Below are 72089 nucleotides of genomic sequence, written 5' to 3'. Positions count from 1 at the left end.
CGGCAGGCAGACTCTCAACCACTTGCGCCACCAGGGAGGCCCATGGGTAGAGTAATCTTGGTTGTAGTTTTTTCCCTTTCATCACCTTAAGTATGTCCTGCCACTCCCTTCTGGCTTGCAGAGTTTGTGCTGAAAGATCAGCTCTTAACCTTATGGGGATTCCTTTTTATGTTATTTGTTGCTTTTCCTTTGCTGCTTCCAATATTTTTTATTTGTATTTAATTTTTGATTGTTTGATTAATATGTGTCTTGGCGTGTTTCTCCTTGGATTTATCCTGTTTGGGACTCTCTTTATTTCCTGGATTTGATTGGCTATTTCCTTTCACATATTAGGGAAGTTTTCAACTATAATCTCTTCAAATAATTTCTCAGTCCCTTTATTTTTCTCTTCTTCTTCTGGGACCCCTGTGATTCAAATGTTGTTGCATTTAGTGTTGTCCCAGAGGTCTCTGAGACTGTCCTTAATTCTTTTCATTCTTTTTTCTTTATTCTGCTCTGTGGTAGTTATTTCCACTATTTTATCTTCCAGGGCAGTTTTTCATTCTTCTGCCTCAGTTATTCTGCTATTGATTCCTTCTAGAGAGTTTTTAATTTCATTTATTGTGTTGTTCATCGTTGTTTGTTTCCTGTTTAGTTCTTCTAGTTTCTTCTTAAATGTTTCTTGTATTTTTTCCGTTCTATTTCCAAGATTTTGGATAATCTTTACTATCATTACTCTGAATTCTTTTTCAGGTAGACTGCCTATTCCCTCTTCATTTGTTTGATCTGGTAGGTTTTGACCTTGTGTATTCATCTGCTGTGTATTTCTCTGCCTTCTCATTTTGCTTAACTTACTGTGTTTGGGTTCTCCATTTTGCAGGCTGCAGGTTCATAGTTCCCGTTGTTTTTGTTGTCTGACCCCCTGTGGGTAAGGTTGGTTCATGGGGTTGTTTAGGCTTCCTGGTGGAGGGGACTGGTGCCTGTTTTCTGGTGGATAAGTTTGCATCTTTTCTTTCTGTTGGGCAGGACCACATACGGTGGTGTGTTTTGGGGTGTCTGTGACCTTATTATGATTTTAGGTAGCCTCTCTGCTAATGGGTGGGGTTGTTTTCCTGTCTTGCTAGTTGTTTGGCATGGGGTGTTCAGCACTGGAGCTTGCTGGCCATTGAGTGGAGCTGGGTCTTAGCATTGAGATGGAGATCTCTGGGAGAACTTTCACCAATTGATGTTATGTGGGGCCGGGAGTTCTCTGGTGGTCCAATGTCCTGAACTAGGCTCTCCCACCTCAGAGGCTCAGGCCTGACACCCAGCTGGAGCACTAAGATCCTGTTAGCCACACGGCTCAGAAGAAAAGGGAGAATAAAAGTGAAAGAAAGTAAAGAAATAAAATAAGTAAATTTATTAAAATAAAAATTTTATAAAATATATTATTAAAATAAAAATTAAAAATAGTAATAAAAAAAGAAGAGAGCAACCAAACTAATATATAAATCCACAAATGATAATGGGCACTAAAAACTAAACTACAGTAAACATACAAATCAGAAACTGGTCAGTTGCATACAGCAAACCCCAAGTCTACAGTTTCTCCCAAAGTTTATCACCTCAATTTTGGGACGATTCATTGTCTGTTCAGGTATTCCAGAGATGCATGGTACCTCAAGTTGATTGTGGATATTTAATCCACTGCTCCTGAGGCTGCACGGAGAAATTTCCCTCTCTCTTTGTTTGCACAACTCCTGGGGTTCATCTTTGGATTTGGCCCCGCCTCTGCATGTATGTCACCCTCTGGGATCTGTTCTTCATCCAGACAGGAGGAGGTTAAAGGAGTGGCTGATTTGGGGGCTCTGGCTTACTCCGGCTAAGGGGAGGGAGGCCTGAGTTGGGCTATCCTGTGGCGGCAGAGGCTACCATGGCATTGCAACAGCCTGAGGCACTCCGTGTGTTCCCCTGGGGAAGTTGTCCCTGGATCACAGGACCCTGGCAGTGGAGAGCTGCACAGGCTTCAGGGAGGAGAGGTGTGGATAGTGACCTGTGCTTGCACACAGGCTTCCTGGTGGCTGCAGCAGCATCATTAACGTTTCCTGCCTGTCTCTGGTGTCCGTGCTGATGGCCTTGGCTCGTGCCCTTCTCTGGAGCTCGTTTAGGCAGTGCTCTGCATGTCCTCTCCTCATGCACTCTGAAACAGTGGTCTCTTAACTCTTAGGCAGTTCCAGACTTTTTCCCAGATTCCCTCCCAGCTAGCTGTGGTGCATTAGCCCCCTTCAGGCTGTGTTCATGCAGCCAACCCCAGTCCTCTCCCTGGGATCTGACCTCCAAAGCCGAAGCCTCAGCTCTGAGCACTGAACCGCCCCGGCGTGTGAGCAGACAAGCCTCTCAGGCTGGTGAGTGCTGGTCAGCAGCGATCCTCTCTGTGGGAGTCTTTCTGCTTTGCCCTCTGCACCCCTGTTGCTGCGCTCTCCTCCGTGGCTCTGAAGCTTCCCCCCCGCCCACCCCCCCGTCTCTGCCAGTGAAGCAGCTTCCTAGTGTGTGGAAACCTTTCCTCCTTCATGGCTCCCTCCCAGAGGTGCAGGTCCCATCCCTATTCTTTTGTCTCTGTTTTTTCTTTTTTCTTTTACCCTTCCCCGGTACATGCGGAGTTTCTTGCCTTTTGGGAAGTCTGAGGTCTTCTGCCAGCGTTCAATAGGTGTTCTGTAGGAGTTGTTCCACATGTAGATATATTTTTGATGTATTGTGGGGAGGAAGGTGAACTCCACATCTTACTTCTCTGCCATCTTCACAACTATCTCCTCAATTTTCATATATTTTTAAAGGTTTATTTGAGTGGGGATCCACATAAGGTCATACATTGTGATTAATCATATTTCTTTTTTAAAAAATATTTATTCATTTATTCATTTATTTAGGCTGCACCAGGTCTTAGTTGCGGTACTCAGGATTTTCCTTTTGGTATGTGGGCTTCTTAGTTGCTTCATGCGGAGTCTTTGTTGCGGCATGCATGTGGGATCTAGCTCCAACCAGGGATCGAACCTGGGCCCCCTGCATTGGGAATGTGGAGTCTTACCCACTGGACCTCCAGGGGAGTCCCTTTAATCATATTTCTTACGTCTTTTAGTCAATAAGTTTCCCTCCACTTTTCTTCTTTTTTTGAATCCACATGGGGCTATTTAACACATTCTTTCTCCTTTGTATTTCCAGTACATTGATGGATCTAGAGAACTGATCAAGTCCAGGTTTGAGGGTTGGGTTTTTTGTTTCTTTTGTTTTTGGTTTTGTTTTGGTAAGATTACTTCTTACATGGTGTTATGTACTTCTCAGGAGGTACATAATGTCTTGGCATTTCTTTCTGTGAGTTATCAATCATTGATCATTTTCTGGGTCTGTTACTTCATTTTGAGTTGCAAAATGTTAATTCTATCATTTCCTGTTTTCATTGTTAGCTGCAGAATTTCTATAAAGAACTTTTCCTCATGGAATATCATTCCCCTAAGGTAGAGGCTGTATAAAACTTTGATTCTTTCCATTTAAATACCAGTTTTCATAATAAAGGTGGTTCCCTAAAGTCTTGCAAAAATGACCTTTTTTTTTTGGAGGAGGGATGGTCCATGGAAGCGCTATTTTGAACACATGAGTTAAAGTACATTTATCCATTTCAAAATATCGTCTGAAGTTTATATAGTTGGAGCTCATGCAGGTTGTTCCCAAGACTTTTGACATGACCCTCCCCCACCCAGTAGTCTTTTTTTTTGAATTTTTGAATTTTTTTTCATACAGCAGGTTCTTATTAGTTATCTATTTTATACATATTAGTGTATACATGTCAATCCCAATCTCCCAATTCATCCCACCACCACTCCCCACCCCCGCCAACTTCCCCCCTTGGTGTCCATACATTTGTTTTCTACATCTGTGTCTCTATTTCTGCCCTGCAAACCGTTTCATCTATACCATTTTTCTGGGTTCCACATATATGCGTTAATATACGGTATTTGTTTTTCTCCTTCTGACTTACTTCACTCTGTATGACAGTGTCTAGGTCCATCCACATCTCTACAAGTGACCCAGTTTCGTTCTGTTTTATGGCTGAGTAATATTCCATTGTATATATGTGCCACATCTTCTTTATCCATTAGTCTGTTGATGGGCATTTAGGTTGCTTCGATGTCCTGGCTATTGTAAATAGGGCTGCAGTGAACATTGGGGTGCATGTGTCTTTTTGAATTATGGTTTTCTCAGGGTATATGCCCTGTATTGGGATTGCTGGATCATATGGTAATCCTGTTTTTAGTTTTTTAAGGAACCTCCATAGTGTTCTCCATAGTGGCTATATCAATTTACATTCCCACCAACAGTGCAAGAGGGTTCCCTTTTCTCCATACCCTCTCCAGCATTTGTTGTTTGTAGTTTCTGATGATGCCCATTCTAACTGGTGTGAGGTGATACCTCATTTACCTCCCCAACCCAGTACTCTTTGATAGCTTCTTTGCTTCTGGAATGACAAGATGTTCCAAGCTCATCTTGTGCATTTCCTGTCCCTGACCTGGATTCAGTCATTTTTTTCAAAAAGCCCTGATTCCTTTTAGTGGGATTTGATGTTAAGACGTCATAGGGACAAATATATATAATATAAGTAAATATATTTATTTTTAAAAGATAAAGTAGACCATGAATTCTTACTGTTGCTTAAAACCAGGACTAAAGAGTTTTTAATTATCTGTTTTACATCTTTATCTCCTTTCAACCTTGTTGAAAATCTTGATTCTTAACAACACCAAACTAAGTACGTACGTGCATTATTTCACAGTATATATTCAACCATCTCAGAATAATGATGCCAACCTACAGTATGACTACTGAAAATGACTTAAGATATATCATTACTATATTTTAAGTTACTCTAAATTATTGTAGTTTAGAATCACTTGTAATAGATACTCTCTGTATGGTTATGCCATTAAATGTATACATATTGGGCTTCCCTGATGGCGCAGTGGTTGGGAGTCCACCTGCCGATGCAGGGGACATGGGTTCATGCCCCAGTCCAGGAAGATCCCACATGGCGTGGAGCGGCTGGGCCCGTGAGCCATGGCCACTGAGCCTGCGTGTCCGGAGCCTGTGCTCCGCAACGGGAGAGGCCACAACAGTGAGAGGCCCGTGTACCACACACACACAAAAAAAAATTATACACATTTATGTTCATTTTGTTTGCAGTTTTTAGGAATTGCTTTGTAAAATTAAATTTATTGTATAATTATATAAAATAATTACATGTTTCTAAAGGCATATCTACAGAATAAGCTATTTGCAAAGAAGCGTGGCTTCTGTCCCTTGTTCCTCTACCTTTTTCATTCCTATTCCCTATAGGTAACCATTTAAAATTTTCATGTTTTGTCTTTCTATTTTTCAAAAGATATAAACATATACATGGGTTAAGGTTTCAGTACTACAACACTACTCCCTCAGCTACCTCCCTGCACCCCCACTTCAGACACCAGTCACAAGTCCAGGTTGTCACCTCTGCTTCTGAAGGACTATAGATTAGAGGTTCCCATTGAAACTGTGCACCTCAGATTGGGACTTGAACCCCTGTGCCAGGACTTGAACCCAGCCTAAATCCAGTTTGGGACTTGAACCCATGCGGCTGGGGCTCGAACCCGGCCAAAACCCACAGTCTTCCAACTGAGATCACACACCTGGTTTCAGGACTTATTGAAGCTCAGGTTCTTGATGTCTCATCACAGGAAGAATTCAGTGAGAGACAAAGTGATAGGTATGAAGTGGGTTTATTTAGAGAGAAACACACTCCACAGACAGAGTGTGGGCCATTTCAGAAGGTGAGAGAGGCCTCAGGGTATGGGGTTGTCAGTTTTTATAGGGGCGGGTAATTTCATAGGCTAATGAGTGGGAGGAGTATTCCAGCGATTTCAGGAAGGGGCAGGGAATTCCAGGAATTGGGCCAATGCCAGTTTGATCCTTGTGGTCAGTCTTGGAACTGTCATGGCGCCTGTGGGTGTATCATTTAGCTTGCTGATGTGTTACAGTGAGTGTGTACTGAGGCTCAAGGTCTAATGGAAGTCAGCTTGTCTGCCATCTTGGATCCATTTGGTTCTAATCAATTTATGTCACGTCCTTAGGCTGTGTCATTCTTTCAAAGGTTGTGCCCTGACCCCTTCCCTCCTGTTTCACCATGTCCCTCTCCTTGAGTTTTATTAATTGCTAGAGCAGCTCACAAAACTCAGAGGAACATTTTACTTAACTAGGTTACCTGTTTATTATAAAAGGATATAGTTCAGAAACAGCCAGATAAAGGAGATGCATAGGGCAAGATATGTTGGGAAAAGGCTCGTAGCTTACATACCATCTTTAATTGCACCACTCTCCCCAGATCTCCACATGTTCACCAACCCACAAGCTGTCTGAAACACATCCTTTTGGGTTTTTATGGAGGCTTTATTACATAGGCATGATTGATTAAATCATTGGTCATTGGTGACTTCCCTTCCTGGAAGTCAGAGGAGTGGGACTGAAATTTCCAACCCTCTAATCACAAGGTTGGTTCTTCAGGCAGCCAGCCACCATCCTTAGGTGGGGTTCAAAAATCACTTCATTAACATAACAAAAGACACCTTTGCTGCTCTTATAACTTTGTAAGTTCCAAGGGTTTTAGGAACTCTATGCCAGGAACAGTGGACAAAGACCAAATATATTTCTTTTTATACGTGACAATATAATATCTTATGGTTCTGGATTTGAGGTTTTTAATCCAAACTAGGGAACCCAGGAGAGCAAATAAGTTTGAGGGTCAAGAAATGATGGGTGGGAAACAGTAAGTTGGTTTTGAGCATGTTGAATTTGAAATACTATGGAACATCTGAGTGGGAATATCTAGTTGGAAACCATATTATAGATTCCAGGAGATAGGTGTGAACTAGATGTGTGGTTCTAGATGTAATAGCTGAAGCTATGCATGCTCATGAGACCTGTCAATTTTGTATATGGTAAGAAGCAGGCCATGGTTGGAAATAAGGCTGCCAGTCTACCTGCTAATTGTCCCGCAAAATGTGACCCCTGTCAGGATCACAGGCCCTGAGAACACAAAGACAAATGCCATCATCCTCTCTGCATCTTTTGAGAGAGGGTGATCTGTTCATTGTCCGAGGCAGAGGAGCTTACTTTGAAAGCGCTAATTAAATTATGAAATGTAAATAAGATTTAATTGGAGGAACCTCAGAGGAAGCCCTTTGCTAAATAGATCTTGATTTCTTGATGAATTGGTTTGGTAGGATAGAAAGGGAAGAGTAAATAGGATTTAGGTTCAGATTCCTCTGAGTTGTTCTGCTGGGATATAATGCTTATTCAAATGCCTAAGTTGAGGGAGTGTATCACGAAGAGGGAATGGGATTTGGGGACTGAGAACTTTTGGGAAGGGTGAGCGGTGGTGGCAAATGAACTTTAATGCATCTTTTATTATTTGGGATTAAATTCCAAAAGAGATCCTTGGCCATTCAGTGACTGGTTATCTGGTCTGAACTGCTTCCTCTGATGCCACGAAGCTCAAGGGATGGCAACGCAGTGTGGCAGTCTTGTGACTGCAGTATAGCTCTCGGGCCTTGGAGTGAGGGAGGATTGGAAGGCGTATTTTGAATATAAATGTTGGTCATTGTGGTTAGTGTCCTCAAATTTTCTCTTCCCTCAGCATTTTTTATCCTGTTGCTCTTTTCTTCATTTATCTGGTAGCCACAAGAAACTAATTTTCTCAAACTTTGGTCTTTTTGAATCTTTGGTCCATTATTTAACAAACACATTTGTGTGGTTACTATTCCATTCTCTGTCTAATTTCATCTTCAGATAGACCCTGTGATTTGGAATTATTCATTCCATTTAATATCTGAGGAAGCCAAATCATAAAAGGTTTTAATGAGTTGAGTTAGCTACTGTGGCTAGTAAGTTATAGAGCTGGAATCTGTATTCAGATCTTCTGATTTGAAGATAGTACTCTTTTCTTGACTGCATCTACCTTTATACATAATGGTAGTAAAGGTGAAGAAGAATGAGCTAGTGGAAGAGAGACAGTATTTGAAAGGAGTTTCTAAGAATTAGAGGATGCTTCTTGAACTTCAGGAAACTATCATTTTTTTGAAAGGAACAGAAATTCTCATGTGATTTCTAGGACCTTGTTATTTAGGCAGATCACATCACAATGTTCTTTTACAACATAAAAATCCTTAATAGCTGAGCATAAAGGGATGCCCTTCAGGGTAGGATCAATGAATTCCTTTTAACTTTTTATGTCCCCTTAAAGGGGCTATAGCTAAAAGTGTGGAGGTGAGAGAACCATAAATCATGGACGTTGAAATACTAAATGCTGTGAACATAAATGTTTCAATAAATACTAAGTGGTATCAAATTCTGCTGTGAAATTCCAAAGTGTAATATAATCCTTTAGTGTGAGGAAAGAAGTCTCCAAGTGAACAACAGTTAAAGGTGGTCAGCTTGGCTTCTATATTTTGAAAAGGGAGCAAAGCTTAACACTGCTGCATGTCAGTCAGTCCAGAAAGAGCAAGGGAATGGCTGTTTCATGCTGATGAGTTGTTTGTTCTTTTTTCTACTTTACACCTTTCTTCTTGTTTAATATATACAGGTATACATTATATAGCTATTATGTATACAGAGGCCTTTTTGACATCAAAGATTCTGGTTTTGCAGTTTGGATAATCTATAAGATTATACCGACCATAACATAGCAGGCACATGCCAGACACTTGACCCCTAAAAGGGAGTCACAGGCCATGACATATTTAAACACAGTGAGAAGTGAAGTTAACAGCCAGCATGCTCTTGAACAAATGTGCATTGTTGTTAAAATTGAAACCACATGTTGATTAATAAAACATAGGTGCAACCTAACTGAAAATGTGTGGACAGTTGGAACCCTGAGTATATTATTATTTTTTAAATTTATATTTTGTCTGTGGGTCTTGAGGCCCCATGCTCTGTTTTCATAGTGGAAGTCAGCAACACAAGCTCAGCTGCATGGAAGGTGCTGGGCGCCGAAGGACCAGGTCTTCTCTAGCTGCTGGGACCGTGGAAAGATTTCAGCTGCTGCAACAAGAGCCTAACCAGATCTTTCTAAACCATGTCAAACCTGAACTTACCTGAGGGGCTAAATCACAGCCTGCTGAGCCAGACATCTCTGAATAAAGCAGTGATTCAATGGCTGTTTATTACTTTATGGAAAATTCAGCCATAGACAGTTGTATGAAGAGATATTCAACAAACTGTTTCAAGCTTCATTTAGTTTGAAATAACACAGGTTTCTTCTTCAGAGCTCCAAGTTTTTAGCTCTCGTGCATCTATTTTTTGTTTATTGGCAACTTAAGACAGGTGAGAGCTGTTGAATTTTCTCTGCAGGCAGATGAGAATGATGAAATAATGATTTATTTGTGTATCCTTTGTGCAGTAACAGCTAGAGTTGTCCAGAAATCCCATTAGTAATTTCTTTTTGCTTCTGTTCCATATATTTACTTGGAGCCAGCAATAGAAAGGTTGAGGGGAAAGAGGAGAGAGAACATAGGGGATATCTTCTGTTCATTGGTGGAATTTTTCTGTTTTTGGAAGGAGCACGAGGTCTGTGGGAAGAGCCTAAACTCTTGCACGGGAAAGGAAGCCCTCATTCCCATTCAGTATGCTTTCTTCTTACATATTTCTAGGGTTACTACTTTGCCTAGGTGAAAGCAAAGGCTGAAGCTACATAACCAGTCTCCCAGGTAATAAAGTAGCCTGTCTTGATTTCATACCAGCAGCTTGTTTCACCACAGATAATACTTACAGCTCATTTTTTATTTTAATATTCTACTAAGACCTTCTCCTCCTAGGTGTTCATTTATTTATTTATTCAGCACATATTTAAGGACATACTTTGTACATAATTAAGTGCTATATTTTTAGGGAAGAGAAAAGGAATTATAACATACAGTAATTCGTGTCTCTTTTAACCTAGAGGTGAAAAAAACCCATACACACTCATAAGAACAAATTACACACTAAAAAAATGAGTTCACAAAGTAGCATTAGATGAAGGGAATAGAAAATAAGTTATGTCAGTTCAGAAACAAAGGAGAGTTAGCATTTAACCATGAACGGGACTGATTCTTGGAATCAGAGAGGCCTTGTGCTGTGTCTTAGTGGCTTGGTAGGGGTTGTATGGGAAAGGAAGGCAGCCTCTTTCCAAGAATGTGGAGGGTTAGGACCCAAACTGCAGAGGCAAAATGAGCATGGCACATTTAGGGAAGTGTGAGTTGACTAGTGTGCTAGAGTGGAAGTTTCACTGAGGGAAATAACTACTTATTCTTTAATTTCAACAAGTATTATACTGAGTTCCTACTAGTCTGTGCTGCGTGCTTTGTATACAAAGATGAAAAAGGCAGACATGGTTTCAGCCATCAAGGAGGTTACCATCTGGTAGATGGCAGGACAATAAACATGGGAATAATAATTTATGAAAATTATTAGGTAAAACTTATTAGGAAACATACAAGGATCTATGAGTGAAAACAGGGGAAAACAACGGGAAAATAAGATAACTGTGTGTGTATTGTGGCCCAGAGGAAGCAATGTGATGTTGTATAGTTAAATAGTGTGTTCAGATCCCAGCTCTGCTGTGGGACTTGGTGAGTTATCAAACCTATCTGAGCAAAGGTCTCCACCTTTGGAAAATGGAATACCATCTGCTTTACAGAATTACCATCAGAATTGAATGAAATAACATATATGAAGTTACATCCACAGTCTTTAACACATAAAAGATTCTGAGTAAGTATTAAAACCCATCGTTCAGTCATGCCAAAACACCAGAGAAATAAAGAAATGCTGTTGTTGTTGTTTTTTTTCCATTAGAAAAAGGCTCTGCAATGTTTATGATGAATATAAGTTAATATGGTTGGTTAGAGAGTCACAGATAAGGTCTCCTCATCGCTACCTATACCTGTTGGGATAGTGATGGCTTAGTCAGTAGCCTTAGAATATGAACACTCCTCTCACAGAGGCTGCACACGCTATGGATTTGTCTTTTCTGCTATTATTTTGGTTGTGAAAAGTATATGCCATTTTTCATGGATGAATATAAGACATTTTGGTTTAATGACTGCAGGGTGGCAATAAATTCAGCAAGTGCAATTTTCCCTTTGATCAAAATAGTTAATACCATGCAAAACCCCTGTCCTTCCCACAGAAGTCCTTTTTCTGCTTTAGGAGTTGCTGGATCAAGTCCAAGTTATATTAGGACTCTGAAGTGTTCTTTCCTTTCTCATTAAAGTGGGGACTCTGAAAATTGGGTGGAAAAATATTGTTTCCTTGTCCAACCTGACCTGTTGTGTTCCACTAGTATATCGATGGATGCCTCGTGATGCCAGCAGGATACTCAGTGCAGTGGATAGTAAGCGGTAGGAACAGGACGTGGTTTCTGATGCTCTTGGAGCAGTAAATTTATCTGTGAAGGCAAAATTCATATTTTCCTATGTGAATATTTATGGTGCCATTATTTTCCTTTGGTGGTATCTGACTGGAAGTTACTGCATTTTGGCAGATATGGTTCTGCTGTTGTTGGAGATACTAAGAAATTGGAGAGGCAGTTTCATAAAATAGTGAGGAATTAAAGTAAAGAGCCATTGACCTTCAAGAATCCCTGAACTCATGGATCTGGGAGAAGGAATTACAGTTTCCAACTGGTATGAACTAAAGTTTTCAAACTGGATGTCAAAAGTCAAAACACTAAATCAATAAAATATCAAGTCAATGGGCCTCCCTGGTGGCGCAAGTGGTTGAGAGTCCGCCTGCCGATGCAGGGGATACGGGTTCGTGCCCCGGTCTGGGAGGATCCCATATGCCGCGGAGCGGCTGGGCCCGTGAGCCATGGCCGCTGGGCCTGCGCGTCCGGAGCCTGTGCTCCGCAACGGGAGAGGCCACAACAGTGAGAGGCCCACATACCGCAAAAAGAAAAAAAAAAAAAAAAAAAAAAAAAATCAAGTCAGAGCCATTTTATTGTCAAAAGAAACCTTCATTTGTCCTTCACACAGTAAGATTTTAGTCTTTGCTGATGACTGCTGTTCTGTTTTGATTTAGTTCATATGTGGGCATTCCAGAAAAGATTTAAGATAGATGGTGGACATAGATTTTTAAGGCTGTTACCCAGGAAAGACAACTGAAAACTTCCAAAATATTTTGTGACACTGGATATCAAACATTAATCATATTCTTTTATTCCTCATGCTTTATTTCTATGGGTTTCTTCAGTGGTTTCCAGCTGTTTCTTGTCCCTTTGGCTGCTTTTCTTGCCCTTTCCATTCCATGTGGTCACTAACCATGATCCCTGGGCTTAGGAAGGGCTTTGTTCTGAGGAAATGAGAAGTTCTCTGAAGGGGACATTGACACTAGACCGAAATGGAAATGAGCAGGACGCTGTTCTTGCTTGAAAGAAGAGAAGTAAAACCAGCAAAATAAATGGTAGAAAATAAATGTGGGTGAAATATTCCATTTCTAAAAGTTCATACTTAATCTGACCAATAATACCCATAATGATTATCCTACTGAAATCCTAATCTGAGAACAAAATACACATGAAAGTATTTTAAAGTAACTATTACCTGCCAAGAAATAGGCACAATTTTCCATTAGTAAATGAATGTGCTTCAACAGGGTTTGGTCCTAAATGAGGCACATGTTAATTTTCACTAAGTGTTATGATGTGCATCAGGTCAAGATGGCAGATGAAGTCCATCCTTTTGAACACACCTCCCTCCCATGTAACTGTTAAAATGAGAATTGGATAGTGATAATGAAATAAACACGTAATGAGAAGAATAGGAAGGGCTTTATTGAACAAACAAAATGTTTTAACAGGTGTCTGGAAGGCAGAGAACAGGTGGAAAAATGATGATTAGGAAAAAAGAATGGAGGAAACTGCAGCCTAGAAGACAAGCAGAAGGGCTGAAGATTTTCTCTGTATTTTTAAGTAGTACATACATGGCATCTGAAAGTCTTCCTGATTCCCTCATTATCTCCCCAGAGCCAACAAATAATCCATGCTTACTGATTTTAGATCCTAAATATCAACCAGTGTCTGTTCTCAAACATTTCCTGAAGTTCTCCTCTCCTTTATCACTTTATTGCCCTGCCATAGTTCAAACCTTCATTGTCTCCAGTTTTGACCATTGCAGCAGCTTCTGTCTGGTCCTCCTATCTCCAGGCTTGGCTTGTTCTAACCTTTCAAAATGCAAATATTACTAACGAAGCCACCCTTCCAATTAAAATCTTGTAATAGTTTCCTGTGACTTTTAGAATAAGCAGGTTAGCAGAGGATGAAAGGTCATAATCCTCATCTTTACTCCAGTGTCATTAACTCTAATCTGTTTCCCCTCTCCCCATAATTATAATGAACTTGCCCTTTTTAAAAAAAAGCCTTATAGTTTTCTATGTATAAATCTTTCACCTCCTTGGTTAAATTCCCTAAGATACTATGCAGCTTCACATCTCAGTGCTTTTGTTGATGCCACTTATTTTGATTGGAATGTCCTCTCTTGTGCCACTCCCCTGTCCCTATGACTTCTTTTCATGACATATTTCAGTTTATCTTTGAAAATGCTACCTAGTGGTCACCTTCTCTGTGAAATCTTGCCTCCTTGAACATGCTTCTATTATTGCAGATATCAGATTTTATTGTGCTTATTTGTTTTAAATGTGTGTTTCTTTTATAAGACTGAGCTCTTAAAGCAGGACTGTGTATTTGCAGCTCTACAGCCCAAGGGTTTTTTTTTCCTTCAAATTTAGAAAATTTTCAACCACTGTTACTTTAAATATTTCTTCTGTCCCCTTCCTTTACAGAAACTCTAGTTACACCTATGTTAGGCCACTTGAAGTTATCCCACAGCTCACTGATGTTGTGGGTTTTTTTTTAATTTACTTGATTCTTTTTTTTCTTACTGTGTTTCATTTTGCATAGTTTCTATTGCTATGTCTCGAAGTTCACTATTTTTTTTCTTTCACAAAATCTAATGTTGACTTAACCCCATTCAGTGTATTTTTCATCTTGGACATTGTGGTTGGCATCTCTAGAAGTTCAGTTTACATCTTTAAAAAATACCTTCCATGTCTTCATTGACTTTTTGTATACATGGAATGAAGTTATAAGCTGTTTCAGTGTTATTGTCTGCTAATTCCAATATCTCTGTCAGTAGTGGTTTGGTTTCAATTGATTGTTTTTTTTTTTTTTCTCTTCATTATGTGTTGTATTGTCCTGATTTTTTTCCATGCTTGTTACTTTTTTACTGGATATTTACCATTGTCAGTTTTTACTTTACTGAGTGCTGGGTATATTTCTTCTTTTTTTCTTTTTTTAAATACAGCTTTTATTGAGGCATAATTGATATACAGAAATACTGCAAATATTTAATGTCAAATGCATACACCCATGAGGCCATTGCCAAAATCAAGGAAATAAGCATATTGATTGCTTCCAAAAGTTTCCTTATATCCCTTTGCTTTTTTGGTGGTAGGAATACTGAACATGAGATCTACTCTCTTAACAAATTTGTGAGTACACAGCATCATTTTGTTAAATACAGGCACTGTTTTGTACAGCAGATCTCTAGAACTTATTCATCTTGTATAACTGTAACTTTGTACCTATTGAATAACAACTCCCCATCTCCCCCTCTCCTCATCCTTTGGCAAACACCATTTATTTTCTGCTTCTATAAGTTTGACTATTTTATTTTATTTTATTTTATTTTAAATGTTGGGGGTAGGAGTTTATTAATTAATTTATTTTTGCTGTGTTGGATCTTCATTTCTGTGCGAGGGCTTTCTCTAGTTGTGGCAAGGGGGGGCCACTCTTCATCGCGGTGTGCGGGCCTCTCACTATCGCGGCCTCTCGTTGCAGAGCACAGGCTCCAGACGCGCAGGCTCAGTAGTTGTGGCTCACGGGCCCAGTTGCTCCGCGGCATGTGGGATCTTCCCAGACCAGGGCTCGAACCCGTGTCCCCTGCATTAGCAGGCAGATTCTCAACCACTGCGCCACCAGGGAAGCCCAAGTTTGACTATTTTAGATACCTCAAATAAGTGGAATCATGCAGTATTTGTCCTTCTATGACTGACTGATTTCACTTAACATAATATCTTCTAGGTCCATCCGTGTTGTTGCAAATGGTAGAATTTCTTTCTTTTTTTAAGACTGAAAATATTCCATTGTTATATCAATATATACCATTTGGTTTGAACAAGTAGTTTGTTTCCATATCTTGGGCATTATGAATAATGCTATGATGAACGTAGGAGTGCAGATATCTCTTCAAGGTCATGATTTCAATTTTCTTTAGATAAATACTGATCAGTGGGATTGCTGGGTGATTTGGTACTTCTACTTTTAATCTTTTGAAGAACCTCCATACTGTTTTTCATAGTGGCTGCAGATGGCTACACTTCTCACCAGCAGTGTACAGGGGTTCCAGTTTCTCCACATTCTTGTCCACACTTCTGTTTTTTTGATAATAGCCATACTAACAGGTGTGAGGTGCTATTTCATTGTGGTCTAGATCTGCATTACCCTGATCATTAGTGATGTTGACCACATTTTCATATACCTGTTGACCATTTGTGTCTCTTCTCTAAAGAAATGTCTATTCAGGTCCTTGCCCATTTTTTAATCAGGTTACTTGAGGGTTTTTTAAACTGAGTTTTAGTCATTCCCTATATATTTTGGATATTAACCCCTTATCAGATATATGGTTTGCCAGTGTTTTCTTTCATTCCACAGGTTGCCTTTTCACTCTGTTGATTGTTTCCTTTGCTGTTCAGAAGTTTTTTAGTTTAATGTAGTTCCACTTGTCTAGTTTTGCTTTTGGTGCCTGTGCTTTTAATGTCATGAAATTGTTGTCAAGAACAATGTCATGAAGCTTATCCCCCATGTTTTTTTCTAGGGATTTACAGTTTCAGATCTCATACTTGAAACTTTAATCCATTTGAGTTGATTTTTCTGTATAATGTAAGATAAGAATTCGATTTTATCCTTTTGCATATAGATATCCCATTTTCTCAGCAGTATTTGTTGAGAGATTGTGCTTTTCCCTTTGTGTAGTCTTGGCACCTTGTTTCAGATTAGTTGACTGTATACACATGGATTTATTTCAGGGCTCTCTGTTCCATTCCATGTGTCTATATGTTTGTCTTTATGACAGTATTATATTGTTTTTATTACTATAGCTTTGTAATATATTTTGAAGTCAGGCAGTATGATGCCTCAAGCTTTGTTCTTTTTTTCTCAAGATTGCTTTGGCTCTTTGGATATTTTTTTTCCATAGAATTTTAGGATTGTTTTTTATATTCCTGTAAAAAACTATCATTGGGATTTTGATGAGAATAGCATTGAATCTGTAGATTGTTTGGGATAGTATGACATTTAACAATGTTAAGTCTCCCAATCCATGAACACAGGATGTCTTTTTGTCTATTTGTGTCTCTAATTTCTTTCATCACATATTGTAGTTTTCAGTGTACCACTCTTTCACCTCCTTAGTTAAGTTTATTCCCAAGTATTTTATCTTTTATATACTATTATAAATAGGATTGTTTTCTTAATTTCCTTTTTGGGTAGTTGGTTACTGTATGGAAATGCAATTGATATTTGTATGTTGATTTTGTATCCTGAAACTTTACTGAATTTGTTTATTAGTTCTAACAGTTTTGGTGGGAATCTTTTTTTTTAAATTTTTATTGGAGTATAGTTGATTTACAATGTTGTGTTAGTTTAAGGTGTACAGCAAAGTGAATCTGTTATACATATACATATATCCATTCTTTTTAAGGTTCTTTTCCCATATAGGCCATTACGGAGTATTGAGTAGAGTTCCCTGTGATATACAGTAGGTCCTTATTAGTTATCTATTTTATATACAGTAGTGTGTATATGTCAGTCCAAATCTTCCAATTTATCCCACCCACACCCCCTGGTAACCATAAGTTTATTTTCCACATCTGTAACTCTATTTATGTTTTGTAGGTAAGTTCATTTGTATCTCCCTTTTTTTTTTAGTTTCCACATATAAGCAATGTCATATATTTGTCTTTTTCTGTCTGACTTACTTCACTCAGTATGATAATCTCTAGGTTCATCCATATTGATGCAAATGGCATTATTTTGTTCTTTTTTATGGCTAAATAATACTCCATTTTATATATGTACCACATCTTTTTTTTTTTTGCAGTACGCGGGCCTCTCACTGTTTTGGCCTCTCCCGTTGCAGAGCACAGGCTCCGGATGTGCAGGCTCAGCGGCCATGGCTCACGGGCCCAGCCGCTCTGTGGCATGTGGGATCCTCCTGGACCGGGGAACCAACCTGTGTCCCCTGCATCGGCAGGCGGACTCTCAACTACTGCACCACCAGGGAAGCCCCATGTACCACATCTTCTTTATCTGTTCCTCTGTTGATGGACGTTTAGGTTGCTTCCATGTCCTGGCTATTGCAAATAGTGCTGCAATGAACATTGGGGTGCATGTATCTTTTCGAATTATGGTTTCCTCCAGATATATGCCTAGGAGTGGGATTTCTGGGTCATATGGTAGCTCTATTTTTAGTTTTTAAGGAACCTCCATACTGTTCTCCATAGTAGCTGTACCAGTTTACATTCTTGGTGGGAATCTGTAGGGTTGCTATATATAAGATCATGCCATCTGCAAACAGATATAACTTTTACTTCTTCCTTTTTGATTTGGATGCCTCATATTTCTTTATTTCTTTTCTTCTTTTTTCTAATTGCTCTGGCTAGGACTTCCAGTACTGTGTTGAATAGAAATGGTGAGAGTGGGCATCCTTGCCTTGTTCCTAAGCTTAGAGGAAAAGCTTTCAGTTTTTCCTCTTTTAAGCTCTGAGCTTTTCAGACATGGCATTTGTTATTGCAAATAAATTCCTTTTATACCTCATTTGTTGAGAGATTTTATCATGTATGGGTGTTGAATTTTGTCAAATGCTTTTTCCCTATGTATTGAAATAATCATATGATTTTTATCTTTCCTTCTGTTAATGTGGTGCATCACATTAATTGATTTGCATATGCTGAACCATCCTTGCACCCCAGGGATGAATCCCACTTGATCATGATGTGTGATCCTTTTTATATATTGTTGAAATCAGTTTGTTAATATTTTATTGTGGATTTTTGCGTCTATGTTCATGGCCTGTAGTTCTTGTAGCTTCTTTTATTTTGTTGTTAATTAATTTATTTTTTTAACATCTTTATTGGAGTATAATTGCTTTACAATGGTATGTTAGTTTCTGCTTTATAACAAAATGAATCAGTTATACATATACACATATCCCCATATCTCTTCCCTCTTGAGTCTCCCTCCCTCCCACCCTCCCTATCCCACCCCTTTAGGTGGTCACAAAGCACCGAGCTGATCTCCCTCTGCTATGTGGCTGCTTCCCACTAGCAATCTGTTTTACATTTGGTAGTGTATATATGTCCATGCCATGCTCTTGCTTTGTCTCGGCTTACCCTTCCCCCTCCCCGTATCCTCAAGTCCATTCTCTACTAGGTCTGCATCTTTATTCCCGTCTTGCCCCTAGGTTCTTCATTACCATTTTTTTTGATTCCATATATATATGTTAGTGTACGGTATTTGTTTTCCTCTTTCTGACTTCACTCTGTATGACAGACTCTAGGTCCATCCACCTCACTACAAATAATTCAATTTCACTTCTTTTTATGGCTGAGTAACATTCCAGTGTATATATGTGCCACACCATCTTTATCCATTCATCTGCTGATGGACACTTAGGTTGCTTCCATGTCGTGGCTATTGTAAATAGAGCTGCAATGAACATTTTGGTACATGACTCTTTTTTTGTGTGTGTGTGGTATGCGGGCCTCTCACTGTTGTGGCCTCTCCTGCTGCGGAGCACAGGCTCCAGACACGCAGGCTCAGCGGCCATGGCTCACGAGCCTAGCCGCTCCGCAGCATGTGGGATCTTCCTGGACCGGGGCACAAACCCGTGTCCCCTGCATCGGCAGGCGGACTCTCAACTACTGCGCCACCAGGGAAGCCCCATGACTCTTTTTGAATTATGGTCTTCTCAGGGTATATGCCCAGTAGTGGGATTGCTGAATCGTATGGTAGTTCTATTTTTAGATTTTTAAGGAACCTCCCTACTGTTCTCCATAGTGGCTGTATCAATTTACATTCCCACCAACAGTGCAAGAGGGTTCCGTTACTCCACACCCTCTATAGGATTTATTGTATGTAGATTTTTTGATGATGGCCATTCTGACTGGTGTGAAATGATATCTCATTGTAATTTTGATTTGCATTTCTCTAATGATTAATGTTGTTGAGCAATCTTTCATGTGTTTGTTGCCAATCTGTATATCTTCTTTGGAGAAATGTCTATTTAGGTCTTCTGCCCATTTTTGGATTGGGTTGTTTGTTTCTTTGATATTAAGCTACATGAGCTGCTTGTAAATTTAGGACATTAATCCTTTGTCAGTTGTTTCATTTGCAAATATTTTCTCCCATTCTGAGGGTTGTCTTTTGGTCTTGTTTATGGTTTCCTTTGCTCTGCAAAAGATTTTACATTTCATTAGGTCCCTTTTGTTTATTTTTTTGTTTTCATTTCCATATCTCTAGGAGGTGGGTCAAAAAGGATCTTGCTGTGATTTATGTCATAGAGTGTTCTGCCTATGTTTTCCTCTAAGAGTTTGATAGTGTCTGGCCTTACATTTAGGTCTTTAATCCATTTTGAGTTTATTTTTGTGTATAGTGTTAGGGAGTGTTTTAATTTCATTCTTTTATATGTAGCTGTCTAGTTTTCCCAGCACCACTTATTTAAGAGGCTGTCTTTTCTCCACTGTATATTCTTACCTCCTTTATCAAAGATAAAGTGACCATATGTGCATGGGTTTATCTCTGGGCTTTCTATCCTGTTCCATTGATCTGTATTTCTGTTTTTGTGCCAGTAACATACTGTCTTGATTACTGCAGCTTTGTAGTATAGTGTGAAGTCAGGAAGCATGAACCTCCAGCTCCGTTTTTCTTTCTCTAGATTGCTTTGGCTATTCAGCATCTTTTGTGTTTCCATATGAATTGTGAAATTTTTTGTTCTAGTTCTGTGAAAAATGCCAGTCGTAGTTTGATAGGGATTGCAATGAATCTGTAGATTGCTTTGGGTAGTGGAGTCATTTTCACAATGTTGATTCTTCCAATCCAAGAACATGGTATATCTCTCCATCTGTTTGTATCATCTTTAATTTCTTTCATCAGTGTCTTATAATTTGCTGCATACAGGTCTTTTGTCTCCTTAGGTAGGTTTTTTCCTAGGTATTTTATTCTTTTTGTTGCAATGGTAAATGGGAGTGTTTTCTTAATTTCACTTTCAGATTTGTCATTATTAGTGTACAGGAATGCAAGAGATTTCTGTGCATTAATTTTATCTTTCTATTTTACCAAATTCATTGATTAGCTCTAGTAGTCTTCTGGTAGCATGTTTAGGATTCTCTATGTATAGTACCATATCATCTGCAAACAGTGACAGCTTTACTTCTTCTTTTCCGATTTGGATTCCTTTTTATTTCTTTTTCTTCTCTGATTGCTGTAGCTAAAACTTCCAAAACTATGTTGAATAATAGTGGTGAGGGTGGGCAACCTTGTCTTGTTCCTCATCTTAGTGGAAATGGTTTCATTTTTTCACCATTGAGAACGATGTTGGCTGTGGGTTTGTCATATATGGCCTTTATTATGTTGCGGTAAGTTCACTCTATGCCTACTTTCTGCAGGGTTTTTATTATAAATGGGTGTTGAATTTTGTTGAAAGCTTTCTCTGCATCTATTGAGATGATGGTTTTTCTCCTTCAGTTTGTTAATATGGTGTGTCACATTGATTGATTTGTGTATATTGAAGAATCCTTGCATTCCTGGGATAAACCCCACTTGATCATGGTGTATGATCCTTTTAAAGTGCTGTTGGATTCTGTTTGATATTATTTTGTTGAAGATTTTTGCATATATATTCATCAGTGATATTGGCCTGTAGTTTTCTTTCTTTGTGACATCTGTGTCTCATTTTGGTGTCAGGGTGATGGTGGCCTTGTAGAATGAGTTTGGGAGTGTTCCTCTCTCTCCTATAATTTGGAAGAGTTTGAGAAGGATAGGTGTTAGCTCTTCCCTAAATGTTTGATAGAATTCTCCTGTGAAGCCATCTGGTCCTGGGCTTTTGTTTATTGGAAGTTTTTTAATCACAGTTTCAATTTCAGTGCTTGTGATTGGTCTGTTCATATTTTCTGTTTCTTCCTGTTTCAGTCTGAGAGGTTGTGCTTTTCTAAGAATTCGTCCATTTCTTCTAGGTTGTCCATTTTATTGGCATATAGTTGTTTTTAGTAATCTCTCATGATCCTTTGTATTTCTGTAGTGTCAGTTGTTACTTCTCCTTTTTCATTTCTAATTCTGTTGATTTGAGTCCTCTTCCTTTTTTGTCTTGATGAGTCTGGCTAATGGTTTATCAGTTTTGTTTATCTTCTTAAAGAACCAGCTTTTAGTTTTATTGATCTTTGCTATCGTTTCCTTCATTTCTTTTTCATTTATTTCTGATCTAATCTTTATGATTTCCTTCCTTCTGCTAACTTTGGGCTTTTTTTGGTTCTTCTTTCACTAATTGCTTTAGGGGTAAGATTAGGTTGTTTATTTGAGATGTTTCTTGTTTCTTCATGTAGGATTGTGTTGCTATAAACTTGCCTCTTAGAACTGTTTTTGCTGCATCCCATAGGTATTGGGTTGTTGTGTTTTCGTTGTCATGTGTTTTTAGGTATTTTTTGATTTCCTATTTGATTTCTTCAGTGAGCTCTTGGTTATTAAGTAGTGTGTTGTTTAGCCTCCATGTGTTTGTATTTGTTACACATTTTTTCCTGTAATTGATGTCTAGTCCCATAGCTTTGTGGTCGGAAAAGGTACTTGATATGATTTCAATTTTCTTAAATTTACCAAGGCTTGATTTGTGACCCAAGATATGATCTATCCTGGAGAATGTTCCATGAACACTTGAGAAGAAAGTGTATTCTGTTGTTTTTGGATGGAATGTCCTATAAATATCAATTAAGTCCATCTTGTTTAATGTATCCTTTAAAGCTTGTTTTTCCTTATTTATTTTCATTTTGGGTGATCTGTCCATTGGTGAAAGTGCAGTGTTAAAGTCCCCTACTGTGATTGTGTTACTGTTGATTTCCCCTTTTATAGCTGTTAGTATTTGCCTTATGTATTGAGGTGCACCTATGTTGGATACATAAATATTTACAATTGTGATATCTTCTTCTTGGATTGATCCTTTGATCATTATGTAGTGTCCTTCTTTGTCTCTTGTAATAGTCTTTGTTTTAAAGTTTATTTTGTCTGATATAAGAATTGCTACTCCAGCTTTCTTTTGATTTCCATTTGCTTGGAATATCTTTTTCCATCCCCTCAGTTTCAGTCTGTATGTGTCCCTAGGTCTGAAGTGGGTCTCTTGTAGACAGCATATATACGGGTCTTATTTTTCTATCCATTCACACAGTCTCTGTCTTTTGGTTGGAGCATTTGATCCATTTACATTTAAGGTAATTATCTATATGTATGTTCCTATTACCATTGTCTTAATTGTTTTGGGTTTGTTAATGTAGGTCTTTTCCTCCTCTTGTGTTTCCTGCCTAATGAAGTTCCTTTAGCATTTGTTGTAAAGCTGGTTTGGTGGTGCTGAATTCTCTTAGCTTTTGCTTGTCTGTAAAGGTTTTAATTTCTCCATCAAATGTTAATGAGATACTTGCTGCATACCGTAATCTTGGTTGTGTTTTTTTTCCCCTTGATCACTTTAAATATGTCCTGCCTCTCCCTTCTGGCTTGCAGAGTTACTGGTGAAAGTTCAGCTGTTAGGCTTATGGGGATTCCCTTGTGTGTTATTAGTTGTTTTTCCCTTGCTGCTTTAATATTTTGTGTTTGTGTTTAATCTTTGACAGTTTGATTAATATGTGTCTTGGGGTGTTTCTCCTTGGATTTATCCTGTATGGAACTCTCTGTGCTTCCTGGACTTGATTAACTATTTCTTTTCCCATATAGGGAAGTTTTCAACTATAGTCTCTTCAAATATTTTCTCAGTCCCTTTCTTTTTCTCTTCTTCTTCTGGAACCCCTATAATTCGAATGTTGGTGCATTTAATGTTGTTCCAGAGGACTCTGAGAGTGTCCTCAATTCTTTTCATTCTTTTTTCTTTATTCTGCTTTGCAGTAGTTATTTCTACTATTTTGTCTTCCAGGTCACTTATCCGTTCTTCTGCCGCAGTTATTCTGCTATTGATCCTTTCCAGAGAATTTTAAATTTCATTTATTGTATTGTTCATCACTGTTTGTTTCCTCTTTAGGTCTTCTAGGTGCTTGTTAAACATTTCTAGTATTTTCTCCATTCTATTTCCAAGATTTTGGATCATCTTTACTATCATTACTCTGAATTCTTTTTCAGGTAGACTGCCTATTTCCTTTTCATTTGTTTGGTCGGGTGTGTTTTTACCTTGCTCCTTCATCTGCTGCATATTTCTCTGTCCTCTCATTTTGCTTAACTTACTGTGTTTGGGGTCTCCTTTTCTCAGGCTGCAGGTTTGTAGTTCCCGTTGTTTTTGGTGTCTGCCCCCAGTAGCTAAGGTTGGTTCAGTGGGTTGTTTAATCTTCCTCGTGGAGGGGAGTAATGCCTGTGTTCTGGTGTGTGAGGCTGGATCTTTCCTTTCTGGTGGGCATGTCCACGTCTGGTAGTGTGTTTTGGGGTGTCTGTGGGCTTATTATAATTTTAAGCAGCATCTCTGCTAATGGGTTCAGTTGTGTTCCTGTCTTGCTAGTTGTTGGGCAAAGGGTGTCCAGCACTGTAGCCTGCTCGTTGAGTGGAGCTGGGTCTTGGTGTTGAGATGGAGATCTCTGGGAGATTTTCGCCATTTGATATTATGTGGAGCTGGGAGGTGTCTTGTGGACCAGTGTCCTGAACTTGGCTCTCCCATGTCAGAGGCACAGCCCTGACCCTGGCTGGAGCACCTGGAGCCTGTCACCCACATGGCTAAGAGGAAAAGGGAGAAAAAGTATGAAAGAAAGAAAGAAGATAAAATAAAATAGTTTTTAAAACAAAATTAATTATTAAAGTAAAAAAAAAAAGAAAGAAAGAAGAGAACAGCCAAACCAAAAAACAAATCCACTAATGATAACAAGCACTAAAAACTATACTAATAAGAAAAAGAAAAACAAAAACAAAAAAAACGGACAGACAGAACCCTAGGACGAATGGTAAAAGGAAAGCTATACAGACAAAATCACACACAGAAGCATACACATACATACTCACAAAAAGAGAAAAAGGGGAAAAAATGTATATGTCATTGCTCCCAAAGTCCACCTCCTCAATTTGGGATGATTCGTTATCCAGGTATTCCACAGATGCAGGGTACATCAAGTTGATTGTGGAGATTTAATCCGCTGCTCCTGAGGCTGCTGGGATAGATTTCCCTTTCTCTTCTTTGTTCGCACAGCTCCTGGGGTTCAGCTTTGGATTTGGACCCATCTCTGCGTGTAGGTTGCCTGAGGGCGTCTGTTCCTGCCCAGACAGGATGGGGTTAAAGGAGCAGCTGATTCGGGGACTCTGACTTACTCAGGCCATGGGGAAGGAGGGGTACAGAGTGTGGGGCGAGCCTGCGTCCCCAGAGGCCAGTGTGACGTTGCACCAGCCTGATGCACACTGTGCGTTCTCCTGGGGAAGTTGTCCCTGGATCATGGGACCCTGGCAGTGGTGGGCTGCACAGGCTCCCGGGAGGGGAGGTGTGGATAGCGACCTGTGATTGCACACAGGCTTTCTGGTGGCTGCAGCAGCAGCCTTAGCGTCTCATGCCCATCTCTGGTGTCTGCTATGTTAGCCGTGGCTCACGCCCGTTTCTGGAGCTCCTTTCAGAGGCGCTTTTAATCCCCTCTCCTTGTGCACCACAAAACAAAGAGGCAAGAAAAAGCCTCTTGCCTCTTCGGCAGCTCCAGAGTTCTTCCCGGACTCCCTCCCGGCTAGCTGTGGTGCACTAGCCCCCTTCAGTCTGTGTTCACACAGCCAACCCCAGTCCTCTCCCTGGGATCCGACTGAAGTCTGAGCCTCAGCTCCCAGCCCCTGCCCGCCCCGGTGGGTGAGCAGACAAGCCTCTTGGGCTGTTGAGTGCCCGTCAACACCGATCCTCTGTGCGGGAATCTCTCCGCTTTGCCCTCCGCACCCCTGTTGCTGCGCTCTCATCCGTGGCTCCGAAGCTTTTCCCCTCCGCCACCCACAGTCTCCGCCCGCGAAGGGCCTTCCTAGTGTGTGGAAACCTTTCCTCCTTCACAGCTCCCTCCCACAGGTGCAGGCCCCGTCCCTATTTTTTTTGTCTCTGTTTTTTCTTTTTCTTTTGCCCTACCCAGGTATGTGGGGAGTTTCTTGCCTTTTGGGAGGTCTGAAGTCTTCTGCCTGCATTCAGTAGGTGTTCTGTAGGAGGTGTTCTACATGTAGATGTATTTCTGATGTATTTGTGGGGAGGAAGGTGATCTCCACATCTTATTTTTCCACTATCTTGAAGCTCCTGCCCATTCTTGTAGCTTGTTTGTCTGGCTTTTGTATGAGAATAGTGCTGGCCTCATAAAATGAGTGTGGAAGTATTCCTTCTTCAAGTCTTTTCAAAGAGTTTAGAATTGGTGTTAAGTGTTCAAATATTTGGTAGAATTCACAGTGAACCTGTTTGGTCCTAAGCTTTTCTTTTTGGACAGGTTTTTAGTTACTGATTTTATCTCCTTACTGGTCTGTCAAGTTTTCTCTTCCTTCATGATTCAGTCTTGGTAGGTTGTATGTTTCTTGGAATCCATTCATTGCTTCTGTAATTATTCATATAATTTGTTGGCATAGAGCTATTCATAATGTCTCTGATGATCCTTTTCATTTCATTGGCTTCTGTTGTAATGTCTTTTTTTCATCTGTTTTTATTTATTTGAGTCTTCTCTTTGTTTCTTAGTTTAGTTTAAAGCTTTGTCATCTTGTTTATTTTTTTAAAAAAACAACTATTAATTTAATCATTTCTTTCCCATTGTTTTTTTGTTCTTCATTTCATTTATTTCTGCTCTAAGCTTTACTGTTTCCTCCTTTCAGTGAACTTTGAGCTTAGTTTGTTCTCTTTCTAGTTCCTTGAGGTGTGAAGTTGTTTTTTGTTTTTTTCTTCTTTTTTAATATAGGTGTTTATTGCTATAAATGTCTTTCTTAGTAGCTTTTGTTGTGCCCCTTAAATTTTGGTATGTTGTGTTTGAGTTTTCATTTATCTCAGTATATTTTCTGATTTCCTTTTTGATCTCTTTTTTGATGCATTGCAGAAATTGGTCAATTTCTCATTATTTGTGAATTTACTAATTTTCCCTTTTTTTAATTTTCATTTTCATATCATTGTGGTTGGAAAGATACTTGATATAATTTCAGTTTTAAATTTGTTGACTTTTTATGTGACCTAAACTGTGGCCTTTCCTGGTAAACGTTCCATATATGCTTCAGAATAGTGTGTATTCTGCTGCTGTTGGGTGGAATTTTCTGTGTATGTGAGGTCCATTTGGTCTGTAGTGTTAAATCTGCTATTTTTCCATATTTTTTTTATCCTGATGTTTTATCAGTTGTTGAAAGTGGCATATTTAAATCTACTTTTATTGTGTTGCTGGCTATTTCTCCCTTCATTTCTATTAATACTTTTTTATTTCAGTGCTCTGCAGTTGGGTGCATATATATTTATGATTGTTATATCATCCTAATGAATCATTGTATTATACCCTTCTTTGTTTCTTGTAACCATTTTTGATTTATTCTATTTTATCTGATGTAAATATAGCCATCCCTGCTCTCGTTTGTTTACTATTTGCAAGGAATATCTTTTTCCACCCCTTTACTTTCAGTCTATGTATGTCCTTAAATCTGAAATGTGTCTTCTAGACTGCGTATACTCATGTCTTGTTTCTTTTAATCCATTCAGCCCCTTTTCATCTTTTGATTGGAGAGTTTAATTTATTTACATTTTAAGTAATTATTGATGAGGAGGGACTTGCTATTGCCATCTGTTATTTTCTGTCTTATAGTTCTTCTTTCCCTATGTTGCTATCTTCCTTTGTATTTAATTGATGTTTTTGAAATGACATTCTTTGATTTATTTCTTTTTTTCTGTTGTATCTTCTGTAAGTATTTGTGTGTTTGTGTGTGTGTGTGTGTGTGTGTGTAGTTACCATGAGACTACATAATAGTTTAATAGTCTTTTTAAATTGTTAACACATTAGCTTGTGACACATCTATGTTTTTACTTCTCTTACCCACACTTCATGCTATTGATGTCACAATATCTTTTATATAATGTACCCATTTTTGTCTATAGCTGTCTATTGTCTTTTAACATTTTCACTAAAATTAAGAGTGATTTATACATCGCTATTTTAATCCAGTAATGCATTATTCTGTATTTGGCCCTTGTTGAGTGCTGGGTACTTTTTCATCTAATCCTCTTGTTTAGGTCTTTTCTTGGCCTTGAATAGTTTGCTCACATGCACATGCTGATCAGTATTCATATGATTATTCAAGGAAAACTCTCTGTAGAAATCTGGAATTCTCTCTATGTGCAGCTTTCTCTTCTCTAGTATTCTGTTTTGTGAATTCTAGCTATGTTGGTCTCCTCAGCCTTTCAATTTCATCATTTCAACTTGGAGAATCTTCTTGGCTTTGCCTGTTAGTCTGTTCAGGCAGCTGTAACAAAATACACAGACTGGGTAACTTATAGACAACTGAAATTTGTTTCTCACAATTCTGGAGGCTGGAAGTCTGAAGTCAGGGTGCCAGCTTTGTCAGGTGATGGCCCACTTCTGGGTTGTAGACATCTCATTGCATCCTCACATGGTGGAAGGGGTGAGCTACCTCTCTGGAGCCTTCTTTATTTGAGCACTAATTCCATTCATGAGGGCTCTGTTCTCATTATCTAATCACCTCCTAAAGGCCCTATCTTCTAGTACCATCACCTTGGGCATTAGGTTTTGGGCATATGAATTTTGGGGTTAACACAAACATTCAGACCATAGCACCTGGGTTCCCCCTTCTTTTGCTGCTAACTGGAAACTCTGAAGGCATTACATTCCATCAATTGAAGAACTCACCTTATTTTGTTTTCTGTCTTCTAGGGATCACTCTCCTTTTTTGCCCGATTTCTAGTGTCTTCAAAACCATTGTTTCACATATTTTGTCTAGTTTTTTGGTTGTTTCAGGTTATAGAGTAAATCTAGTACCTGTTATTGCATCTTGGCTAGAAGTAGAATCCTCCAGAGTTTCACTTAATAGTTACAGAAGATAGATGCTCAGAAGAATTGTTCAGAAGCATTCAGAATATAGAAACAGAGGAAATACTTCCTAACTCATTCTATGCAGCCAGCATTACCATAATACCAAAACCAGACAAAGATATTACAAGACAACTACAGACCAACATCTTTCATGAACATATATGCAAAAAAATATGATAAAAAATGGGCAAGAGGGCCTCCCTGGTGGCGCAAGTGGTTGAGAGTCCGCCTGCCGATGCAGGGGATACAGGTTCGTGCCCCGGTCTGGGAGGATCCCATATGCCGCGGAGCGGCTGGGCCCGTGAGCCATGGCCGCTGAGCCTGCGCGTCCGGAGCCTGCGCGTCCGGAGCCTGTGCTCCGCAACGGGGGAGGCCACAACAGTGAGAGGCCCGCATACCGCAAAAAAAAAAAAAAAATTAAAAAAAAAAAAAAAATGGGCAAGAGTTCTGAATAGAAACCTCAGCAAAGAAGATATAAAGACCTCAAGGTAACTCAGATTAAAGCAATGAAACATACTTTTACTATCCAATCCAGCAATTGTACACCTTGGTGTAATTCAAATGAGTTGAAAACTTGTATGCACACAAAAACCTACACACACGTTTGCAGCAGCTTTAATCGCTATTTCCTCAAATTTGGAAGCAACCAAGATGTCCTTCAGCAGTTTAATGGATAAATAAACTGTGGTATATCCATAGAATTGAATCTTAATTAGTGCTAAAAGGAAATTAACTATCAAGCCAAAAAAGACATGGAAGAACCCAAGCAGTTCAAACCCATAGAGTTCAAACCTGTGTTGTTCAAGGGTCAACTGTATATGATTCCAACTCTGTAACAATCAGGAAAAGACAAAACTATGGAGACAGTAAAAGGATCAGTGGTTGCTAAAAGCTGAGGAATAGAGAGGAATGAGCAGCCAGAGCACAGAGGATTTTTAGGGTAGTTAAACTGTTCTATATTTTACTGTAATGGTAGATATATGTCATTATTCACAATGGTGGATATATGTCATTATACATTATACATTAGTGAAAACCTATAGATTGCACAAAATGTATATTAACCCTAATATAAACTATGGACTTTGGGTGATAATGACTGGTCAATGTAGGTTCATTGATTATGACAAATGTACCATTCGGGAGTGGGATGTTGGTAGTGGGACTGTATGTTATTTATGTGGGGGTGTGGGTTATATGGGAACTCTTTCACCCAGTTTTGCTGTGAACATGAAGATGCTCTACAAAATAAAGACCATTAAAAATAATTCAAGATTATCACCCAAAGAAACTTTGTACCACTTTGGTAAACCATTATTCCTATTTGATTTTATGATAAAAAAAATTAGTTATCCATTCCATCTCTTTCATAACCATCCACCTACTTCTCTCTCCTAAACCTACTAATACAAGAAATGTTTTCTTCCTATTTTCTATGTTGACCCACAAAAAGTGCACAATATTGTGCTTCATTCATGCTGAACTCTGATGAAAGGGATCAGTCATTCATCTGATCCTTTGGTATAGGTTTCACTGAGGGTATATTAGTTTTTATAAATAATTTTTAATAGATACTCTATAGGTGAAAGGGTTTTTAACATTCTGTAAAGCACATTGATGTATAGACTGTGAATGCTAATTGTGAAGTGCCGAGGTAGCTTAGTTGCAAACCAACTACTTTTGCATGTTGAATATTGTGCAGTGGGGTTGCTTCAGCTTCAACTCAATAGCTTAGTCTAGTCCTTATGCATAAATATGAGAGCTTGATTTCTATCTAGATATAACACCAGCGTTCTGCCTTGCCTCCATTTTGTCTTTTATTAACTAAAAAGACAGAGAAGTAGCTGTGAGTGAAAGAAGAAATAAAGAGAAATAAATGTTTTAGCCAATAAGTCAAATTAGAAATGTCATTGTACCAACAGGCAGTGCCCACATGTTCTAAGAAGATATCCATTTTCCTTATTCAGAATTAACTATCTTCGGGGCTTCCCTGGTGGCACAGTGGTTGAGAGTCCACCTGCCGATGCAGGGGGACATGGGTTCGTGCCCCAGTCCGGTAAGATCCCACATGCCGCAGAGCAGCTGGGCCCGTGAGCCATGGCCGCTGAGCCTGCGCGTCCGGAGCCTGTGCTCCACAACGGGAGAGGCCACAATGGTGAGAGGCCCGCGTACTGCAAAAAAAAAAAAAAAAAAAATTAACTATCTTCCTCCAAATCTGTAATTCTTGTGACCCATGAGAGAAGTTAGGCTATATTAAAAATAACTATTTAGTTTTATTTTGATTTTGTGATTTTTTTTAAAGGAATACCTGGGATTAGGTTGGGGTCTTTACTGATCTGGCTAGGTTGTTGGAGAATTATCTCTGTGTGTGCAAGTTTAGGTTAATTTCTGAGTTTGCAAGATTCTGAAGTAAGTTTGAGACCACTATTAAAATGACTACAGTTTGTGGCAATAGATGATATTACTTACTCTGTGGCTGAATTCCCTTATCAAAAAGTTCCTAAAATTTATGAAAAGTAATAGTTATCAGAATCTATAACCAGAATAACACAACAGATAATTTATGCATTACATCTTAGAATTGTTAAAATTTTGTGTTGCTGATCACCAGCTACTCCAGCTACTCCAAATTGGATGATGGGGACATAAACTAAATTGTTTATTGATTAACACAATTGGAGTGCTAAATGATGTTTAGTTTGTTTTATGTTTGAAATTGTTACTAAAAATCATTTCATGATCTATAACTTTCTAATGCCAGTGAATCATACATCTATAAAATAATAAGATTTTTAGATGAAAAAAAATCTCTTACTATATTGGGTCAGCCAGAAAGTTCATTTGAGTTTTTTTGGCCAACCCAGTATATATACATTCTGAGCTTAAGAATACTTCTAGCAATTCGAACTAACGGACTATACTGTCTAGAGGATAGTAATTCAGTGCTTTAGAAATGTGTGAGAGAATTAATTTGAGAATGATGGAAGTCACATTGGGGAATAAATGATACAAATTAAAATTAATTTCAGCAGAGTTGTTTTGGCCTTACTTTCTAATTCATCCTCATCGGGAATTAATAAAAATCTTAGCAGGATGTGTTCAGGTTCTATTGATCCTATTCTCTTTCAATCATATTCTCTACTAAGATAGTCCATTCCTTGTGTGAGCTGTTGATTATTAATATTTTCTTAGGAAAACCTAAGATACTTTAAAAGTAATGCCTTGATCTTATTCTACTTCTTTGATACATTGCATTTTGAAGGGGAGTTTTGCAATTGCTCAAGGTTGATATGAAACAATGAACGTTTGTCAAAGAGTACTTTATTTCCCTCATATTGTATCCTCCACAGTGCAACTGCCATTAAATGTTTAATTGCTACACCTTAACATTTTGGCCTTATGTATATAGAAAGTTAATGTTGATTTCAGAAGTCATTGGTTATATTTCTGGGACATTATGAAATTAAAATAATTATTATCTCTAAGCAGTTATAAAATTCAGAGGCTATAATGGAATAGTCTAATTTTATAGCATTTATTTTCCATTTTACAGTTATTTTATTGTTAACATATGTTTTCTTCAACTGATATTCAAAAGCCTGGAGTCAGCAAATCTCCCCATTCAGATACTAGTTCAGGAAGTAATCAGGCTTAAGGCTTAGTACCTAAACATCTGTGTACACATAGTTTAGTGTAAAGTAGATTCCACTACATGTGCACATCAGTGAGTCAGAGAAAGCAAATTGGATTATATATTTTGGAAAATGAAATGTAGTTAACATTGTCTGGGACCAGTGATTTAGATAAACTGAATGAAAAAGAAGAATTTATTTTGAATCATCTGGCACTTGAAAAGGAAAAACAGGAAAGTCATATTGATTTTTAATGTAGGAAGGTGGAAGATAACTTGCTTTTGGGTTTGGTAAGGAGTTTGGTGATGTCTTTTAGAGCAGTGGTTCTCAAACTTTATTGTGCCTAAGAATCAGCCCTGAGCTTTAAAAAATGCTAACTTCCAGGCCCTAACTCAGAGATTCTTTTTCATTATGTCTCAGGTAGCACTTAGGATTATTTGTTTTTTATGAACACCGTGAATGATTCTCATGCAGGTGGTTTGTGGACTTTATTTTCTGAAACACCCTCTTATACTATTTCTGTTAGCTTTATGTTCTTCCTGCCTGTCTAGATGTGTAGCAAAAAAATATTTTGTCATTTGGTCAGAATCTCTGTGTTACTTTTCATTAATAATTCATATAGCAAAGATGAAATTTAAAAATATACATATTGGGTGTGTCAGACTGGAGAGTATAGGCACAGGTGGAATCAGAGGCTAACAATTTGACATTATATATTTTATCGAAGATTTCATACAATTTAATATCAATGATTTAAAATTCATATTTATCAAACTTTTTACTCTCCCTCATTTCCCGTGAATCAGTGCTCAATAAAATCTGTCAACCAACAGCCAAGTGTAACAGAATTTTCATACTAAGACAGTATTTTGTAATGTATTCCCTTTATTTTACTAATTTCATAAATTATTAGAACTTTCTGATGCTGTTTTCATTTTGTATTCTTTTACAAGTCTGACCTATTTTCATTATACAAAAGGTATTTTGGAACACTAGGGTACATTGGTGGCAATATGTGTGTGTGTGTATGAGTGTGTGTGTGTGATTAGAGCTCCCTCTTAGGAGAAGTTGAGATATGTGACTGACTAGAGGGGAAAGTGAAAGGACATGAGATGAGGAAGATAGTAAGATATTAAAAAGAAAAAAAGTAGAGAGATGGAAAAGAAAGGAATTTCTTGCATGGCCTATACCAAGGTTTAGAACAATTGGCTTTTGTTAAGTTAATTTGATGGTTCAGTTGTGTAGGAGGGTAAGCTATATGCAAAGTTTTTCTCTGGAGTGACACAGCCATATAATCTGAAGAGTGGTCCTATTAAGGTCCATTTTCCATTTGCTGTAGAAACATCCCAATGACTTGAGAGGTAAAATGTCAGTTATTCCTATCCAAGGGTAGCATTTGTGGTTGTGGTAGTGGTGGTATTGGTAGTGTGGTGGTGGTTGTGGATGGGTTGATCCCTGAAATAAAGCAGATTGACTGCATACCAGGATGTGCCAGAATAGAAATAGAGAAAACTGGATCTCTCTGTGAAATTTATGTAAAATGCATAAACAACTTTGTGTCTCATGGGTATGGTTTAGGATAAAGAATGACTTAAGTCAAGAAAACAGACAATGGTGGTGTAAAGGGTTCGTTTTAAGATAAGCATAAAGGGACTTCTCTGGTGGTCCAGTGGTAAGGAATCCGCCTTCCAATGCAGGGGATGTGGGTTTGATCCCTGGTCAGGGAACTAAGATCCCACATGCCGCGGGGCAACTAAGCCTGCGTGCCAAAAACTACAGAGCCCATGTGCTCTGGAGCCTGCGCCACAACTAGAGAAGAGGAAACCTGCACGCCACAACTAGAGAGAAGGCTGCGCACCTCAGTGAAGAGCCCGTGCACTGCAACGAGCACTGCAACAAAAGATCCTGCATGCCACAACGAAGATCCTGCATGCCACAATGAAAGATCCCGCATGCCGCAGCGAAAAATCCCGCATGCCACAACGAAGACTCGACGCAGCCAAATAAATAAATAAATATTAAAAAAATAATAAGGTGAGAATAAAAACTCAAATGTGGAAATCAAAGCCTTAAGAAAAGCATTAAGTAAAACTTGTATCACTGGATTTTAAATCCTAAATCGATGAAAAAGATCATTAAATTAGTTTTAAATTGGATGTTTTGTACATGATGTTGTAATTACCACATTATTGAAGTTAAATAAGTTTATGTCTTTCAAAATAGCAATGACGATTGGCATAAACCTTGGGTTTAAAATTTAAATTGGGCATTGTCTCCTAGAATGTCAGACTGAGAGCCACATTTTGGGGAAATGATTATTAAGGGTTTAGGAAAGTAGTAGCTGCCACAAAGCCAAAAACCTGTCCCTTTAAATTTTTTTTTCCCGAAGTCCTGAGTAGTGCTAGATATGTTTTATTCACCCCTTTTAGGCTGAATCTCATAAGAAAGGTTATTTTAGGAAAAATATTAAAATTTTTTTTTATGAAATATAGGTGATTGTAGCTCAACTAATTGACCAAGGCTTGGAAAAAGCCATATATGTGTATATAGACATCTGTTCAACTTACTAAAATTTAATTTTTATTTTTTTGCTACTTGCTAAAACAAAGCTTCATCTTTATAAGAACAAAAGTAACCGTTACTCATCAGGATTATCTAAAATCATATAAAATAACAAAATATCTTCAATTTGGAAATGGAGGAACAAAGATGAGATGGACCAAGAAAAGGGGTAAAAAAATTTAGAATCACTCAGGATTGAGGAGAAAGTAGACAAAAAGGTATCTTTAAATCATTCGGCAGTGACCAAGAACCACACAGTAGGAAGAAAGACCAGTACTCACTGTATAATTGGGGGAAAATGTAAGGAAGAGTGGAGCTATTAGTACCAAGCAAATAGGGGAGTAGCGTATGGGATGACTGAGGCTGATTCTCAAGCTGATACCTATTGACTTGATTATTTGATAGCAGAGGTGGAGAAGTCCATGTAGAAAACACATTGATTGTGGTGAGGAGTACTAATTTATATTAAATAAAAAATGCCACATGAAGCTCATAAAAAACCTGAACATATAAGCCAGTAATAATAAGAAAAAGCCTAAATCTGTGAATTAACATAAAAGTTAAAATGACAATAAAATGCTAAGACAGAAAGGGTCTATTTAAATGCAGATATGGACCCCATATGACTCTAGTACTTTCATAGAAAAAATAGAGCACTTTTATGGGTATTTTTGACTCTACAATATATGACAGGAAGAGACGAGACTTAAGATTTTGATTTTAGACCAGAGCTCAGTGGAGTAGTTAACAGAACTTTCAAAACTGAAAAAGCTCTAAGTTTCTTCAAGCAGTCATTGTTTCTGGTTCATTGACTAGAGAGAAATTTTTTTCAGACAACTGAAAATTTCTTTTATTTATTTAGACACATCTGTGAAATCACTTTTCTGTTGAAAGATAGAAAGACTTTCCAGGTTAGTGTGTAGAAGAGAGTTCTTTTAAATGGAGTACAGAATTTCCTATTCTACATGTGCTTTCATGTCAGTTTTTTAAAATAAGAAATGAAGAGAATGTATGCTTGCTGTTTATTGTGTTAGAAAGGAGCTTTTATCTCTTGCTGATTTTCAAAGATGAATAACAGAGCTGTAGATGAAGTGGTAGACTCTAGGGTTTGGGTCTGGTTAACTTTAACAAGGTAAAGAGGAAGTACTCTTAGCTTTGTTAACTTAAGAATTCCACCTGGAAGGGAGGTTACAGAGCTGCCAGAGTTTGCCTGGTATTATAATTTTATAATGCCTTCATAACTTCAACATTTTTGGGGGGGCTGTGGGTTGAACATGAAATTTAATTCATTCTAGATACTGCAGATGTAAAGTACATTCAATTTTGGTTGAAGGCTTGGACATTTTTGAATGAGAAGACACAAATCAAGTAGGTTAGATTTCTGTGGCTTCCTGGGAGCATTTGGGGAGCAGTATAAAAGCAGGTGCCTATAGTCCTTATTTTCAGAATGGCAGAAAGCACACAAAAGCTATTTAAATCCCTTCTGTTATATGAAGTCCAAATACCTTAAATCCAGTAGATTAAAAAAAAAAACTCCCTACTTTGAAACCAATAATTTTGACAAATTCCAGGGAAATGATACATTTATCTATGATATAAAAGAAAATCTCATTTTTCAGTGTGTGGTTCAAATATGTTTAGAGTATCCATTATGTATTTATTCTTGGGAATACTTATTACTGTGCTAATGGGCATGCCTTATATCAAAAATGGGTGTTTCAGCAGCAGATGTTTAAATTATACTTTCACTCTGTAGCAAGTAAAATCATTTTTGAGTATCAAAATAAATAAATACAGCAGTTTGATATGTCCCAACTAGAATCTTTAACATAAGACAAAGAACTTTAACGTAAGACAAAAAGAAACTTAACATTTTTTTGGGCAAGTATTACAGGAAGGAATTGCCTACACATAAGGATGGCCTTACTCATCCAGTTTAAATAGATTGGTATGTGTGATCCGAAGGGCATCTGCTGACTGATAGTTGGGGGGAAATATGTTGAACAGGATTAAGTGTAGGATACTGAAGATAGATTTTTTAAAAATGTTGGAATCATTTTTATGGAATGGTCACTGTTCTTGTTGTACCCAACATGTATGATTCCCTTATATACAGGGATTATTAACCTGGAGCAATGAGTCATCTCAACATTATTATCAGTACAGTTAGCTCTCTATAGTTCATCTGTGGATTATCCACTTAGGTATTATTTGTGACCGTTTTTCACTTTTGGATGTAATTGGACCCAATGCTTAGTATGTCCCATAGCCACACTCACCTGATCAGAATATGTTGTAAATTATATTGGATCAACTATTTTCTACTGGTACTCTATCTTTGTGCTCCCTTTCAGACCATGTAAAATGAAGACTATACAATATGAAGGATTTTTACTGGGCTCAGCAGTACCTATATTTAGAATTGTCAAAAAATTGACTTCTTCAGCAAATTCTTTCAGTTTAATTCATTTATGGTCCCCATGATTCAGTTAGGTTTGGATTGAGTTATTAAAAGGAAAAGCTGTAGAAACTTAACTGAGCTATACTTCCATCCTGGCATTCCCAGGAGGGAATTAGAGCATTACAGGGGTGGGGGAGGGAGGGAGGGAAGGAGGGAGAGAAAGAGATGGGTGGGGTGGGGAACGTGAGTGCAAGCACACTGCGCGCCTGTGTAGGTGGTAAGATTGAGGGCTTAATTCTATCCCCTAGAAAAAAAGTCCCATTTCTCTTTGATCACCAGTCATTGCTAATGCTTTGATAAGAAGACCACATGATGAACACAAATTTACAGTAGAAAAAAATGACTACTTTCTAAAGCCAATGTAGAAGAATGTGGATATTCTTTTCTCTTTTGACTCAGAGTAGACATCAGAAGCATGGAAATGAAGGAAGTGTTGTAAAAGAATTTTTAATGATAACCCCTCACGGTAATAGTTGAAGTACAATTCAGGATGTGTGCTGATGTCTTAATTTCAGTGGCGATGATGAATTGTAATTATGTAAATATATGTGTGTATGTGAATGTGTGTATGTATTTCTTAATTCATTTAATGTAATGGAAATCAAGAGAATGCATCTAGAAGATGTTGGAGAGGGGATCATGTTTTTTAAATTGTTGGATATCTAAACTCAGGGCATCTGATAATCTTGAATAAGTTAAGTCCTGAAAATTCTGGGTAAATGATCTACTATATAGTATTTGAATCTAGAGTTTCAAGTAGACAGCATCCACTTGGTGTTAGGTAATCTGGGTTATATCTTGAGATCCAAATCCCTCTATGAGTAGCATTAAATTTCCTTTGGTGGCAGTATGTGAACAGTTCCTTGATATTTCTCAGTTTCTGAATGTTGTGTCTTTTAGGGTATTTGCCCTGTGTACATGGCTCTCAGTCACCCATCCTAAGTCTCTGCTTCTTACTTTGAATAATGGAGTTAATCACATTTCTTAATATTTCCTCTTGTGATTCACTGTGAAATTATCCCAACAAGAAGAACTTTGTCCTTTAGAAATTTTGAAAAAATGTTCTGAGGTTAGGTAAATGTAGAGGCAGTAAAATATATTCTGTTCTTTACTTATAATCATCTGTAATTTTATCCTGGGAAGTTTTTGCTTTGTGAATGTAATTCATTCAGTATCAATGATTGGTAGCTATGTGTTGCTGGCTCACTGCTGCTTAATAGGGTGTATGGTTGAACTTTATTCCATGGGAGCCCATTACACCCCTACATTCAACTAATGATTATTTAGTGTTCATATGTTCATAATGCGAGACCTTGAGAAAAATTGCAGAGACCTCAAGTCAAACTTTAATTACACTGTAAAACAACAGTGTAATGCAGTAGAAAGAAGACTGAATAAATACAATATGGAGACTTGTGTTTGATTTCCAGTTTTGTCTCTAACTACCTTTGGCCATGGCAGGTAAGTCATTTAACCTCTATAATTTTTTTTCTCATGTGTGCAATGTAGGGGTTGAATTTAGGTAACCTCTAAATTCTTTCTAGTTCTAATATTCTATTATTTGATATTATTAAATACCAAATTGTTTAATTGGCCTTCTGCCATTTTGTAAATTAATTAAAAACCAAAATTCTTATGCAAGTAAATTAATAGGCCAGTGTATTAGCTAAATGGTTACTCAAGAAGTAAGATATGGAATTTTTCAGGATTCTGTTTTGGAACTTGTTAGGATTCTCAAGAGAAAAAGGAGATTATCTCTATCTCCAGCTCCATATCTATCCCTATCTCTCTCTCCCTCTCTCTCTATTTCTTTGTCTATCTAAATATCTATCTAGTTAGCCAATTCTCATATATGTGTGTGTATATACACACACATACATGAATGCACACACGTGTGTGCATGTATGTATAATAAATATATAAATTTACTTATAAATTAAAAAAATAGGGTGTTGGCTCACATGATTATGGAGGCTGAGTAGTCCAGACCCAAGAGTTCCAGTCAAGTCTGGAGACCTGAGAACCGGGAGGGCTGATGGTGAAAATTCTAGTCAGTCTGAATTGGAAGGCAGGAGAAGACCAAGGTTCCAGATCAAAGACAATCAGGCAGAGATAACTTTTTCTTACTCAGACTTTTATTGTATTCAAGGCCTTCAGTGGATTCACTGAGGCCCACGCACATTGGGAAGGGCAGCCTGTTTTTCTCAGTCTACTAATTTAAATATTAATCTCATCCAGAAACACCCTCATAGACATACGCAGAAATAATGTTTAATTAAATAATATGGGCATGATGCAGTCCAGTCAAGTTGACACATGAAATTAACCATCACAGGACTGGAAGTTTCAACTGTAAGGAAAAGTGAGAAAAAGTTTCTTTAAAATTATCTGTTTCATGAGATAACTACAACTAATTTTTTTCCTTTTGAGTTATTAGAAATCATAGTACTGTAAGATATACTGAAATAAACATTGGATATTCCCAGATGACAGAAACAGCATGGCTCTGTAGGAAAGCAGCAGATGATAACATGAATATTTTTGGAAGTAAGATGATTAAATAAAAATTAGAGATTGATGTGGATGAAATATGAGTTTGGTAAAAATAAATGTCAAGTAAAAATATTATGTGAAGATTAAAATAACTCTTAAGCAAAGCCTTTTGGAAAACTATGAACCTGAGAGATGGAGCTAGAAAGACCTGAGGAGTGAGACTCTGGTCTCTTCAGTCATACTTGTTCAGACAGCCATCATCTTTTACTATTATCTTCTTGGACTCAGGGAGAGAAATGCATATTCACCTGTTGTTGCAGCTTGATATTGTGGAAAGAGTCCTGGGAGAGAAGTCAAAACATCCTGAGCCAAGGCCTGGTGTTTCCACTAAAAAGTTTCCTTTAATTCCACTCAAAAATTCCTTTAACTTCTTTGTACCCCAAGTCCTCATCTATAAAATGTCAATAAATTAATAACTTCCCACCTGACAAGCTCTACAAACGTAAGGTGTTAGTGTTCTTTATTTTCTTTATTATAGACGTTTTTCTCGTTGGTTTACTTTAAACTTTTTATAGCGAAGCAAGAATTAGTGGAGTGATGTTTATTTGCTCCTTACTGTGTTTATACTACGTTGGCATGATAATTTACTTAGAAACATAGTGGAATTTACAATAAATAAATTTAATTTTGCTTCATTTAAAGCTGAATAAGAGGAAGGGAAATATGACTATTTTCATATATTTTCCTCTGGAAATGTCTAATCATGAAAAAGTGGCTATTTTTGACCTACATTCAGTATTAACTACCATCTGAAGAACCTTTTTATAACTTTCAGAAACCTAAACCTCAATGTTGAAAGGTCTTCCAGGTTTTTTTAGGAAGGGATGATATGTTAATAAGAAGTCCACGAACAGGACATGCCTAAATTAGCCCTGAGTTCACTGTGGAGTAGAATAGATTTTCCTTGGAAATACAGGTTTAGTCTGCAGATTTTCAATGGAGCTCTGATACAGGAGCATAAGTGATTGTTCTTTTAAAGCCACTAGTTTTAAGGTGCTTCTTATTTCAGTAAGAGCTCATTGATGTGAGGGTGTAATTTCCTTTAGAAAAAGAAGTATGTGTTACTCATATTTAAGTATGTAGGTAGTCAGGTACCTGGGTGCTCAAGTAGCATATTTTGTGAAAATTTTAATAAATACAGAAAATTCCAAGAATAATATAATACCATCTAGAATTAACAAACATTGTTTTAATTTTTTTCTTAAAATTTTATTACTAAAATAATGCTCTTTTGATTTTTCACCAGAGCCAACTACTATCATGGATTTAGAATGTATCCTTATGATTCATGAATCATGAATAGCATAACTGTGCTTTGTGCATATTAGAAACATTTGAGTGGATGTGAATATGCTTCAGATATTTCTCTATGATTTGCTTTCTTATTCAGTATTGTTTTTGTGATCTATATATGTGGATATATTTAGATTTAATTTATTCATTGTATTGGTTATATAGTATTCATTGGTACAACTGATTTATTTGTCCATTCCCCTATTGATGAGTATTTAGGATGTTTCTAGAATTTTTTAAAAACAAATAAGGCTACAGTGAACATTCTTTACTTGTCTGGAAAAGACTGTTGTCTGAGACATATATGTAAGAGTTTCACTAGGTTATGTATTTGATTAGAATTGCTGAGCCATTGTAAACTCTGTGAGAAATTGCAACACTGCTCCCCAGTGTGACTTTTACTCATATCTGAATAAATAGGACACTTAATGGCCCTACATCCTTGCCAAGTATTGATAGGTTTTTACATTTTTGCTATTATAATGGGTATGAAATAATGTGATATGTTCTGTTTTATTTCACATTATTTCTGATTATTAGTAAGGTCAGGCAACTTTGCAGATATATATTTGCCAGATATATTTGGCTCTTCTGTTAATTTGCTTATTTTTCGTTTTGGTTGCTTGCCTTTCTCTTTTTGCTTTCTTGGAATTCTTTATGTGTTCTGGATAATGTTTCTTTGTTTGCTATATGTACTGCAAATCTTTTCTCCTTGTTGATGTCTTCTCTTTTAAATTTTTTAATGGTGTCTTTGGTAGGCAGCCTCTGAGTTGACTCCCAATGATTCCTACCTCCTGGTATTCATGACCTTTTGTAATCTCTTCCCCTTGAGTGTGAGCTGCCCTTATTGGTTCACTTTCAACAAATAGACCATGGAAAAACTGGTGGGATGTCATTCTGAGTAGGTTGTAAAACAACTGTGGCTTCCATATTGGGTTCTCTCTGTTTTGTGCATATATGTTTTGCTTGTTCTGAAATCATGTCATGAGTAGTCCTGTGCAGGGACTCATATGGTGAGGAACTGAGCCTTTTGCCAAACATCCACGTGAATGAACTTGGAAGCAGATCCTCCACTTCCAGTTGAGTCTTCAGAAACTACAGCCTGGATAACACTTCGATTACAAATTTTTGAGAAATCCCAAACCAGTATCATGGAGCCAAGCCATTCCAGATTCCTAATCCTGAGAAATTATGTGAAATAATAAATATTTGTGGTTTAACCAGCAAAGTTTTGGGGGTAATTTGTTAAGCAGCCGTAGTTAACTACTAGGACAGTATCTTGTCATAGGAATTTAAAATTTGGTTTGATGAAAAAAATCAATATTTATAAAATTTTTTTGTCATATAAATTCTAGCCTTAAATTTATAAAGATATTTTTTTGAAAGTTTTTTCTCATGGATTTCTTTGTTATGTTCCACTTTCAGCTTGATTACGGTATGTTGAGGTTTTATATTTTTGTCGCATAATCTTGTTGAATTGTCAACAATAATGTGGATATTATTTACTTATTTTAATACCTTCTTGATAGGTTCCCTTGGGGTTTCTATGTAAACAAACATGTAATCAGCACATAATTACTACTTCAAATCTTCCATTCTGATATATTTTAAAAATCAGCTTTATTGAGATATGATTTCAATTATAAATTAGTCGATTTTAAAGTTTTAATGAGTTTTGACGTATGTATACAGTATGTAATCACCGTTATAATCATGGTATAGGACATTTACATAACCCCCAAAAGTCTTTCATCCCCCTTTGCAGTTAATTGCTTCCTACCACCCATAGCTCCTGGCAACCACTGATCTACTTTTTAATAGTGTAGTTTTAAATTCTCTAAAATTTCATTTAAATGAACATACAATATGCGATCTTTTGTGTCTGACTTTATTTCAGCTAGCATAGTGTGTTGAGATTCTCGTATTACCGAGTGTATCAGTAGATGGTTTCTTTTTATTGCTGATTAATATTTCATTATATGTGCATACTACAGTCTGTTTATCCACAAAAGATTGACATTTGAATTGTTCCAGTTGGTGATTGTTACGAATAAATCACCTATGGTGATTCAAATTCAAGTATTTACGTGGACATATATTTTCCTGTCTCTTGGGTAAGTACTTAGGAGTAGAATTGCTGGGTCAAATGCTAAGTGTGTGTTTAACTCTATAAGATACTGCCAAACGGTTTTCTAAAATGATTTTACACTTTGCATCTCCACCATCAGTTTTGAGTTCCAGGTGGTTCCATATCCTTGCCAAAATTCGGTTTTGTCAGTTGTTTCAACTTATCCACTCTAATGCGTGTGTAGTGGTATATCTCATTGTGGTTTTATTTGCATTTCCCTAATGACTAATGATGTTGAGTGTCTTTTCATGGTTTATTTGCCGTGTGTATACCTTCTTTGGTACATAACCTATTTGAATCTATTGCCCATTAAAAATTGTGTTGTTTATATTCATATTATTGAGTTGTAAGAGGTTTTTATATTTTATATTTTGAATCTTTTGTCAAGTGTATGCTTTGAATATATTTTCTCCCAACCTGTGGCTTGCTTTTTCCTTTCCTTAACAGTGTCTTAATAGTGTCTATAAAAGAGGAAGGCATTTAATTTTGGTATAGTCCAACTTATCAATCTTGTATAGTTTGTGCTTTTTATGTCCTATGTAAGAAATCTAACTTAAAGACACTAAGATTTTCCTCTGTGCCTTCTTCTGGAAGTTTTATAATTTTATTTACACTTAGGCTATATTCTGTTTCAAGTTACTTTTTGTAAATGGTATGTGCTGTGGATTGAATTGCATTTTTTTGCATATAGATACTTGTGCTGGTACCATTTGTTGAAAAGACTCACTTCTCCTTTGAACTGCCTTGGCACTTATCAAAAATAAATTGACCATAGAAGTGTGGGTCTATTTTGGGACTCCCTATTCTGTTTCATTGATATGAGATAAGTATATGTTTTTAAACGGTCAAATTATAAGGAGAAAATTAGAGACCTTTAAGTCTACTTTCATAGTTAAAAAAAAAGTTTCTCTTTAATCTTTCTGGAAATGATAATTGTCTATAATGTGATGTGACTGTAAAGTTTATTTCTTCTAAATGTATCTGCAATTGCCACTTGCCACTTACTGACTTCTTTTACCTCTGATTTCAAATATCACTCTAACCAAACATTTATATCTATATCTTTATCTGTCACATATATGTACATTCATTAAGTATGAGTATTTCTGTTCCTAAGAAAGGCTGTTATTTTGTTCTGTTACTCTAGTTTTCCATTTCTCCAGCAGTATCATGTTGTTTTCATGTACAATATTATAGTTATGTTTTATGGTAGAGAAAATCTTCTTTAAATATTTCTCTTGTTCAAAACTTTATTGACTATCACATCACATTCACTCTTCCAGCTGTTCTTTCTACATCTTGAAAAAATACATTGTTCCATGATTTTGTTCCTCAGTAGAGAACTGCTAACACTTTCCTTTTTTAGAAAAGGTATGATTGATATTTTTCAGCTTATGCACACTGAGAGAAGGCAACTCCACAGGCTATAAAGGAATCAGGCAGAACAAGTTTGGTCATGCCTTCACAGTGTAAACAAATCTGTCTACAGATGTGTTTCTGAAATAATGCATTTAATAATAATACACTGTAATTAATGTGGTGTCCTATGGCCCCTGGGCATCCAACTATAACTCAAAGTATGATTTCTAAAGCACAGGACAGTAGGGTTAATAAAAACCAGAACCGTAGAACAGCTTGATTTCCTACATCTCCTACTACATGATTCAGAAATATTGTGTAAAGTGTGTGAACCTAGAATATGTTTCATATCTAATCAGAGTTTCCTGATCATCTTTTGAATGTAGGAGCTTCAGGGTCAATAGCTGCTGATTGGTTTTCATTTGTCCTTTTTCATAATTCTCCAGTGACAGGTCTTAAAACCAATAGGAATTCTTATTGGTACACTGAGTCTAAAATTTTCTGGCTTGTAATCAAACCTTCAGTATCATCTACGGTAATCTTTTCTGGACATGTTTTCCTTTAAATACTGTGCTATCTCTTAATGCTGTGTTACCTCTCCTGGCTTGAGATTCCAGGGTGTTAAATATGGAGGTACATCTTTCATCAGTATGGATATCCATCATACACTGTTGATCACCATAATGCATCTGCTGATGTCATCCAGTTTTAACTCTGTTAGGCTGTAATGCTATTGGGGCCTATTGCGGTAAGAGTGGGACTTTGTGTAGGAATGACAATGGGTGGGGCTCACAAGGTCATGGATTCAGAGGTAGTAACAGCATAATTCACAAACTCTAGATGTGCTTGAAGGAAATATTTTTTCTGCTTAATATATCATTAACACATTTTTTTCTCTTTACAACATTATCTGTACAAACATAGTTTAAATATCAGAATAACATTCTCTTTTGTATACATACCATAATATATTTAATAAATGCAAACCATTTTCCTATTTAACTGTTTCTAAAATTCTGCTCTTTTCAAAAACCTGATGAGTGTGTTAAATATCACTAAATTGCTTATCACAAATGTTTTACAGTTTTCAATTTCCCTAGCAAACAATATATGAGACTGTCATCAGTATCAGATTTTAATTAATTACTTATTTATTTTTCAGTTATGTTTTTAAATTAAATTTTATTGGACCATAGTTGATTTACAATATTGTGTTAGTTTTAGGGGTACAGTAAAGTCAATCAGTTATACATATACATATATCCACTCTTTTTTAGGTTCTTTTCCCATATAAGTCATTACAGAGTATTGAGTAGAGTTCCCTGTGCTTTACAGTAGGTTCTTATTAGTTATCTATTTTATATATAGTAGTGTGTATATGTCACTCCCAGTCTCCCAATTTATCACCCGCCCCTCCCCAACTTCCACCTTGGTAACCGTAAGTTTGCTTTCTACATCTGTGACTTTATTTCTGTTTTGTAAATAAGTTCATTTGTACCATTTTTTTAGGTTCCACGTATAAGCAATATCACATGATATTTGTCTTTCTCTGTCTGACTTACTCCACTCAATATGACAATCTCTGGGTCCATCTGTGTTGCTGCAGATGGCATTATTTTGTTCTTTTTTATGACTGAGTAATATTCCATTGTATATATATACACCACATCTTCTTTATCCATTCATCCATCAGTGGACATGTAGGTTGATTCCATGTCCTTGCTATTGTAAATAGTGCTGCAGTGGAGTGCATCTATCTTGTCAAATTATGGATTACTCCAGATATATGCCCGGGAGTGCGATTACTGGATCATATGGTAGCTCTATTTTTATTTTTTTAAGGAACCTCCATACCGTTCTCCATAGTGGCTGTACAGTTAACATTCACACCAACAGTGTAGAAGGGTTCATTTTCTCCACACCCTCTCCCCTCTCCAGCATTTATTGTTTGTAGATTTTTTGGATGATGGCTATTCTGACCATGTGAGATGATACCTCATGTAGTTTTGATTTACATTTCTCTAATTATTCGTGTTTGTTGGCAATTTGTGTATCTTCTTTGGAGAAATGTCTGTTTAGCTCTTCTGCCAGTTTTCAGATTTGGTTGTTTATTTTTTTGATATTGAGCTGCATGAGCTGCTTGTAAAGTTTGGAGATTAATCCAGTTGTTTCATATGCAAATATTTTCTCCCATTCTGAGGGTTGGCTTTTCATCTTGATTATGTTTACCTTTGCTGGGCAAAATCTTTTAATTTTCATTAGGTCCCATTTGTTTATTTGTGTTTTACTTCCATTTCTCTAGGAGGTGGGTCAAAAAGGATCTTGCTGTGATTTATGTCATAGAGTGTTCTGCCTATGTTTTCCTCTAAGAGTTTGATAGTGTCTGGCCTTTTATTGAGGTCTTTAATCTATTTTGAGTTTATTTTTGTGTATGGTATTACGGCATGTTCTAGTTTCATTCTTTTACTTGTACCTGTCCAGTTTTCCCAGCACCACTTATTGAAGAGGCTGTCTTCTCCATTGTGTATTCTTGCCTCCTTTATCAAAAATAAGGTGACCATATGTGCATGGGTTTATCTCTGGGCTTTCTATCCTGTTCCATTGATCTATATTTCTGTTTTTGTGCCAGTACCGTACTGTCTTTATTACTGTAGCTTTGTAGTATAGTCTGAAGCCTGGGAGCCTGATACTTCCAGCTCCATTTTTCTTTCTCAAGATTGCTCTGGCTATATGGTGTCTTTTGTGTTTCCAAACAAATTGTGCAATTTTTTGTTCTACTTCTGTGAAAATTGCCATTGGTAGCTTAATGGGATTGCATTGAATCTGTAGATTGCTTTGGGTAGTAGAGTCATTTTCACAATGTTGATTCTTCCAATCCAAGAACATGGTATATCTCTCCATATGTTTGTATCATCTTTAATTTCTTTCATCAGTGTCTTATAGTTTTCTGCATACAGGTCTTTTGTCACCTTAGGTAGGTTTATTCCTAGGTATTTTATTCTTTTTGTTACAGTGGTAAATGGGAGTGTTCCCTTAATTTCTCTTTCAGATTTTTCATCATTAGTGTATAGGAATGAAAGAGATTTCTGTGCATTCATCTTGTATCCTGCTACTTTACCAAATTCATTGATTAGCTCTAGTAGTTTTCTGGTAGCATCTTTAGGACTCTCTATATATAGTATCATGTCATCGGCAAATGGTGACAGCCTTCCTTCTTCTTTTCCGACTTGGATTCAATTTATTTCTTTTTCTTCTCTGATTGCTGTGGCGAAAAATTCCAAAACTATGTTGTATAATAGTGATGAGAGTGGACAACCTTGTCTTGTTGCTAATCTTAGAGGAAATGGTTTCAGTTTTTCACCATTGAGAACAATGTTGGCTGTGGGTTTGTCATATATGGCCTTTATTATGTTGAGGTAAATTCCCTCTATGCCTACTTTCAGGAGGGTTTTTATCATAGATGTGTGTTGAATTTTATCAAAAGCTTTTTCTGCATCTATTGAGATGATCATATGGTTTTTCTCCTTCAGTTTTTTAATATGGTTTATCGCATTGATTGATTTGCATGTACTGAAGAAAGCTTGCATTCCTGGGATAAGCCCCACTTGATCATGGTGTATGATCCTTTTAATATGCTGTTGGATTCTGTTTGCTAGTATTTTGTTGAGGATTTTGCATCTATGTTCATCACTAATATTGGCCTGTAGTTTTCTTTCTTTGTGACATCTTTGTCTGGTTTTGGTGTCAGGGTGAATGTGGCCTCGTAGATTGATTTTGGGAGTGTTCCTCCCTCTGCTATGTTTTGGAAGAGTTTGGGAAAGATAGGTGTTAGCTCTTCTCTAAATGTTGGATAGAATTCGCCTGTGAAGCCATCTGGTCCTGGGCTTTTGTTTTTTGGAAGATTTTTAATCACAGTCTCAATTTCAGTGCTTGTGATTTGTCTGTTCATATTTTTTATTTCTTCCTGGTTCAGTCTTGGAAGGTTGTGCTTTTCTAAGAATTTGTCCATTTCTTCCAGGTTGTCCATTTTGTTGGCATATAGTTGTTTGTAGTAATCTCTCATGATCCTTTGTATTTCTGCAGTGTCAGTTGTTACTTCTCCTTTTTTATTTCTACTTCTATTGATTTGAGTCTTCTCCCTTTTTTCTTGATGAGTCTGGCTAATGGTTTATCAATTTTGTTTATTTTCTCAAAGAACCAGCTTTTAGTTTTATTGATCTTTGCTATCATTTCCTTCATTTCTTTTTCCTTTATTGTTGATCTGATCTTTATGATTTCTTTCCTTCTGCTAACTTTGGGTTTTTTTGTTCTCGTTTCTTCAGTTGCTTTAGGTGTAAGTTTAGGTTGTTTATTTGAGATGTTTCTTGTTTCTTGAGGTAAGATTTTATTGCTATAAACTTCCCTTTTAGAACTGCTTTTCCTGCATCCTATAGGTTTTGGCTCATTGGGTTTTCATTGTCATTTGTTTCTAGGTATTTTTTGATTTCCTCTGTGATTTCTTCAGTGTTCTCTTGGTTACTAAGTAGTGTATTGTTTAGCCTATGTGTGTTTGTACTTTGTACACATTTGTATCCTGTAGTTGATATCCAGTCTCATATCACTGTGGTCAGAAAAGATACTTGATACGATTTCAATTTTCTTAAATTTGCCAAGGCTTGATTTGTGATGCAGGATATGATCTATCCTGGAGAATGTTCCCTGAGCAATTGGGAAGAAAGTGTATTCTGGTGTTTTTGGATGGAATATCCTATAAATATCAATTAAGTCCATCTTGTGTAATGTATCATTTAAAGCTTGTGTTTCCTTATTTACTTTCATTTTTGTTGATGTGTCCATTGGTGAAAGTGGGGTGTTAAAGTCCCCTACTATGATTGTGTTACTGTTGATTTCCCCTTTTATGGATGTTAGTATTTGCCTTATGTATTGAGGTGCTCCTATGTTGGGTGCATAAATATTTACAATTTTTATATCTTCTGTTTGGATTGATCCCTTGATCATTATATAGTGTCCTTCTTTGTCTCTTTTAATAGTCTTTGTTTTAAAGTTTATTTTGTCTGATATGAGAATTGCTACTACAGCTTTCTTTTCATTTCCATTTGCATGGAATATCTTTTTCCATCCCCTCACTTTCAGTCTGTATGTGTCCCTAGGTCTGAAGTGGGTCTCTGTAGACAGCATATATATGGGTCTTGTTTTTCTATCCATTCAGTGAGTCTGTGCTTTTGGTTGGAGCATTTAATCCATTTATATTTAAGGTAATTATATGTATGTTCCTATTACCATTTTCTTAATTGTTTTGGGTTTGTTATTGTAGGTCTTTTCCTTCTTTTGTGTTTCCTGCCTAGAAAAGTTCCTTTAGCATTTGTTGCAAATGTGGTTTGGTGGTGCTGAATTCTCTTAGCTTTTGCTTGTCTGCAAAGGTTTTAATTTCTCCATTCTATCTGAATGAGATCCTTGCTGGGTAGAGTAATCTTTTTTTTTTTTTTTTGGTACGCAGGCCTCTCACTGCTGTGGCCTCTCCCGTTGTGGAGCACAGACTCCGGACGCGCAGCCTCAGCGGCCATGGCTCAGGGGCCCAGCCGCTCCGCGGCATGCGGGATCCTCCCGGACCGGGGCACGAAACCGTGTCCCCTGCATCAGCAGGCAGACTCTCAACCACTGCGCCACCAGGGAAGCCCTGGGTAGAGTAATCTTGATTGTAGCTTTTTCCATTTCATCAGTTTAAATATGTCCTGCCACTGCCTTCTGGCTTGCAGAGTTTCTGCTGAAAGATCAGCTGTTAACCTTATGGGGAGTCCCTTGTATGTTATTTGTTGTTTTTCCTTTGCTCCTTTTAATATTTTTCTTTTGTTTAATTTTTGATAATTTGATAAAATGTGTCTTGGAGTTTTTCTCCTTGGATTTATGCTGTATGGGACTCTGTGCTTCCTGGACTTGATTGACTATTTCCTTTCCCATATTAACGAAACTTTCAAATATAATATCTTCAAATATTTTCTGAGTCCCTTTTTCTCTTCTTCTTCTCGGACCCCTATAATTCACATGTTGGTGCATTTAATGTCGTCCCAAAGGTCTCTAAGCCTGTCCTCAATTCTTTTCATTCTTTTTTCTTTATTCTGCTCTGCAGTAGTTATTTCCACTATTTTATCTTCAAGGTCACTTATACTTTCCTCTGCCTTAGTTATTCTGCTCTTGATCCCTTCTAGAGAATTTTTAGTTTCATTTATTGTGTTGTTCATCACTGTCTCTTTGCTCTTTAGTTCTTCTAGGTTCTTGTTAAACATTTCTTGTATTTTCACCATTCTATTTCCAAGATTTTGGATCATCTTTAGTATCTTAACTCTGATTTCTTTTTCAGGTAGAATGCCTATTTCCTCTTCATTTGTTTGGTCTGTTGGGTTTTTATCTTGCTCCTTCACCTGCTGTGTGTTTCTCTGTCTTCTCATTTTGCTTATCTTACTGTGTTTGGGGTCTCCTTGTCGCAGACTGCAGGTTTGTAGTTCCTGTTGTTTTTGGTGTCTGCCCCCAGTGGCTAAGGTTGGTTCAGTGGGTTGTGTAGGCTTTGTGGTGGAGGGGACTAGTGCCTGTGTTCTGGTGGATGAGGCTGGATCTTGTCTTTCTGGTGGGCAGTACCATGTCCGGTGGTGTGTTTTGGGGTGTCTGTGACCTTATTATGATTTTATGAAGCCTCTCTGCTAATGGGTGGGGTTGTGTTCCTGTTTTGCCAGTTTGGCATACGCTGTCCAGCACTGTAGCTTGCTGTTGTTTGAGTGGAGCTGGATCTTTGTGGTGAGATGGACATCTCTGTAAGAGCTTTTGCCATTTGGTATTAGGTGGAGCTGGGAGGTCTGTGGTGGACCAGTGTCCTGAACTCAGCTCTCCCACCTTAGAGGCACCAGCCTGAAACCCGGCCAGAGCACCAAGACCCTGTCAGCCACACAGCTCAGAAGAATGAGAAAAAAAGAAATAAATAAATAAAATAAAATAAAATAAAAAAGTTATTAAAATAAAAATGAAATATTGAAAATGAAAAGAATTAAAAAGTAATAAAAAACAAAGAAGAAAGAAAGAAGAGAGCAACCAAAACAAAAAACAAATCCACCAGTGATAGCAAGCACTAAAAACTATACTTAAGAAAAATTAAAAAGAGAAAGACAGAACCCTAGGACAAATGATAAAAGCAAAGTTATACAGGCAAAATCACACAAAGAAGCATACACATACACACTCACAAAAAAAGAAAAAAGGAAAAAAAATATATATATATATATTTAAAAAAATAAAAAAGGAAGAAGAGAAGCAACCAAATCAATAAACAAATCTACTAATGATAAGAAACTCTGAATACTAAACTAAGATAAACATAAAACCGGAAACAAATTAGATGTAGAAAGCAAACCCAAGTCTACAGTTTCTCCCAAAGTCCACCACCTCAATATTTGGATGATTCCTTGTCTATTCAGTTATTCGAGAGATGCAGGGTGCATCTGGTTGATTGTGGAGATTTAATCTGCTACTCCTGAAGCCTCTGGGGGAAGTTTCCCTTTCTCTTCTGTGTTCACACAGCTCCTGTGGTTCAGTTTTGGATTTGGCCCTGCCTCTTTGTGTAGGTTGTCTGAGAGCATCTTTTCCCGCCCAGACGCGATGGGGTTAAAGGAGCAGCTTATTAGGGGGCTCTGGCTCACTCAGGCTGGGGGGACGGAGGGGTATGGAATGCAGGCTGAGCCTGTGGTGGCAGAGACAGGCATGACATTGCAACAGCCTGAGGCGCACCCTGTGTTCTCCCAGGGAAGTTGTCCCTGGATCATGGGACCCTGGCACTGGTGGGCTACACAGGCTCCCGGGAGGGGAGGTGTAGATAGTGACCTGCACAGGCTTCTTGGTGGCCTTAGCAGCAGCCTTAGCGTTTCATGTCAGTCTCTGATGTCCACACTGATAGCTGTGGCTCGCGCCCATCTCTGGAGGTCATTTCAGCAGTGCTCTGAATCCCCTCTCTTCGCACACCCGAAAACAATTGTCTCTTGCCTCTTAGGCAGTTCCAGACTTTTTCCCAGACTCACTCCCGGCTAGCCGTGGCGCACTAGCCCCCTTCAGGCTGTGTTCATGCAGCCAACCCCAGTCCTCTCCCTGGGATCTGACTTCTGAAGCCGGAGCTCAGCTCCCAGCCCCCACCTGCCCTGGCGGGTGAGCAGAGAAGCTTCTCAGGCTGGTGAGTGCTGGTTGCCACCAGTCCTCTGTGCAGGAATCTGTCCGCTTTGCCCTCTGTGCCCCTGTTGCTGCGCTCTCCTCCGTGGCTCCAAAGCTCCCCCCTCTGCCACACCCCGTCCCCACCAGTGAAGGGGCTTCCTAGTGTGTGGAGAGTTTTCCTCCTTCAAAGCTCCCTCCCAGAGGTGCAGGTCCCGACCCTATTCTTTTGCCTCTTTTTTCTTTTTTCTTTTGCCCTACCCCAGAACATGGGGAGTTTCTTGCTTTTTGGGAAATCTGAGGTCTTCTGCCAGCATTCAGTAGGTGTTCTGTAGGAGTTGTTCCACATGTAGATGTATTTCTGATGTATTTGTGGGGAGAAAGTTGATCTTCATGTCTTACTCCTCCCCCATCTTGAAGGTCTCCTGATTAAAGAATAATTGGCCAGTCTAAAGCAGAGCAGTATTATAGTTTGCAGTGATAGAAATGACCACAGGGGAGTGCTCAAGTCAGCTCATCTTGTCACTCTAAGTTCCTGTCTCTTTTTGGAGTGAAGAGAAAGGAAGACCTGGTCTCTCTATACATGCCCAACAAAGGAAAGGATAGTTAACTGAGGAAGTAGTATTGATGTAAAACTTCCTGCTTCCACTCTGTCCATTCATTTCGCTGGGGAAAGCCAAGTGTCCATGGTCCCTTCACTGGCTTTGGTTATGGTATTTGTGAGATGCAAGCATTGCCTCTTTATCTTTCCAGGTGGGAAACAAATGGCTACAAGGTCATGATTTGGGGGGATCATGATGGGAGAATTAAGCATACCAGAAGTCATATATTTAAGTGAATGATCTTTTATCCCCTTAATACTCTATGTCTATCTCACAAATTGGGTAGATTCCCTAGGTGAAGAGTTGTGATTAAACTTTTAACAAACTTTTAACATCTAGCATTATCCATTAATGCACTAAATATTATACTTTTCTTGGAAATTCTGTAAGTGTGAGATTTATTATTTAGTGGCTGGGCCAGAAGAGCACAAAGCCAATCATCCCTCTTGTGAGTCCTGGATGAATGGATGGAAGCCATCTGAACCAGCCAGAGTTTGCAGATGGCTTCCAAACTGGGTTGTTTTTTATTTGACAGACATTGTCAGAAGAGTGTTAGGGTGGATTGCAGAGAAGATCATGGTTAAAAGAAACGTCTTAATGAAAATTATAGATTTACTGAGCATGCTATTTATACTTATTATACTGGTTTCTTAACTTCTGAATGAAATATAAAAAATCCTGATGTTAGTAAGCTAGAAAAAATTTTGGAGAGAAGTGGTATGGGCAGGAAAGTAGGGATTATAAAATGTTTATACAACATCTGTAAGCAACATCTGTAAGCAAATTTAAAATATATAAAAAACAAATAGGATCATTTCCTACCCCTCTTACACACATGCATAATTTCAAACTATCTCTACTTGAAAAAAAATATTATGTTGGGCTTGATAGAGGTTGATATTGCCAAGAATGTGCTTTTTAGCTCTAGTGGTTTTGAGTTATGAGTACACAAAACAAGGGTTTTGAATATTTTCTTGAATTAGGGAATTATCTCTACCCTTTTTACATTCTTATTACTTGAAAATGTCAATTATAGGGCCTAAGCTATACTATTTTGTGATACCATGAGGACATGAGCAGTTTGCCTAGGAAAGAGTACATTGTTGTTTTACTTTATGGTTCCCTACCTCACAATATTAAGGATACTTGTATAGCATTTAGGCTTTGAGTTTGGAAACTTCAAAGAGGTTTCTGGTTTACTGTCTTCATGTGTTTGTTGAATTCATGGGCTATCCCTTGGAAGTGCTAATGGGGCATCCTACCCGAGGGGGCAGATTCCCCTCCATCTGGCAAAGCTCTTGGAACTTTAATATATTGTTCTGTCTATAAATGGAGTCTGTTCTCTTTTTGTGGGAACAACTGCTTTAGAGCTATTGCTCCAAAATAACTACTGTGTAATACACGATGATACATTGTGCATGGTGTAGCATAGCAAATGATTATTAAAAGTCTCAGTGTGCTGAGAAGAGCTTAAGAGTATACATGCAACATTTCCTCTGAAAACATAGAAATCTTTAATTTGTGTGAGCTAGTCTTTTTTTTTTTTTTTTTTCCCTCCTGAAAGAAATCAGCATGCAGGATGGATTTGCCTTATATGGGGAATCAAAACTATCTAAATATAACATCATATATTACTATCTTGGAAGAATTTTCTTATTATTGGTGTTATTGGCTAATTGATAATGTGGTGGATAGTTTAAATTACGTATTAGGAGGTGCAAGGCATTCAAAAGAAACAAAAAAGATCAGGGTAAAGAAAGCTTATGGCGAGCAAAGGAAGAAAAAATGAAAACCGAAATAAGGTTCTTTTATGGTTTGGATAATAGTAGGAAAAATGAGACATGAATCCAGATTTTTCAAATAATATTTTAATAATGATTAGTTAAACTTTATGAGTGGTTTCTGTTCCTTTGATATCAGTCAACTGTTTCTCTGAATTTGACAAATGGAAACTGAGTTTTGGACATTTATTTTAAAATAAGTATTTGCTTTTATTAGGTTTGTTTCATGTAATGAGCTTTGATATGATTTAGTGAAAATAAGTTGCATGAATGAATGATATTGTGAAATCTCCTTGCATTCCTTAGAAGAAAACTGCATTAAGAAGATAGGGTTTTAGAAGCTGTTATCTGGATATTTATTTAGTTATAATTGAAAAATTATTGGATCATACTGATGCATAGTCTCAGTTTAGCACTGTTTTGAGGAAGAGTTTAAAAAATGTTTACTTAGTTTTGAGTAATGTGAATATGGAAAGATAACACATTTTCCATTTTTAAAGCAATCAAATATATATATATATATATATATATATATATATATATATATTTTTTTTTTTTTTTCCCTCATTTGTATACCATACCGAAAGAAGAACTCAATTTTAGGATTTAGAGCTTTCTGGGAGCTTGGTCCTCATCAAGGGAAATTTTGTGGGTAACTTACAAGGGTGATGACATTATAAGATAATAAATATTTATCTTTTAAAATAAAATACATAACATAATTTCATATGCCTAGACTTATATAACTTGTAATGATTATGGAGTTTCAAAAACACATAGCTTTATTTGATATTTGTTTGTGGTTTTGAGCTACATTTTCCCACAGAAGAGGATAACTCTGTACTCTTTTTGGGGGTTTGTTTTTTCCTTTATCATACTTTTTTGTTAAGAGCATCCCACCTTTATAAATTAGCTGGAACAAATGGTATTACTGTTCTGGGAAAGTGACATCTGTTATCACTCCACAGCCTTAAGTGTTTCCTGGTAGAACACACTCTTATAAAATCTGTGTAACTTAAACAATTATTATATAGTTTTCAAACTTAACCTAAAATGTTAGACATTCTGTGGAACCAACTTTGAAATGGACTCACTAACGGAGTAGATCTTATTAATAATAATTAATTTTCACCTCATCAGTTAATTATTTAAGTAACTTATTTTTGTTCAGCAACTACTTAGTAGTTGACCTACTTAGTAGTGTGTTAGGAGCTAAGTACAGTATATCGTGGTAAACAAAACATTTTCCCTGTCCTCACCAGAGTTAGAAGAGTTTCAGATAAAAATGTTCTCTCCACGTTTTTTCTCCCAAATTTTCATATCTACTGTTCACAGTTGTTTAACATAGTGGTTTGGATGACAATAGGAAATAGTTACAAAAAGAAATGATATTGAAATCCGCAGATATGGGTTTGAGAACTAGCTAATTTGATATGAGCAAATTACATAATCTGAGTCTTCATCTTGTTATTTAAATGCCCAAAGGCAGCCCCAGAATTTCTAAAAGGAAGAGACCAGGGATCAGAGGTTGGTTAGAAGAGGGACCTATGGGGCTTATCTTGAGACTGTGTTGACAGAACAAGCACACTTATTTTTATTTAGGTTATATGTTTGTTTGGGACAGGGTAATGGAGATCATGGGGGTGCCTAATCTCCTAAATCATCCCTGGGCATAGCCACTATTAGGACCTAGCCCAACATGCAGAACTCTGGGTAATTTACAGTCGAGGGTGTGTCTGAGATCTCATGAGATATGGATGGGAAACGGCTTGAATATATATATTATATTATTAATATTTTGGAAATCCTGGTATAGAAGGGCAATTCAGTTGAGAACCTGGGGGAAGATTCTCTTCCTAAACCTAAATGGTATACTTTTTTAGGAATCAGGTATGTGGACCCAAAAGCCTCAATTCGTTTTTTCTCAAATGGGTAGTTGTCATATAACTCCCAGAGTCCTGCTTTGAGCATAGCATTTCTGGCTTCTGCTAACTTCTCTCAGAGGTGGAGAGATTTGTGAGGCATATCACACAAGGTAATTCATTATTTGATTAAGTAACTCAGGAAATCATTTTTACAGATCTGGTCTTTCATTTTTTGTCAAAGCCTCTTTCTGTATCACTCTACTCTGTCTCTTCTGTATCTGTAGAAGAGAGCCTATAATGATTTAATTAGTCATTACATGGTATAGCAGATTTAGAGTATATAAACTATGTCTCAGATGTGTAGAAATATAACTTTATTTTTCTGTAGCTGAGCTCAGCATTCTTTATGATGAAGGCAAAAAATGTTTAATCTTAGCCCCTTCTTAAGTGTCATAGAATGTAGAGCAATTCAGAACAAAAATCACATGGCTGGTTGGGTCACTAAGGTCTTCAAGGGCAGTGAATATGCCTCAGGTCTGTATCTCCAGCACCTGGGAGTTTATCTGACAGAAGGAAGATTTTCAATAAATGTTCATTAATAATGCAAAAGTATTCTTCGGTTTTAAATTTCTGAGGTAGTCAGTGTGACACACTCATTCACTAGTAGAAAAACTAGCTGGAGGCAGGAGGCATCTTCTTCTGCCTGAGTTTTAAATGTTAGTGTCCCTCAGGGCTGGATTTCTAGGTCATCTCCCATTCTCACTCTAATACTTTTTTTCGTAAGTGATCTCTGTTCTTCTGCTCGCATTTCCTTTCATATGTCACCAATGCCAAAATGAGTATCTCCAGGCCAGGTCTCCTTTTTGGCCTTCAGACTCTTAAAAAATTAATAAACAGAAACTTCAGTTAAGTAGTCAGGAGTCCAGAAGTGGGAACTCTCATACCCTACGACTATAGAGGAGACCAATAAGAAGAGGGAAAACTCCTTTTCTTTCCTGGCAAGGACTCAGTGAATGAAAAGCCATATACTCTTTGTTTACTTTAGCCCACCCAGCTTCTTTTTCCCGCTCAGTAAAAGCATTCTCCTTCCCTTACTGTGCATTTACTTGCACATGGGTCTCCATGGTTGCAGACCCTGAGTTATTATCCACTGCTGATCCTGAATAAATCCATCTTTGCTTGAGGAATACGTGGTAGTCTATTTGTTAGGTCAACATTTTGGTGGCCTGTACAGGGACTGGAGAAGACAACCCCAAAGGCTTGGGCCGGTGAGTGAACAGGTGCAGTACTAACAATTGAGGCTGTTGTTGCTCACTGCTTTTCTTGTCCATCTTGGAGTTTGAAGGTCTGTCTTTCTCCTGGATCTGAGCTCACACTGTATTTGCATTTGAAGCTTTCCAGTGTTTGTGATCGGTTTTAAGCTCTTGTCTTTCTGGTTGAGACCTTGTTCTGTATGCAAGTACTTGTTTGGCACTTAGGTCTGATTTTTAATCAGATTCTTTCAGCTGAAGCTAGCTGAAAACCCCTTTGACCCATTCCTTGGGAAACAGGGACTGCTTCACTGAAACTGTGCTGGTTTTTCAGCCTTTTGCCTACTCTTTGGGAATATTTTATTTCTGGAAACTGGCTGAAAAAGGCTTTGGCATGATTTTCTGGGACTAAGCTGTTTCCTTAGAGTTGGCTGGTATATAGACTTGCAAGCTGTTTGAATTGAGCTGTTTGAGCTGTAAGGTGTTTAAGCTGTTTGAAAATTTTTCTTTTATTCTAGAGAAAAACCTCTGAGAAATGGGATCTGTTATCTAAATATTTTGAGGGCACCACCCCTATAGGGACTCCAGATAATTTTGTGTTTACAAGTTGTGATTCTTCCTCAAGCACATTTATAATTAATAGATGAACCTGACCAAAGACAATTGAGTATATCAATGGCCATTACGGGGAAATTTTGAAATCCCCAAACTTAGTTGAATTGGATCACAATAGTGCAACAATTTTCATAACTGAGTGGTATGCCTATTTCATTTGGTGTCATGAGGCTTCCAAATGTTATGAGAGGCCTAAAATTGCCTCTCTGCAAAATAAGGTTTTAAGATTAACTGAGGCAAACAAACAATTTAAAAAAAGATAAAATGGATCCTGAAGCCTCAGGCTGTTTTTCCTTAGCTTCTTTGTTTCAGATTCTGCATCTGGCTCCATGTTTCTCCTTTACTTCTATGCCACTTAGGCTTCTTCTATACAGGCATATCTCAGAGATATTCCACGCTCAGTTCCATACCACCAAAATAAGTGAATACTGCAATAAAGCAAGTCACACAAATTTTTTGGTTTCCTAGTGCATATGAATGTAATGTTTACACTATACTATGGTCTATTAAGTGTGGAGTGGCATTATGTCTTTTAAAAAACCACACACATACTTAATTAAAAAATACTTTATTGCTAAAAACTGCTAACCATCATCTGAGTCTTCAGCGAGTCATAATCTTTGCAATAGTAACATCAAAGGTCACTGATCACAGATCACCATAACAAATGTAATAATAATGAAAAAGTGTGAAACATTGCGAGAATCACCAAAAACCCCCACAATATCTGCAAAACACAGTAAAGTGAAGAAGCACAATAAAATGAGGGTCTGCCTGTACCCTCAATGCCTCCCTGCTAATTTTCTTGCCTAACTACCCCTTTTCTCTGAAACTCCCCACTCCCTTTTTCTCTGAATTTATCAGAACCTGTTCCTTTAAAATTAAGCCTTCTTAGGATGAAGAGGCTAAACCCTTAATTTCTTATATACCCTGTACTAAAGCTGAACTATAAGTCATAGTCAAATATTTTCCTAAAGCAACTGGAGATTCTCACAGATTTGATAAGGGATTTAATATAGTCGTTCAAACTTATCACTTGGTTTCTCTGACTTTCTAACAGCTGATTCATATGCTTGTTGGTGAAGGCCAGGCCCAGCATTGGATGAAAACTGCTAATTGGGAAAATCCTGAAAGGTTTTTAGAATTACAACCAGGAGACCAGCCTGCTAACTTATTATATAATCAAGCTACAGCAATTTCTAGGTGACTTCATCTAGCAATTCCTGAGGCCTTTCCAAAAGCCTGTTGAATGGAACGAAATTTAGGCTTGCACAAAAAACATCTGATGAACCTGCTTTATGACTCTTAAAATCGGCTTCAGATTATGTTTAATGAAAATTCTGGTCTTCTTTCATATGTTGATTCCATCCAGGTAGTTTTTAACTCCATGCTTATTCATGGGCTGAAATCGGATCTATCCTTTCTAGTGAAAAGGACCAGGATGGAATGGGAAACTGCCCAATCCAGATTTAGTTACCCTGGCAAACCAGCTCAATTGCCCTCTAGATGAATCTGCTAAAAGGAAGACCACCAAAATTCTTAATTAACTCTAGCAAATGAAGTCTCCTAGACGAACTTAAAAATTTCCTAGCTTCTCTTATTATTGCAAAAAGCCAGGACATTGGAACAGAAATCGTAGCAAATTTAAGCTCTTTAGGCACCTTCCACCCTCTAACCAGTCTTTCCGACATCCCCTCATTTCTCAATGACAAGGTTACAAAGGTTCTTCTGAATACTCCCTCTTAATCAGCTTGGAGAAGCATTTCTCCAGAGTGGGGATGCCAGTCTTAACTGACACCAGAGCCACACTGTCGGTGCTCAGTCCCACTAGTCATCCTTAAATAAATTAAATGACCCTTGAAATATTTTACTGTTTCCTCCCTGACAGTACTAGAGCTGATTTTGGAAACACTGATCATTTTTCTCTGTTGAATCAGCTGCCACCTTCCTTAGGGGCAAAATCTCCAATTGATGTTGGCAAAATTCATAGTACACCTCCCATCAGGATTCAAATAGATCCCTCAAAACCTCTTCCCAGAATTAATCAATACTCTATAAAGTCCTTTAAGGCCTAAATTCCATAATAGAAGATATCACATTCCCATTTTACCAGTGAGAAAACCCAAGGGCTGAAGGTAGAGGCTTGTCCAGGACCTGCGAGCGATTAACTACATTGTTATCCCTTGACACCCTGTTGTTCCTAACCCTCATACGTTACTAACATCAATTCCCACTGGAAACAGATTCTTTACTGAAATTGATTTTTGCAGTGCATTCCTTACTATTCCACTTGATGAAGCTAGTCAATACCTTTTGCCTTCACTTGGGAAGAAAAAGAGTTCACCTGGATAGTAATGCCTCAGTGTTTTACTGAGGTTCTTATTTCTCACAAATCCTGAAGGCTGATCTGGATAATATAGAGTTCCCTAGAGGTTCACTTTGTAGTAGTATGTGGATGATTTGCTTCTTTGTTCTCCTTCTCAAGCCTCCGCACAGGAAAACAGCATCCACTTGCTAAAGCTTTTAGCCTTAAAGGAACATAAAGTTGCCAAAGAAAAATTGCGGTTTGCCCAAACTCAGGTTCAATATTTAGGGCATCTGAAATCAGAACAAGGCCTATACCTAGATCCAGATAGAATTCATGGTGTCCTAAGTTTCCCCTAATCCAAAACAAAGCACCATCTGCAAGATTTTCTTGGGCTAGATGGTTATTGTCAGAATGAATTTCACATATCTCTCCTATGGCCAAACCTTTGTATGTTTTACTAAACAATAACAACCCTGACCTAGTTTTATGAGAAAGCTGAACAGGTTTCAAGGCCTTAAAGGAGAGTTTGATAAACCCATCTGCCCTTGGGAATCCCGATTATCAGATCTTTTTTTCCTTTTTATATATGAAAAAGAAGGGGATGCTCTTGGGATACTCACCCAAAAACATGGGGACCACCATAGACCCATTGGGTTCTACAGCCAGCAACTGGACCCTGTGGCGTGGGGATACCCCATTGCCTTAGAGCCATTATAGCCACCACCCTTTTAATTAAGACCACCAAGAAAATTGTGGGATTAATCATTTTTGTACCTCATACAGTAAAACTCTCCAGAATGTTATCACAATGAATATTTCTCAGTCAGCCGCCTTACCTCCTATGAAATTCTTTTGTTAACTCCTCCTCACAGAAATCTTTTACATTGTAGTTGTAGTAACCTTAATCCTGCTACTCTTCTCACTTCCATCACTGACAAAGTCCCTCATGAATACTTAACGCTGATGGATTACCTCTTGACTCCTCATGATCTACAAGAAGTTCCTGTGGGTAACACTGACTTCTCATGGTTCACTGATTTGAAAGGTGACACTGGCAAATATTGTGCTGGGTATGCTATTACTATTCCTTTTCCTGTTTTTGAGGCAGCATCTTTACCTATGGTTACTACAGCCCAACAGGCTTGTACTTTAGCCAAGGCCAAATTCCAGTACTTATACTGATAATAGATATGCTTTTGAAGTAGCTCATAATTTTAGGATGTTGTAGAAACAACATGGTGTCCTTACTTCTAGCAGAAATAAAAATAGAGATGGCTCCTACGTTCAGGAATTAATAGATGCGGTATTTTTTACTGGCCTCTTTAGGTATTATTAAGATTCTGGGGAATTTTTAACTTGACTCTCTGGAAGCAAAGGGAAAATCACCTGGCTGATATTTACACAAGGAATGCTGCCCTTAAAGGAACCAACAACAGCGACACTGCTGCCATGGTCCAAAGTGATATTTCCCCAAATGATAAATTAGAAAACTGACTAGAGAAACCCAACAGTTGGCTGCAGAAATGGAAAAACAAGATTGGAAATGCAACAGTTGTTGGTTTGATAAAAGAGAAAGCTCTGGCTTGGGCCAAATAACTCAGTCCTCCTAGAGACTCTGAAATTCCCACTCCTCATCACTGTACATGAATTAAACCATTGATCTGCGGATACAATGATAGCATTAATGAATCAGTAGTGGTGGGGAAACATTAACAAGGCTGGAGGAAGTGCCGGCCTCACTTGTCCTACTTGTCCAAAGTAAAACCCAGGGAAGCCTGTTCATACTGTTTCCAGACATTTATTTATTTGTTTATTTCAAATTTATTTTATTTATTTATTTTTGGCTGCGTTAGGTCTTCGTTGCTGTGCACAGGCTTTCTCTAGTTGCATCGAGCTGGAGCTACTCTTAATTGTGGCATGTGGGCTTCTCATTGTGGTGGCTTCTCTTGTTGTAGAGCACGGGCTGTCGGCGTGCGGGCTTCAGTAGTTGCAGCACATGGTCTCAGTAGTTGTGGCTCGCAGGCTCAGTAGTTGTGGCGCATGGGCTTAGGTGCTCAGCAGCATGTGGGATCTTCCCAGACCAGGGCTCAAACCTGTGTCCCCTGCCTTGGCAGGTGGATTCTTAACCACTGCGCCACCAGGGAAGCCCCTGTTTCCAGACATTTAAAATTGAAGTTCAGGCAAATAGATTTACACAACTTCCTCCATTTAATGGATATAAATATGTTCTAGTCATTGTCTGTATGTTTTCATACTGGACTGAAGCCTTCCCTTGCAGACAGGCTACTGCCTCTTCTGTGGCTAAAGTCCATTTGGAAAAGATTATTCCTGCCTGGGATAATCTTGAACTTGATAGTGATTGAGGAACCCATTTTACTGGCCAGGTATTATGACAAGTTTGTGATGTTTGGACAGTTTTACAACACTTCCACTAAGCTTACCCCTTAGTTCTCTGGTTTAGTCTAACACACTAATGGATTTGGCAAAATTTGTAGAAGCCTTTCAAATACGTTGGCCAAAAGCATTGCTGTTGGTCCTTCTAAATCTCAGATCCACCCCTTTGGGAACTCATAAACTCTTACCATTTGAGATAGTCATAAGATACCCAAAACAGTTGGCTTCCATTTCTTTTGACTCACAACTGATATTAGGAGGGATACTCCAGTACTGGAAAGTCCTAATTTCTTCTATTAAAAATAACCATGTTTTGGGGCTTCCCTGGTGGCGCAGTGGTTGAGAGTCCGCCTGCCAATGCAGGGGACACGGGTTCATGCCCTGGTCCAGGAAGATCCCACATGCTGCAGAGCGGCTAGGCCCGTGAACCATGGCCGCTGAGCCTGTGCGTCCGGAGCCTGTGCTCCGCAATGGGAGAGGCCACAACAGTGAGAGGCCCGCGTACCACAAAAACAAAACAACACAAAACCATGTTTTGGTAGAGCAGTTTTTTCATAGTATGTTCTCTGGAGATGAAGACCTTAAGTATCACACCTTGCAACCTGGAGATTTCATCTATTAGAAAAGACACCTCTAGAAGAACTCTCTTCAACCTTGCCAAAGAGGCCCCTATCAGGTATGTTAACAAACTTGTATGGCCAGAATCTAAGGAATAGATTCTTATATTCCTGTGACACACATAAAGAAAGCACCAAACCCTGACTGTACCTGCATATCATCTGCTGACCTGAAAGTAAAGATTTCCTGGTATTGAAGCAGACGTCTGATGAGACAGCTTTCCCAAGATATCTCGACCAGGCCTGTTGGAAGTTTGTCACCAAACCTTTGATGATGACATAATGCTTTAAATGATCTCTAATATCTGTGATCTTTATAATATATGAACTCTAGATAAAAAGTGCCTGAGTGTTCTTCCTCCTACCCTTCCTTGTTACTCAAATGTGAACTCACTAGGTTTCCAATCTGTGTACTTTCTCTGTGCTGTGAAACACTATACCCAGCAAAGATTCTTCTTGGCATTGAGGGGCAAAACCCAGAAAACCTGACAATTGATCAGAGGTGCTTTTATAAAAAGATCTTGATCAAAAGGGGAAAATGCAAAAAATTAATAAAGAGAAACCACAATTGAATAAAGTCAGGAGACCAGAAGGGGAGCTCTTATACCCTATGATCAAGCAGGACCCAACAGGAAGAAGAAAGATTCCTCTTCTTTCCTGTCAAGGACTCAACCAATGAAAAGCCATGGGTTTTTTGTTTACTTAGCCCTCCCAGCTTCCTTTTCTCTTCTATAAATTGTTCTCCTTCCTTTATGTGTGGGAACTTTCATGTGGCTCATGCTTGTAGGCCCCAAGTTGCATTTCTCTGCTGATCCCAAATAAAACCATGTTAACTGGAGAAATATCTGGCAGTCTGTTTTATGTCAACAACTCATATATTCAGCACCTACAGTTCTTTTTCCTGAATGAGGCAGGCATCTCAAACTCCTGATGTCCAAAACTGAGTTCATGGTATTAACCTCTAAATCTGCTTTTTTGGTATTTCCCAGGTCAGTAAAACCACAACACCTCAATTCATTTGCTTGTCTATTCATTCAACAAATATCTATTGTGTGCCTTCAGTGTCTGTATCTTTTAATTCCCTTCCTGTATTTTGCCCCCTACCCCCTTATCACTGGTTATCACTAGTTTGTTCCTTGTATCTGTGAGTCTGTTTCTGTTTTGTTATATTCATTTGTTTTATTTTTTTAGATTCCACGTGTAAGTGAAAACATACAGTATTTGTTCTCTGTCTGACTTAACTTCACTAAGCATACCATCCAGATCCATCCATGTTGCTGCAAATGGCAAAATTTCATTCTTTTATTATGGCTGAGTAATATTCCATTGTATGCATATATCATTTTCTTTATCCATTTATCTGTTGATGGACACCTAGTTTGCTTCCATATCTTGACTATTGTAAATAATGCTGCTGTGAACATTGGGGTGCATATATCTTTTTGAATTAGTGTTTTCAGTTTCTTCAGATATATACTCAAGTGTGGAATGGTTGAATCTTATGGTAGTTCTATTTTTAGTTTTTAAGGAACCTTCATACTGTTTTCCATAGTGGCTGTACCAACTTACATTCCCACCAGCAGTGTGTGTCAGAATTCCCTTTTCTCTACACCCAGAGCAACATTTATCGTTTGTTGTCGTTTTGATGATAGCCATACTGACAGGTGTGATGTGATATTTCATTTTGGTTTTGATTTGCCTTTCTCTGATTATTAGCTATGTTCATCATCTTTTCATGAGTCTTTTTGCCATTTCTATGTCTTCTTTGGAAAAATGGCCATTCAGGCCTTCTGCCCATATTTTTTTTTTTTTTTTTTTTTTTTGCGGTACACGGGCCTCTCACTGCTGTGGCCTCTCCCGTTGCGGAGCACAGCCTCTGGACACGCAGGCTCAGTGGCCATGGCTCACAGGTCCAGCCGCTCTGCGGCATGTGGGATCTTCCCGGCCCGGGGCACGAACCTGTGTCCCCTGCATCGGCAGGCAGACTCTCAACCACCGCGCCACCAGGGAAGCCCTGCCCATATTTTAATTGGTTTATTTGTTTTTTGATATTGAGTTGTATGAACTGTTTATATATTTTGGATATTAACTGCTTATCTGTCATCTTATTTGCATTCAGTAGGCTGTTTTTTTCATTTTTTCAGTGGTTTCTTTTGCACTGCAGAAGCATTTAAGTTTACTTAGGTCCCATTTGTTTATTTTTGCTTTTGTTTCTCTTGTCTGAGGAGACATCTGAAAAAATATTGCTAGGATACATGTCAAAGAGAGTACTACGAATGTTTTCTTCCAAGAGTGTTATGGTGTCTGGTCTTATGTTTATATCCTTAATGAATTTTGTGTTTATTTTCGTATATGGTGTGAGAAAATGTTCTAATTTCATTCTTTTACATTTAGCTGTCCAGTTTTCCCAGCATCACTTATTGAAGAGGCTGTCTTTTCCCCTTTGTATATTTTTGCCTCCTTTGTCATAGATTAATTGAATATATGTGCATGGGTTTATTTCTGGGCTCTCAATTTTGTTCCATTTATCTGGGTGTGTTTTTGTGCCAGTATCGTACTGTCTTCATGACTATAGCTTTGTAATATAATCTGAAGTTATGGAGTGTGATGCCTCCAGCTGTGCTTTTTTCCCTCGAGATTGCTTTGTCTATTTGGGGTCTTTATGGTTCCATGGAAATCTTAGGATTATATCTTCTGTTCTGTGAAAAATGTCAGAGGTATTTTAATAGGAATTGCATTGATTCTGTAGATTGCCACGGATAATATGGTGATTTTAACAGCATTAATTTATCCAATCAATGTGTCCTCAGTTTCTTTCATCAGTGTCTTACGATATTCAGAGTATAAGTCTTTCACCTCCTTCATTCAGTTTATTCCTAGTTATTTTTTTCTTTTTGATGTGATTGTAAATGGGATTGTTTTCTTGCTTTCTCTTTATGATAGTTCATTATTAGAGTATAGAGATGCAACAGATTTCTGTATATGAATCTTGTATTCTACAACTTTATTGAATTCATTTATTCTAATAAGGTTTTTGGTGTACACTTTAGGGTTTTCTGTATATACTGTCGTGTCATCTGTAAATAGTGACAGTTTTACTTGTTTACTTCCAATTTGGATGTCTTTTATTTCCTTTTCTTGCCCGATGGCTGTGGTTAAGACTTACAATACTACATAACATAGAAATGATGAGAGTAGGCATCCTTGTCTTGTACATGATTTTAGAGGAGAAGCTTTCTGCTTTTCACCATTGAGTATGATATTTGCTGTGGGTTTGTCATAAATGTCCTTTATTATGTTGAGATATATTCCCTGTATACCGACTTTGTTGAAAATTTTTATCATAAAGGGATGTCGAATTTTCTAAATGCTTTTTCTCCATCTGTTGAGATGATCGTGTTTATTATCCTTCATTTTGTTAATGTGGTGTATCACATTGATTGATTTGTGGATATTGGACCATATACATGCATCCCTTGGATAAATCCCACTTGGTCATGGTATATGATCTTTTTTATATATCATTAAATTTGGTTTGCCAATATTTTATTGGGGATTTTTGCATCTATATTCATCAGATATTGGTCTGTGATTTTCTTTTTTTCTAGTGTCTTTGTCTGGTTTTGGTATCAGGGTAATGGTGGCCTTGTAGAGTGAATTTGGAAGTGTTGCATCCTCTTCAGTTTTTTGGAATAGCTTGAGAAGGATAGGTTTTAACTATTTTTTAGTGTTTTGTACAATCCCCTTTGAAGCTATCTGGTCTTAGATTTTTGTTTGTTGGGAGTTTTTTGATTTCTGATTCTGTTTCAGTACTTTAATCAGTCTGTTTGCATCAGCTATTTCTTCCTGATTCAGTCTTGGAAGATCGTATATTTCTAGGAATTACCCATTTCTTCTAGGCTGTCCAATCTTTTGACCTATAACTGTTCATAGTATTCTTTTACGATTGTTTGTATCTTTGTGATACCAGTTGTAATTTCTTCTCTTTGATTTCTTATTTTGTTTATTTGGATCCTCTCTCTTTGTTCCTTAATGAGCCTGGCTAAAGGGTTATCAATATTGTCTTTTCAAAAGATCAACTCTTGGTTTCATTGATCATTTATGGTTTTTTGCCTCTGTTTTATGTATTTCCTCTCTGATCTGTATGATTTTCATCTTCCTGCTTACTTTGACCTTTTTTTAAAATTAATTGATTTTTTATTTGTTTATTTTTGGCTGCATTGGGTCTTTGTTACTGTACACAGGCTTTCTCTAGTTGCAGTGAGTGGGGGCTACTCTTTGTTGTGGTGCGCGTGCTTCTCATTGTGGTGGCTTCTCTTGTTGCGGAGCATGGGCTCTAAGTGTGCAGGCTTCAGTAGTTGTGGCATGCGGGCTCAGTAGTTGTGGCTCATGGGCTCTAGAGCGCAGGCTCAGTAGTTGTGGTGCACAGGCTTAGTTGCTCTGCTAAGGTTGTGGGATCATCCCGGACCAGGGGTCAAACCCTTGTCTCCTGCATCGGCAGGTGGATTCTTAACCACTGTGCCACCAGGGAAGTCCTACTTTGACCTTCTTTTCCTTCTGATTTTTATTTCTGATTCCTTTTGGTGACAGGGTAAGTTGCTTATTTGTGATTTTTTTTTTTTATTTCTTGAGGTGGGCTTGTATTGCAATAAACTTCCCTATTAGAGCTGCTTTTGCTGTGTCCCACAGATTTGGGAAAGTTATTTTTTTATTTTTATTTTTCTCAAGGTATTTTCTGATTGCTTATTTAATTCCTTCGTTGACCCATTTATTTTTTAGTAACTTGTTTAGTCTCCACATGTTTGTGTTTTCTTCATTTTTCCTCCTGTAATTGATTTCTAGTTTTATACCGTTATATTTGTAAAAGATGCTTGATATAATTTCTAAACTTTTAAATTTGTTGAGACTTGTTTTGTGGCCTAGTATGTGATTTATCCTGGAGAATGTTCCATGTGCACTTGAAAACAACATGTGTTCTGCTGCTTTTGGATAGAATGTTCTTTATAAATCTGTTAAGTTCATCTTATTTAATGTGTCATATAAGGTCCTTGTTTCCTTACTGATTTTCCTCCTAGATAATCTGTCCATTGATATAAGTGGTGTGTTAAATATCCCTGCTATTATTGTGTTACTGTCAGTTTCTCTGTTTATGTTTGTTAGTATTTGCTTTATGTATTTAGCTATTCTTATTATTAGGTACATATATGTTTATATATGTATATCCCTTGCTTGTATTGATACCTTTATTAATATATATTGCCCTTCTTTGTCTTGTTATAGATTTCATTTTAAAATATACTTCGTCTGATACGAGTTTTGCTACACCAGCCTTCTTTTCGTTTCCATTTGCATGAAATGTCTTTTTCCATCCCCTCATGTTCAGTCTGTATGTCTTTAGCTCTAAAGTGAGTCTCTTGTAGGCAGCATATAGATGGGAGTTTTTAAAATCCAATCAGCCACACCATGCCTTTTGATTGGAGCATTTAGTCCATTGACATTTAAAGCAATTATTGATAGGTATGCACTTATTGCTATTTTGTTACTTGTTTTCTGGTTGTTTTTGTAGTTTTACTCTGTTCTTTTTCCTTTTGTGTCTTTTCCTATGGTTAAATGATTTTTTTGTGTGTGTTTTGTTTGTGTTCTTTTCCCTTTAGTTTTTGTGTATCTATTGTAGCTTCTTGATTTGTGATTATCATGGAGTTCATATGTGTTGACCTATATCTGTGTATACTTGTTTTAACCTGGTAGTCATTTAAGTTCAAACACATTCTAAAAGACCTACATTTTCACCCCTGGTCCCCATATTTTGTGTTTTTTGTGTCATATTGTACATTTTTATGTCTATCCCTTAACTGCTTATTGTAGTTATAGTTTAATTTTATATTTTTTGTCTTTTAAGCTTCATAGTGGCTTATTTTAGTGCTTAATCCACAACCTTTACTATACATTTGCTTTTACCTGTGGGATTTTTCTTTCCTGTAATTTAAAATTTTTTGTTGTAGTCTTTTCTTTTTCACGTAAAGAAGACCATTTACCACTTCTTGTAAGGTTAGTTTAGTATTGATAAACTGTTTCAGTTTTTGGTTGTCTGAGAATCTCTTTATCTCTCCTTCAATTCTGAATGTTAACCTTGTTGAGTAGGGTATCCTAGATTGTAGGTTCTTCCCTTTCAGTACTTTAAATATATCATGTCACTCCCTTCTGGCATGAAAAGTTTCTGCAGAAAAATTAGCTAATGCCTCTTTGTTTTTCTCTTGCTGGTTTAAAAATTCTCCCTTTATTATTTACTTTTGCCATTTAAATTATGATATTTTTTTTTGTGGATCCCTTAGGGTCCATCTTGTTTGGGACTCTCTGTATTTCTTGTATCTTGAAATCTTTTTCCTTCTTTAGGTTTGGGAAGTTTTCATCCATAATTTCATCATATACATTTCTACCTTTTTCTCTCTCACTTCTCCTTCTCCTATAGGGACCCCTATAATGCAAATGTTAGTATGCTTGATGTTGTCTCAGAGATCCCTTAAACTATCCTTATTTTTTAAGATTTGTTTTCCTTTTTGCTGTTATGACTGGGTGATTTTTATTATTCTACCTTTCAGATTGCTTATGCATTCTTGTATATCACCTAATTTGTTGTTGATTCCTTCTAGTATGTTTTTCATTTCACCTACTGTATTTTTCAGCTCTGACTGGTTCTTTTTTATATTTTCAAGTTTTTAATTAATATTCTAACTTTGTTCATATTTTCTTTTACCACGTTTCTTTAGCTTTCTTATTACTATTGATTTAAATTCTTTATCAGGTAAATTATTTATCTCCATTTTATTAGGGCTTTTTTCCAGTGCTTTTTTCTTGTTCTGTTGTTTGAAACATATTCCTTTCTTTTATCGTTTTGTTTAACTTTCTCTATGAAATTAGGTGAAGCAGTTACCTATCCTGGTCTTGAAGGTGTGTCCTTGTGTGAGAGTGTCCCTGTGCAGTCTGCACGTGCACATTGGCTTTGTTGAGAGAGCTGGATCTGAAGTGAGCATAGGCTGTGTCTTCCCCCTGGGTGTGCTGGTGAGGGGAAGATAGAGCTGGAGTTGGAGAGACTAGAGTCAAACCAGGTGTGAGCCGGGGTTTCTCCCATTCAGAATGGCCACTCTGGCTCTACTGGGGATAGGGTTAGGACCAAAGAGCTGGAGCAGGAGCCCTGGTAGAGTTGTGTTTCTCTTGGGTGTGATTGTAGCCTCCACCTTGCTTGGGTCTGAGGGCTTGGAACTGTACTTCCTTGCTGGTTTCACTTTTTTCCTCTGGTATGCACACCTTGGTTAGAAGCTGGATCAAGCCTGGGGGGTTGGTGCCACACTACTGAGCTGGTTTTGCTCCCACTAGCAATTACAGTCTCTACCATGGAGCTAGTTTCAGTCCTTCCAAATGTGAGCAGGGATACACTTGCTGGTAGTTGCTGCCCCTGCCCTGATCAGAAGCGGGGCTGGGGTCTGAGTTAGCTCTGTTCCCTCTAAGGTGCATACTCATTGGCAATAGCAGCCTTTGCCCTTGTGGAGAGAAGTGCCGAAACAAGGGCCTGGAGCAGGAGCCTAGTGAGGGCTGGGGCAGCACATGTCTGGGGAGTCCTAACAAACTTACCAGAGCCCCAGGCAAAAATGTAGCCCAAAATGGCAAATAGGAGATCCAGAAGTTCACACATGCCCTAGTGGAAGTCAAAGAAGGAAGAGTTCTGATGGACTCGAAGATTCCTGGGGTCAAGTTTGGAGGGCACCTAAGGTGGTAGACATCACAGTTAGAGGCCATGTTAGGGACTACAGCATTATCAGGTGCTAGCACTCATCCTGAGGAAATGGGTAATCTTGTAGTATCAGGAGGAAACAGAGGGATCAGAAGCCAATACCCAAAGACCAAGCAGGGTGAGGCTGTACAGTTGAGGCCAACACAAATCCAGAAAATGAGAATCCTTTCCTTTACTGCCAGGATGCTGTACCTAGATACCATCCCAGGGAAGTGGAGTAGATGGGAGAGAGCCCACAACAGGGAAGCATAGTCTTGAGGAGGGGTTTGAACTTCGAACTGGCTGAGTTTATATCCTGAATTAACTGGCACACCAA

The sequence above is a fragment of the Mesoplodon densirostris genome, chromosome 1 (assembly GCF_025265405.1).
Source record: "Mesoplodon densirostris isolate mMesDen1 chromosome 1, mMesDen1 primary haplotype, whole genome shotgun sequence".
Classification (NCBI taxonomy): domain Eukaryota; kingdom Metazoa; phylum Chordata; class Mammalia; order Artiodactyla; family Ziphiidae; genus Mesoplodon; species Mesoplodon densirostris.
Note: the sequence above shows the minus strand (reverse complement) of the source record.